The 64,494-nt window shown below is 50.0% G+C and overlaps 3 protein-coding genes across 12 annotated transcripts; 2 read left to right on the forward strand and 1 right to left on the reverse strand.

The window, feature by feature from the left end:
- Positions 1 to 5,313: 5,313 nt before the first annotated feature.
- EXOC7 (exocyst complex component 7) lies at positions 5,314 to 25,819 on the forward strand. 10 transcript variants are annotated; one of them, XM_059485893.1, is made up of 22 exons: positions 5,314 to 5,450; positions 6,271 to 6,336; positions 7,308 to 7,492; positions 8,169 to 8,274; positions 8,747 to 8,969; positions 10,007 to 10,174; positions 11,121 to 11,132; positions 15,621 to 15,713; positions 16,674 to 16,742; positions 17,859 to 18,004; positions 18,173 to 18,325; positions 18,724 to 18,822; positions 19,400 to 19,462; positions 19,779 to 19,845; positions 21,226 to 21,264; positions 22,257 to 22,322; positions 23,360 to 23,480; positions 23,873 to 23,968; positions 24,286 to 24,349; positions 24,869 to 24,910; positions 25,055 to 25,188; positions 25,564 to 25,819. In XM_059485893.1, the coding sequence occupies exons 1-22, from the start codon at positions 5,391 to 5,393 to the stop codon at positions 25,664 to 25,666; spliced, it is 2,175 nt and encodes a 724-aa protein (XP_059341876.1). In that variant the 5' UTR covers positions 5,314 to 5,390; the 3' UTR covers positions 25,667 to 25,819. The 10 variants fall into 10 exon arrangements, with proteins under 10 accessions (XP_059341876.1, XP_059341878.1, XP_059341881.1 ...); XM_059485895.1 differs by lacking the exon at positions 21,226 to 21,264; XM_059485898.1 differs by lacking the exon at positions 16,674 to 16,742.
- A 6,420-nt stretch (positions 25,820 to 32,239) lies between these two features.
- On the reverse strand, positions 32,240 to 35,037 carry GALR2 (galanin receptor 2). Its single transcript, XM_059485999.1, has 2 exons — positions 34,691 to 35,037; positions 32,240 to 33,020 (listed from the first exon to the last, which is right to left on the reverse strand). The coding sequence occupies exons 1-2, from the start codon at positions 35,029 to 35,031 to the stop codon at positions 32,240 to 32,242; spliced, it is 1,122 nt and encodes a 373-aa protein (XP_059341982.1). The 5' UTR covers positions 35,032 to 35,037.
- A 5,121-nt stretch (positions 35,038 to 40,158) lies between these two features.
- SRP68 (signal recognition particle 68) lies at positions 40,159 to 56,273 on the forward strand. Its single transcript, XM_059485790.1, has 16 exons — positions 40,159 to 40,328; positions 42,198 to 42,264; positions 42,776 to 42,889; positions 43,783 to 43,978; positions 45,605 to 45,687; positions 45,915 to 46,024; positions 46,359 to 46,441; positions 47,020 to 47,160; positions 50,459 to 50,557; positions 50,832 to 50,896; positions 51,180 to 51,339; positions 52,707 to 52,801; positions 53,018 to 53,147; positions 53,567 to 53,642; positions 54,459 to 54,511; positions 54,935 to 56,273. The coding sequence occupies exons 1-16, from the start codon at positions 40,181 to 40,183 to the stop codon at positions 55,160 to 55,162; spliced, it is 1,848 nt and encodes a 615-aa protein (XP_059341773.1). The 5' UTR covers positions 40,159 to 40,180; the 3' UTR covers positions 55,163 to 56,273.
- Positions 56,274 to 64,494: the final 8,221 nt, after the last annotated feature.

Below are 64,494 nucleotides of genomic sequence, written 5' to 3' on the forward strand. Positions count from 1 at the left end.
TGCCAGTGGGAAGCAAGAGCAGGCACAACTCTTTGGGTTTTTTTCAATAAAATAGTTTATTATTTATAAAACAGCACTATATTTTAATGCAGAACTGTTCCTGGCATGAGCAGTACCGAGGCACAAGGCAGGGGACAGAAAGTCCCTGCTTTAAGAGCTACTTTTAATCGAATTTCTACAAATCTTGTCAAGATCACACTTTTGTGCAATGACCTTTGCCACCATAAATGAAATCAGTGGACATAGGGGAATATCTGGGTCTGTTCAGCAATTCACTGCCAAGCCCTGAGCAGGCAAAGCAAAACCCCTCCGTGCCTCAGTTTCCCCCCCTGCTAATCGGGCTCCCTTTTCTTTCCAGTGGCATTTTGGGAGGCCAACGCCCTGAACACCTTGTCCTCGGCCAGAGGGACTGTCACGTCCCCGCCAGCAGGTGCCACTTCCTCATGCCTGCGGTGGTGCAAGCTCGCGTTGCTGAACAACGGAGCGGGGCCGTGGCTCGAACCCCGCAGCCTCCACACCCCGGGGCCGCCGGGCTCCCATCCCAGCCGGGTTCCAGGAATTCGGAGCGCTGGAACCAGTTTTGTTTAGCAAAGGCACTAAAAGGGACTCATTAACTCCCTCATTACTGTTATGAATAAGAAGCTTGACTAGGCCAATATTCAAGCAGCAATCAATTTATTATTTAATGTGGTAAAGTATGAGCAATACAGCGCTGGGTTCAGTGGGGGAAGTTTTCCCTCCAACTGCACACCGATAATTGATGGTTACAGGTATTTATAGGGGCACTCATCAGTTTTTTTTCAGCAGTTTCTATTTCCAATCTTTTACTCATCAGCAATTTTCATTCCAAATTATTACATCACAATTCTGTACACGATTGTGATTTTAATTTCTCAGGATGTATCTCAAAGGAGCATCCCCAGATGGTGACAGTCCAGTTTCTGAAAGAAGAAAGACGAATCCCATCTGATGGGGTCCAGCTCCCCAGATGTGTGTCCATCTTTTAATTGCAGAGACTATAAATCTCATTACAGTGATGTCCAGTTTCCCTTTGGTTGAAACCATAAACCCTTGAGGTGATGTTCATCTTCCTTTCTCAAGCTGTTTTTCTCTGCTTCAATAAGGCATGAGATAAGCATATTTCCTTTATATATATTCCAAAGCTATAGTTTCAAGGATACAAGTAATATTCTAACATTATACTTCAAAAGGTTATTATTGCAGAACTCTTTATGGATTAAATGCAGGCAAAAAGCAACATCTTTAACACCTTAATTCCAATGTTCCTAAATCAACCAGGGTTAATTGCAAACAAAAGATAGGTTCAAAGGCCTTTTTCCATGCTTTATTTTCCTCAGTTATTATTAGAATTCACAGCTCTCCCATTGTTGGGGTGCACACATTTCGCATTCACAAATACTCACATCGCCTGTTTGTACCTGACATGAAACACAGCTTTGCATCTCACATTACCACTGCACTGAGGATGCGACCCTTAGTTAGGCACTGTAGTGGTTTTGGTTTGCTAATTTGAGGTTTTCTTAATTTTGAGATTTTTTTTGCGTAATGTAGTATTGAGTGTGATGGGTTTAGTGTTGGTTAAATCACCAATGTACTCGTTTCCTGTTGTGGGATTAGGAGAAAGGTAAAGTAGGTTTAAAACTTTAAAAAGGTTTAAAATTTTAAAGAAGAATTTATTAATAGTAACTAAAAGAAAGCGTAATAAGAATTAGGACAAAACCTTTAGAGTACTTCTCTCTACAATAGATATAGATAATAGATATAGATATATACAATCTATATAGAAGTATATATATATATATATACTTCTATACAATGAAGTCTATATATATATACTTCTATATAGAGTATATATATATACTCTCTATATATATACTTCTATAGTATCTATATATACTTCTATACTTCTACTCTATATATATATAGAGTATATATATACATACTCTCTATATATATACACATATATATACTTCTATAGTGTATATATATATACTTCTATGCAATAGTATACAATATACTCTACTGTATACTTCTATACAATAGAATATATATAGAGATTTTTTTTTTTTTACTGATAATGCAAAGGAATAAAACTTAAAATTTTAGTCAGTTTATCACTTCTAAAATAGTATTTTTAGTTCACTTAGGGAGAGATGTCCTTCTTGTTAATGTTATGGAGACTTCTTTACAAGAAAAAAAATAGTTTTTGTGGCTCTCGATTTCTTTATTAATAGCTGTTCTTTGGGGAAATCTGTAATTGTGAAGTCTTTCGTGTTTCCTACGAAGCTGGCTGCATTTCCCACCTTGTGTGCCCGTGCTGATAACGCAAATCCCTTCTGCGGCGGGTAAAGCGCGGCTTTGCGGGGGAAGCAGGAGGTGACTCAGCATTCCAGCCCGGCCGGGGCCGCGTCCCGGGCACGCAGCGCTGAACCGCGGGGAGGAACCGCCGGCGGGAACCGGAGCGGGAACGGGGCGGGAACGGAGCGGGAACCGAGCGGGATTGTCCCGGCATTGTCCCGGGTTGGTCCCGGGATGGTCCCGGAGCCGCCCCGCTGGGGAGCAGCCCGCCCGACCTGCGCCCACACACCCGTGAGCTTTGCCTTCTTTAGAACACGCTCTGATGCCTTGTGAAACTGGCCTAGAGCAGAGGCTGGACAGAGCTAAAGAATAAATAGGGATTTATTAAGATCCACTTTGGGCAGCACAAGAGCCCAGCCAGGGCTGCACCCAAGATGAGCCAAAATGGTCCCAAAATGCACGACCGGGCACGGGGTCTCTCACTGGGATCAGTTCTGCTCCATTTGCATCTTGGAGTTAATCTTGGGTCCTCCATACTCTGGTCTCTCTCCTCTCCCACAGCAAATGCAAATCCTTCTCTGAGGCTTCTGGCTGCAATAATTTTGTTTTTTGTCCAATTCCAGCTTTAGCCCATGCAGTCCCATCCTTCTTGTTTTTCTCTCTTCAGCCCACGTTGTTTGTGCTCCTGGGCCTGAGATTTGGATCATTTGTTCTTGGTGCCCAGCTGGAGCAGGAATTGTTTTGTCTCCCTACTCTGTGAAGAGAGCTCACCATCCCCTGATATGAAACTTAGACCTACACACTAAAGCAGAATAGAATCTGGAAAATATAAAACCTAAAACCTGAGGCATCAGCTCAAACTGCTGCATTTCTACCCTTTCTTTTTCCTTTTACCCAAAATAACCCCTGTGACTCTTTCCGTTTGACCAGCCATTCTTTTGGGTTTTGTTTTTTTTTCTTTTTCTGCTGCTTCCTCTTGCATGTGGTGCTGCACAGGGTCCAGCGGTTTTTACACAATGCTGTGCATTTATTTCTGTACATTTATTCTCTCCTTATCACCCCACACAGCTGGCATGTGAGGTGGGTGCATCTATCCCACTTTGCTCTGAGGGTCTCTGTTGCTCCACAAAGGGTGAGGGAGCCTTTTTGGTGGTTTTTCAGGAAATAACAGCATTACTGGGCAAAACACACACAACTGCTCCCCAAGGGAGGTTCCTTCTGGCTTTGGCTGCCCTTTGAATGAAGGGGTGAGTGCTGGCAGAAAGAGCATGGAATGCTGTAAAGAAAAATGTGGATCTGCTGTTCTGGGGGAAAGATCTTTGCCAATCACACCAGCCCAGTGTGGGAAAGCACAGAAGGTGCTGGGTGCTGAGCCTGGACAGGGATTTTCTCTCTTATACCCTCAAATCCCCTTTATCAGGTATCCCCACAAAACACAGGGAAAAATCAGAGCCAGAGCTTGGGCACATCCAGGGGCAGCAGGACAGGGTGGGTTGTGAAATCCATTGTTGAATAAAAAAAGAGCTTTTCTCTGGAGCCCGGGGAGGTTTGACAAGGGGAAGATGGATGGGCACACCTCAGTCCCTGGGCATGGCAGGAGCCTTGGAGAAGCAGGAGCTGGGGCTGGAGAACCTTCAGGGGCTGCAGAACCTGCTCTGGGCTTGGGGTGATTTAGGAGACACAGGGTGTGTGACACCCCTGGCCATCCCCCTGTGCTGTGGGAGGGAGCAGCTCCCCCGTGGGATCACCTTTCTCCCTAGAAAGGATGCAGGACAGGGGTGGGCTGACATAATTCACGCTCACTTTTCATAATTTCACTTCCCTGGTCTCAAACTCCTGGACTCTCCCTCCACATCTGTTGTGCACAAATTCAGATTTGTTACCCCCAGTGCAGTAAGCCAATTATGACACACTCAAGAGAGACAATAATTATTTATTCCAGAGCTGCACAAGCCTGGATGCTCGCTGGGATTCCACAAATCAAGCCATGACAACTATCCAAACCTTTTGCTATTTATACATTTTAGGAAACGAAGGAATTTGTGTTGATTTGCTACAAGTCACATAGTTTTCTTATTAATTATTATTCTATCTTGTATTGGGAAATTATTCTCTCACTAGCCATGCTAATTAGCCCACGTGCCCAGTCTTTCTCTTCTTTTGGGTTGGTGGGCTTTTTAGATCTGCCCCTGCTGGAATTCCAGTTACTCAGAGCTGATTCAGCCCAGTTGCTGAGTTGATTTTATAAGTTCCTTCCTTTATAGGAGGGTTCTGCCAAATGTCCTCATGGCCTGTAAATTCTGCATTTTATGTGCCCACTATCAGTGGTACATCCTTCTTCCCAAGCTTTGTTAACCTCCCCCTGAGATAATTTAAGAATGTCAAACCCTAAACCTTAACAAGGCAATTCTACCAATAGGCAAGTTGTTTTTCTAACAGCTGCACATCACTCAGAACTTGTTGGCTGCTACGTCTTTCACGGATTAAATCTCCTTTATTGTTAATTAGCCTTGAAAGTACACAAAGATGAAACATCAAAGAACATCCTCTCTAAAGAAAATTTTACGCAACAGTGCCACGCTCAGGACGAGAGGATATAGTTTCAAGCTGTGCCAGAGGAGCTTTAGGTTGAAGAGGAATATCTTCACAAAAATTGTGATTAGTCAATGGAACGGGCTGTCCAGGGAGGTGGTGGAGTCACCGCCCCTGGAGATGTTTAAGACAGGACGTGGCACTCGGTGCCATGGCCTGCTTGCCAAGGGGGTGTTGGGGCATGGGCTGGACTCGATAATTTCGGAATCCAAAATAATTGATCCTGTGGTTCTGTCACCCATCGCGCCACTCCCAAGATGGCGGCGCAGCCCTCCCGCCACTCCCAACATGGCTGCTGGCAGCGTAGTGCGCATGCGCTGTAACCCCTGCCACCCTCGGGCCCTTCTTGAACGGTGCCACTCTCAAGATGGCGGCCGCGCTCTCTGCGCATGCTCGGTGCGCCCCGCCGCGCCCATCATGGCGGCGCGGCAGTGACGGGCCGGGCGCGGTGGGAGCGAGCGGCGGAGCGGCTCGGCGCGATGATCCCGGGCGAGGAGGTGTCGGCCCGCAGGAGGGAGATCGAGGATAAGCTCAAGCAGGTGCGCTTGGGCCTGGGACGCTGTGCGGGCGCTGCCGGGGCCTGGGGCTGGGCCCGGGCCCGCAGCCCCCCAGCGTTGCCGGGCAGACGGGGCTGGGTCTGGAGCTCCTCACCGGGCCGGGGGCGTCCCGGGACCCCTCAAGGCTCTCGGCATCCCCCTCCTGGCTTGGGAACACCCCCAGATCCCCCTTCAAGGCCTGGTTTGCAGGGTCGGGGCATCTTTGTTCCCCGCTTTGGGCCTGGGTTTCCCCTCTCGGCTCTTGGGAGGGTCCGGGGGCTCTCCCGGCAGGTGCAGCCTGTGAGGGCAGCGCTGACCGGCAGCAGTTCCCCCTCTGCCTGCGGCCTTTGGGGACTCAATCCAGCCCATGCAGGCTGCTGTTCCCCCATCTGTGGCCTTGAATGCCATAATACCAGCCCTCGGTGGCTGCTTTGCATCGGACACTTGAGTTCCCGGTGGATTTGGGAGGTGCCAGTGTAACGCCTGTGTTGTGCTGTGGCAGCGAAATGTGTGCTCTGAGTCCTTGTGCTTCAGTGGGAAAACTGTTAATTTTATTTAGTGCTGATGCTCATGGCATTGAAGGGAAACAATGGATTCATAAACCCCCTGACTCATTACAGGATGTGTCCCCACCTTGGGTTACTTGCCCGGATTTCTGTTAAGAGGTGGCAATATTAAAACGTGGCCACAGAATCAGCATCAGACCCAACATGGCTTGCAGCAGAGTTTACAAGATTGGTCAAAACCTGTGTGTACTGTTTCGTGACTTACACCTTAGTGTTCAGAATTTAAGAGTTGTTTTTTTTTTTCATTTTACTCACAGGAGGAAGAAACTCTGTCCTTTATCAAAGAGAGCCTTGAGAAGAGTGACCAGCTCACCAAGAACATGGTAGGGATGTCCTAATGTTGGGCCTGGCTTTACTTTTTCTTAGGTTTTTGGGTTTATTGGTTTTCAAGGCTGTTGTTGTGCCCATCTGAGGGATGTGGAGCCATGAACCACTTTGGTTTCAGTGACTGGGCAAAGGGGATACCTGAGAAATGCTTCAATACTGAGCTTCTCTCCTGCTCTGCTGAGGGCTCAGCTGAGCTGTTGGCCTCATCTCTGCTACAGTCAGTCCTCTCTCTTGGGGAAAAGGTATTAAGAGATCTCAGAACTAGTTTGTGCAACAGCATTGTGTTGTTGCTTCATAATTCAGGTTTTGTTTGGAGTTTTATTTTGTGATTGTCCTGTGTAAAGGTAAAAAAGTAATTACTGTGTTGTAATGGCTCATAAGCCCTCAGCTTATGTACTCTGTCCAGTCTTGGTCTCAGTGCTTTAAAAAAGTCATAGAGGCACCACCAGAGACGTGTGGAAAACAAGACTATCAGAAGCACTATCATGATCCTCTTTAAAACCAAAACCTCTTTAAAAACCAAATGTCTGGTAGAAAAGAAGATTCTCACTAGACTGGTCCTTGTGCAGCTCCTATTTGGGTCTCAGTGAGGAGCAAAGGGGCTGCTGGTTGTGCTTTTGCTGCTCTTTTAACATGGGGCACCTCCAGGCAGTTCCTGTGGATTTATTTTCTGTTGGTGAACAGAATTTTGCTTGTCTTTTTTACTGTCTTGGAACATTATCTTCACTCTTTGTAAGCATTTCATGTGGGATTGGCCCATCCCTCTATGACAGGTGATCTGTTTTGTGATTGCTAATAAAAACCAGGACACAGAGGGATGGAAACAGCTGCTGAGGAGCCATGGCAAATTAGTAGCAGAGCCCAAAACCAAAAGCTAGGCCCTGAAGATCCCTGACTTCACTGCTCTAAGTCCTGCCCTCTCCATAGGAAGGAAGTCCTCAGCTGTTGGTCTCTCTCTGGTGTGTAGGTTTCAATCCTCTCCTCCTTTGAGAGCCGTTTGATGAAGCTGGAGAACTCCATCATCCCTGTCCACAAGCAGACAGAGAACCTGCAGCGCCTGCAGGAGAATGTGGAGAAGACCCTGTCCTGCTTGGATCATGTCATCAGTTACTACCACGTGGCCAAGGACACAGAGAAGATCATCAAGGAAGGGTGAGTTGAGGATATAAATCCTGCTGGGAGCTTCATCCTGTTGGATTTTTGAGATAGAGGTGGGGGAGCTGACTCCACACACCCTTGGGATGCTTGGTACCCTTCCCACAATCTTCCCTCATCCCCAGTCCACCCTGACTTGACATTCAGCCATTTCCACAGGCAAAGACAGCTCAGACTCTGCATTGGGATCTCTTCCAGATCTTGCAGAGGTGCTCTCTTTGCAATCTCCATGAGCACTGGTGGCTTCTCTGTTTTCCTCTGCCCTTTTCCCAAAGGTTTTCCCTGCTCATTGAGGTTGTCACTGCATCCAGGATGTACCAGAGCTGTTCTGGAGCCTCCTGCTCTGGGAGGGTGTTGGATGGCTCTAGTCTGAGATGGGATGTGCAGTTCCCTCTGCCTTCCCATCAGTGCCTGTCTGGGAGAGCAAAGCAAGGCTGAGAGTTGTGTGCTGCTCCATCATCAGTACTTCTGCACTTGCTGTGTGGGTTGGGTATCCTGCTGTGGCACTGAGTGCAGGCAGAAGGGAATTCCATGATCTCCTCCTAGCTGAAGAAAAGGGAATTGAGATTTCCCTTGTTATTTTTATCCTGAGTCTGGTTTGGTGCTTTCTTGTTATTTTGTTTGTTTGCTTCTTGGGGCAAAAACAACTTTTTATTTCTGCTTTTATTTTTAGCCCCACGGGGAGGTTGGAGGAATACTTGAATTGCATGGACAAAATCCAGAAGGCAGTGGAGTACTTCCAGGACAACAACCCTGACAGCCCAGAGCTGAACCGTGTGGTGGGTGACCTGGAAGCTGTGGGTGATGAGAGGGGACAGCCACAGCCCTGCTGCCTGTCCCCTGCTGGGAGGGGCTGTGGCTTTGCTGCCTGGGGAAGGTGGTGTTTGGCCACAGCTGAAGGAATGATTGCTTTGGCTTCTGGGCACAATTTCTGCTCCTGGCATTTTGCTCTCTCTCTGTTGTGCCAGGAGGACTCTGAAAGCAGCTCTTGCACCTGTGGAGGAGGAGTAGATTGAAACTCTTCCTTCAGCTGCTTGAGCAGAATGGGTGATCTCCTTAAATCCCACTCGAACAACTCCCAAGCATTTCTTAAATTTAATTCACTTTAAAAGTCTCTCAGATGCAGGTGTGGTTGGAGTTTGAAGCCTGTAGTACTTGGCAGTGGTTAGGAAGGATGTTCTTATGCAAAAATATTCTTGAGTGACTGATTACAGAATTCCTGTTCTATTTCTGCCCTGCTGTTTTGTGCAGAAATCCCTCTTTGAGCGGGGCAAGGAATCCCTGGAGTCGGAGTTCCGCAGCTTGATGACACGACACACCAAGCCAGTGCCACCCATCCTGATCCTGGACCTGATCAGTGGGGATGAGGAGATGGACACCCAGGAGGAGATGTCCCTGGAGCACCTCCCGGAGAGCGTCCTGCACGACATCATCCGCATCTCGGGCTGGCTGGTGGAGAACGGCAGGAACCAAGGTGGGTCTGCTGCCCCTCTGTCCCTGTGGGCAGCACTGGCAGGATGAGTGGCACCTTAGTGGCCTTTCAGCTGAGTATTTCAGTCTTTCCAGCACCTGGAGATCCTGCTTTTTTTTTTTGTAGTGAGACTGAAGTGATGGGTTGTGGGTTGAACAGAATGAGCTGTGTAAACATGTTAATGCAAAGTTGTCCTGTAGCAAAAATCCACAGCACTTGCACCTGTAATGCCTTGAGATGAAGCTGCAGCTCTCCAGTGCTCAGGTTTTATAAATGTGCAAGACACTGGGCACTTATTCCCATCTGGGAAATATTTATGACCAGAACTCTCTGTACAGAATGTGACCAAGGGCAAGGGGGAAAGCAGCACAGACTTTCTTCAGTCTGTACACGTCTCCTTTCCTGTTCTGCAGCATCAAGAACTGCCTAGAGCTTTATAGTCCTTTTATTAACTTTTCCTTCAGGATTGAGTGACTTTGTAGACTTGTACAGGAAATGTGAACTTTCACATTCATGCAGCTCCAAGAATCACCCCCACCTCACTGATTCACTCCTGAGGGGGGGATTACTGTGCCTACCAAGTATGATGAACATCCTTAAAAGCTTCTTAGGGATTTTTCCATGATCAAAGGCAACTCATGCATACAGAGCATATTTTATTAGTCAGTTTGCGTTCTGCTTTCAAATGACAATCACCTCATTAAATTCCCTAGTGCCCTGAATCCTGAAAAGTGTGTGAAGTCTCTCATGCTGGAAACAGAGCACTTGAATTGACAATGTCTTGCACAAATATCTCCTGTCAGTTCCACCACTTGGTAGTGGTGGAATTAATGTTGTGTGTGGTGGGAGGGCTGGAATGAGGATTGCAGGGGAAGGGAGAAGAAGTTTTTGAAGAAAATAGGAGATGCTCTGGGAGGGAAGGATGCTAACTTGGGGTCCCACACCAATGCTTTTAAGTCCCTACAGTGGTATAAAGTGTCTGCTTTACCATATAATGTTCCCTGTGTGCTTATAATCTCATTTTCACCTTGTCTCCTCAGATTTCATGACAGTTTACTTCCAGATCCGCTCCGTGCAGCTGGACCGCTCCATCAAGGGGCTGAAGGACCATTTCCGTAAGAACAGCTCCTCCTCAGGGGTGCCCTATTCCCCTGCCATTCAGAACAAAAGGAAGGACACCCCCACCAAAAAGCCCATCAAGAGACCAGGTGAGTCCCCCAAGAGGGGTCACTGCACTGGGTGTTAACACATCCTCAGGCCTTCTCATTGCTGATGTATCTCTGTGTCTAAAATGTGGTTTTAGGACATTTAGGTGAGATTTTTGGAGGTAAGCACTTCTCTGCTCTGGATTCAGCATTGGGATTACAGACTCTGTCTGTCAAGCCATCAGGTCTGTTCTCTGGGTGCTGTAAAGAGAGGCCCTGTGTATATCTCCTTAACAAAGGAGATGAGTGAAAAGAGACCTGAGTGGGCTGTGAAAGGATTTGATCTAGAAGAACACCAGGTAAAATCCTGAGCCTTGGCATGTGGAATATAGCCTGTGCCACAGCAAATAGAAAGCTCATATCTGATAAAACACCTCACTTCAGTCATTAGCTGTGAATAAATTATTATTGTGCCTGAAAGCAAGAAGCCCCCAGGAGCTGAGATGGGGATTAGGTAGGTGCCTACAGAAATGAGATACAGCATTGTCTGAAGCCTTTAGAAAGGCTCTTAAAACTCTGCCCTCAGCCTGTCTCTGGAAGAGCTATGAATGTGGCTGATGGGTTATTCCTTCTCTCCTCACAATGCAGTTTTGCTGCATTTGGTGCAGCTGGTGAGTCGGTCATTCTGGAGTTCCCATCTCTGGAATGTGCCATCTGGTGGGAGCACAGCCAGGAGGAACAGCAAAAGCCAGCACAGGGATATTGATCCTCTGTGTCCCAGCACTCTGTTGTCTCTGTAACTGTGATCACATCAGAAAAGTTCATATTTCTGTAGGTTTACCTGGCCAATACTCCCCTTCCCTTTTTTGTCCTGTGTTGTCCAAATACTCTTAAAATAGTAGGCAATGTGGGTAGGGACTGGGAATGGATGGGATGGGAAAAGGGAGGAAGAAGAAATACCCATTTTAATTGTGTTGTGTTTATTTTTATAATCCTGATGTGAATGCAGTCCTCATCCCAGGTAATGTGTCTATGTGTGTGTGTGCTGGCCCTGGTGCTCACTCTCTTCACTTCTGTGTCTGGAGAGGCTTTGCTGGGCCTCTTCTTGCTACAGCAGAGGGTGTGCCTGGGATATTTGGAGGGGGAAGGCTGTGGCATCCAGACATCACCCCTGTGGTCTTTCAAAATCAATCTGTGCCATTGCTGCAGTGCCCTGGAGCTGTCCCTGAAAGCTGATGGAATTGGTCTGTGAATTTCAGTGAATTTTCCCTGGCAGCAGAGAATCACTTGGTAAGGCTCAGAGGCACTGAAAGGTGCCAGTGAGATTCTGTAGTTGAGCCATAGGAAGCTCAGGTTGCAGATGCTTCAGATTTGGTCAACACTTCTCAGTTATCACCTGATTCTGAAAAGGTTCCTATGTTTTTATTGTTGTGAATTCAGCATGGTCAGCAAACATTTCTGAGCAGCCTGACAAGTGATTGTATCTCCCCTGTGCTCTTAGATAAAGAGTCAGGGATGGGGGAGATGCTTTGTTTTTATGGGCAGATTATTGAAAAATCCTAGGGATTTTTTAAAGAGTTTCAGATCTTGGATGCTCCATAGAGAGGAGCCCACACGTTGGAGAGCACAAGTTCCTACAAACAGGACTCCTCCAAAGTGGATGCATTTGGGCATCCAGAATTACTTGTCATGAGGAAAGCCTCAGCTGTAGATGTGCCAGAAGATTTTCATGTCTTTATGCCCAGCTCAGTTGGATTTTGTGAGATGGAGCAGGTAGAGCATGGTCTGAATGCACTAGGGAGCTGATGGTGCATGAAGGAAAGTGTCTCAAGTGATCCATTGGGTTATTGTAATGTCAGGAAAAAATAGTGGCTCATTTGTCTCCAGTCTTCATGAAGCAGACAGAGAACCAGACTGCAGCTCTTGAAGGACAGTGGATATTGAACCTCATACAGCAGCCATCACTTATTACTGCTGAATTGTACTTCAGTGAAATTAAAAATGGAGAAGAAGAGTCTTTTGGCACAGATTCACTGTTTTTTCTGCAGTTCCATTAGCTTTCAAGTACAGCTCTTGAGGTGGAGGTCTCACACCACCTTCACCCTGGCACAGTGGCTCTCTGCAGAGCAACATTCTCTGGGGGTGTTTGAGTCCCCTGGGTTTAGCCTTTGTTCAATTTGGACAAAGGTTTTTTTCTGTTCTGTTACTTTATTTCAGTAAGTAAAGCCAAGTTCTGCCATTCTGGGTTTCAGAGAAGGGGATTTTCTGACAGTTCCAACAAGAGACTTGATTTCCTTGGTTCTTGAGGAAGAATATCCCAGTGCACACCCCAATGCACACTTTAACCTGTTGCGAGGGGTAAATAACAAACTAAATCTGATGTGCTATAGCTTTTTTTTACCACAAAACAAAGCACAAGAGAAGCTAAAGGGAAGGTGAGGAGCAGGGTTAACAAGGCAGAGATGGCCCCAGAGACTGTGCTGAATTCTAGAGAACATGCTCCATATCCATGTGTTGTTTCAGAGGGTCTTCATCTCTCTGTTCCTGTTTTGTCTGTTGATGTACCCTGTGCTGTCTCCTGTTACTGCATCATGGAGGTAAAAATCTGACTGCTGGAAATGCTTCTAAAGCAGAGTTGTCTCCTTTTAAATGACACTTGGCAGGTCAAGTTGAACTGATGATTTGTGGGCTTTTTCTGGTTTTAGTTTGGTGTTTGGAATGACAGCACTCCTTCTCAGAGAGCAGGTGTGTTCAGGTTCCCAAATCATCCTGCTGCAAACATATGTACATAAAATAAAGTTTCTTTGTGATGCCTGTAGGCCCTGTGCTCTCTTTTGGCTCGAGAGCAGCAGGCAGCTCAGCAGCTCTGCACTTTTGGGGAGGGATGGGGCCACCTGGCCTGGCTGCCTGCAAAAGCCAGAGGGCATTGTCTGCTTTCATGCAGATTCCTGCAGTGAAGAAAAGAGGATGTGTTGCCCTGCTGCCTAATGGAAGAGAGAAACAAGAGAATGAGTTACATTTGTAAAAATGTCTCATGGATGCTCAGACCCCACTCCATGGAGCAACTGGGCTTCAGAAGCAAAGGTTTCAGGTGTTTTTTAACCTTTGGAGGCTCTTTTCAGACTACAGGGGAGCTCTTTTCCAGTTTCCTTAGTGCTCCAGTGAGGTGGCACCTACAGGCAGGTTGAGTGGCAGAGTAAAGAGCCCATTCCTGTTTCCCAGCCTGATCACTGCCTGGCTTGAATGTGATGTTTTCATTAGTAGCTGAAACACAGTTCCATTTGGTTAAGGAGCTGCTTAATAGGGAAAAACAATCCTGGAACAAAAACATTTGGCTTCCACCAGAATCCATTAAAGCCTAATTATGATGCCAAGTCAGAGGGATCCAGCAGCACTGAAGTGATGCCCCTGGACACTGAACACTCAGTGTGTGTCAGTAAACACAGGTAATTGTGCTTATGTAAATAAAATGCAGCATAATCAGCTCCTGAAATTGAGAAAAAGAGGGAAAAAATGAAAAAGAGAATAAACCATCAAGGGTGGGCTGTGAAAGCATCCACTGCATACCTGTGGAGTGAGAGCCTGCTCACAGCAGCAGCAGTTGTACTGTTTGCTTGGTTTTCACACCAATTCACCCTCTATTTTTATTCCTTTGTATTTTCCCCCTCCCCCTAAATGCTTAAAAATGGGAAAGGTGGAAGAACAGTGCCTGAATTGAGCTCTCTGCAGCTGCTGGGCCGTGGGAGCAGCAGTAAGGAAGGGCCCTCCTTGCTCAGAGGAGCTTGCTGGTGTGCCCAAGCTCTTGAGGTTTGTGGAAGTAGCTAAGAATAAAGTGGAGATGCAGGGTGTGAAAAGCATCAGGAAGCTTGGAAGAAGAGGCATAGCCCTCATTTGATCATGTGGCAGAAACTTGGGAGCCAAATGCATCAGCCAGCAAGGGTGTGAGACTTCCCATTTTTCCATTTCCCAGGTGTGGGTCAGGAGGGGAGAAGTTTCCTGCTAGAAGAAAGTGTTTCATGGATATGATTTTTTCTTTTTTTACAAAATGATTGAGAACACTCTGAGGTGGTAGAAAGACAATATTACCAGTGAAATATTACATTTTGGGAACCATGTTCTGTCATTTAGTAAGTGCACCAGGTTAAGGGAGTTTGGTAATTCAAGGGGAGCTTCTCTCTCCTGTTCTCCCCCACTGTCTGGGGGACCTGAAGTCTCCTTTCCCTTGCCATAAATCCCTATATGGGATGGAGCTGTCCTGCACCCTGGAATGTTGTTCCAGGGGTGTGCAGCAGTGTGTACCTGGGCTCCCTTCAGCATTTGGGGAGCCAGCACTCAGTTCCAGGCTGCACTGGGGCTGACAGTTAGTGGTGGAAGTAGAGATCTTCTGCACGTTTGAAGTATTTATTACTTTATAGCAGAAGAACAATTCTTAATTTTGGCAGCAGCATTTTTATGTTTTTTGGCTTCTTCATTTACTCAGCTCAGTTCTGTTTCATTTGGGTCTCCTATAGAAACCCCTTCCACCTTCCCAAAACTTCCAGTTCCCTGTTGTGCAGGCAACAGCAAAGGTCTGCTCTGGGAGGGTGTCAGTGTGCTTGTGATAATTGTAGCTTGTTGCATGACAACTAACCTTTTAATGTGGAAACACTGCCTGGGCTTCAGTTGTCTCATTAATGCTTTGTTTTGTGCTTTCCAGCTGTATATCCAGCACTGCCTTTTGTTCAGTTCTGTCTGGTTTTTGTTTGTTTCAAGTATAAATCTTTTAACCCAGTGTTATTTTTTTTTCCATGGTTTTAATTGATTTGCAGTTCTTTAGAGGAGAATTGTCTTGGGGATTAGGGTGGCCTAGTGCAAGTTACACATGGGTGGGCAGCATCCATTATTCTGGGATTCCTGTGATGGGAATTGCTGCTGCAAAAAAAAGCCCAGAGGTTGTCACCCTTTTCCTGCTTCCTGTACCATTCCTTGTCTTGGCTCTGGGGCTCCTGATGGCTCTTTATTGATTATGCTCAGAAAATACCCTTCAAAAAGGCACCTTGTACTAAGTGACTGCAGTTGTGGCTCTGAGGAGCAGGCATCATGTTGCCAGACAGGAATTGTCCATATGCAGAGCCCTGCTTCCACAGCTGAGGAAAAGCAGGAAACCTTCTGTCTGCAGAGCACCAACTTCAATAAACCCTTTACACAGAAGGGAGCTTCATGCCTTCCCTTCTCTGGTTGTGTTTATCACCCAGCCATACTGTGCTGTGTCTCCAAACTGATTCTGTATCCCTGGCTGGAATTTATGCCCCCAGCCTCAAAGCAGGGAAGCATTCTGGAAATGCCACTGTATCTGCACACTTGGACATGAGTCTGGGGTTCACATTCCTGTGCTGAGCATCCTCATTGCTGCCCAGCATCCTCTTGCTGGGCCCAGGTGACTTGCTGGTGGAGGGCTGGTGTTCTGGGTTTGTTTTCTTTCACTCATTTTCTAGGTCTTCTTGTCTCTTCTCTCTGCTTCTGGTGACAGGCACGATCCGTAAGGCTCAGAACCTTCTGAAACAGTACTCTCAGCATGGTCTAGATGGGAAAAAGGGGGCCTCTAACCTCATTCCTATGGAAGGTAATCACAGCTCCAGCTACTTCACCCTTGACTTTCTCTGTGTATCAGCCTTGCTTTCCCAGGTGGGGCTTCCATTAGTTCAGTGCTTGGTGGACAGCATTGGATTGGGGAACCAAAGAGATGCTGGAACCAAATTATTTTTGTTTTATTTATTCAGAATTTACTATCTGAATTTCAAATTCTCCATAACCATGAGAAGAGCTGGAGAGGAATGTTACCTTAACATTGAGCCACCACAGCCACCTGGGTAATGGAAGCTCTGCTAACATCTGCTTGTGGTGTTCCTGTTCTCTTTTCTTTTTGCCTGGACTTTGAAATGTTCAGTTTCCTCGTGACCCTTCCAAACCTGGTGCTGAAGTGTTGGACCACAGGTAGCTCAGTGCATTGTGCCTGTACATCTTTTCTGTGCAGACCTGCCTGAATGGGTGACTTCTGTTTTCTGACCTCCTCTGCTCCTAGAGGTGGTGCTAGATAAGGGAGAAGATGCTTCAAAGCATCTCTAAGACATTCCTGCCTCCTGCTATGATTCCATCCTAAGCAGGTCTCCTCAGCACCTGTGCTGTAGCTGTTAAACCCCAGATGGTGACTAACATCACTCACATGGGGGAAAATCCTCATGCTGAGCAGGAGAGGGCCTTTGAGTTTGGATTTTTAATGGTTGTGGCTAAGAACTGGACTCTGATGCCTGCAATCCCATTCAGAATGCATGGCAGGAGGTTCAAGGCACTCTTGTGGTCCAAGAAACAAATCACACTTCTCATCAGGTTTCAAAGGGTTGCTACTGCTATATAGCCCAACAAAAGGATTTGGTCAGGAAGCATTCCTGGGACTGTAGGGAAATAAATGTCCACCAGATCAAATAAGCCAGGCTTGAAGCAGCTTCCAGGCAGAGTGAGCATCCTTGCTGTGACCACCCTGGATAAATTGCGCCTTCTGTTTGTGCCGGCTGCCACCTCCTAGGTCATGAGCATGACTTACGCGTTAAGCACCTTTGCGATGCCCTGGGCGACAAGCACGGGCCACCTGTGGGTAAGTACTGGGGTGGCACTGGGAGCCAGCTGTCCCCTGCTTCCCTGTGCTGTGTGTTCCACTGTCATGGTGCAGCCAGGGCTGCTCCTGAAGCATGAGCCTCCTCTGGCTAAGAAGCTCTGGCTCTTCTCAGTAGAATTCACTGCTACTAATCACTGCCCCCTCCCAAGCCCTCAGACAAGGAGCCCAACTTGGTCCAAGCAAAGGTCACCATGCTGAGGGACATTTTCCTGTAGGTGGCAAAGGGAGCAGTGCCCACATGCTACAGTGCACCACCGCACAGCAGGCAGTCTGTGTCTCCTCTGCTGTCCAAAATTTCTGAAATATCAACCTGAGGGACCTGTCAGCATGGGGAAGAATTGGTCCTTTTTCCAGCAAAAGTCTCTGGGAGAAGAGAAGCAGCAGCCTATAGCTTAGAGAAGGCGTCTCTGTGTCACCTTGCTGTCCTGCAGACACATCCAGCAGTGGTTGGCACGAGTTGGTGCTGGCCTTTGTATCACTTCTCATGCCTACCACGTAGGATCTTTGATGGATCTTTGAGATATTCATATTCTAGGACTAAGATATTTGCATTTGTATGCAGCATTGTGTGGCAGATAACTCACCTAGCTGTGCTGATATTCCTGCTTCATAAGATGTAAATGTTCATCAGCCTGGTTTCATATCTTGTTTCTGCAAGCAGGAAGAAGCTGCCTTCCAGGACAGCCTTTATTTCCCAGAAATGTTGATGCCAAATGGCAGTTCTTCATCTGCATGACGGATGGAGATAAGGAATTCTAAAAATACAAGCAGAGATGTTGAATAATTCACCTCAGACCTTCCTGAGTTTAGTACTCTGTGTTCAAGCCCTTGATTAAATTTAGTCTGCATCCCAGAAGAGCTCCAAACTTCACTCCTGTCACGAGGCTGGAAAGAGGTGGTGCCCTGATGTGCGTTTCCTGAGCTGCAGGTGGCTTTTCCTGCCTCCTGCAGGCTACTCAGAGATTCCCACACACAAACCCAGGGCAGGAGTGGTGAGAAGATGACTCTTGTTCTCACACACAATGGGTACAAAGCCAGCTTTCCCAGAAGAGCCTCGTGCTCCTTGTGTAAACCAAAGGCATCTTGCCCTTGCAGGGAGGGACGACGTCTTCGACATCGAGATCGACGCGTACATCCACTGCGTCAGTGCCTTCGTCAAACTGGCCCAGAGCGAATACCAGCTCCTGACAGAAATTGTCCCAGAGCACCACCAGAAGAAGACCTTTGATTCTCTCATCCAGGTCAGTTGAGGCTCTGTTGAGGGAGCCAGGGCCTGCAGAGAGGCTGGAGAACATGTGCTCACTGGTACCCCAGATGATGCATCAGGAATGGGTGTCCTGCACTGAGCCCTTTGTGCTGCCTGGGTACAAATCCTGTTCCTTCCTCATGAGTCTCTGGCTTTGTTGCAGGAGTCATTGGATAATTTGATCATGGAGGGTGATAACATTGTCTCAGCTGCCCGGAAAGCCATCATCAGACATGACTACTCAGCTGTGCTCACAATCTTCCCCATCCTGAAGCATCTCAAGCAGATGAAGCCAGAATTTGACCAGGTTTTGCAGGTAAATGTGATTTGATTGGAGAGGGTCCTGTGGCTTGTGTTATCTGGATTGTCACAGTGGCTTTGAGCAAAGCCATGCTGCTTCTGTCCCCCAGTATGGACTGCAGTTACACAAATGCACCTTGCTCCTTTCTGAGCTGGTGAAGCAGCAACTCAGCATCTCTCAGCAGCAGCTCTTTTCAGTTCAAGTCCTGACCCTGATGGACCACCACAATATCTTCTGTTTCTGCTTGCAAAATGTGGGATTTCATGTGTTGTTGATGGTGCTGTAAATATTCTTCTGGCATATGGGGAGATGAGAATGAGGTGCTGGGGTGGGAGGTGAGGTAGGGTAGATGCTGGGTGAAAGTTCAGATATTATTTGTTTTCCTTTTCTGATCTGTTGTGGAATTATTCCAGGGAACTGCAGCAGGCACTAAGAACAAACTGCCAGGGCTGATCACTTCCATGGAGACCACTGGTGCAAAGGCACTGGAAGAGTTTGCAGACAACATTAAGGTAGGATTCTCCTCAGTGGTCTCTGATCAGGCTTGGAAGAGGGTTTTTTGGAGCAAAACCCCTAGTTTAGCTTTCAGCTTTCCATGATACCAGGTAGTTTCTGACTGAAGCAGGAACTTGCTGGAATGCTTGGGACAGTCAAATGCCAAATGCTTGGTGCTGGTTTCAAACACAGAAGGCCTTTGCCTAAGATCCTTAGCAGGGATCCTACAAATAATTTGATATGAGCCTCTGCAGATACTAAGTCTCTCTCAGAATTAATCCTATTTAAACAGAAAGGAAAATTGCTGCCTTGAAACATTTTGGAGGACTCATGTTAAGCTGTTCCTGTGTAAGATGGGCTTGGTGAGTGGTAGGTGAGCTGAAGGTGTGATGGTCACATGCTGAACAGAGCCCTGAGGTTCTGAGCTGCTGGCAGCTCTGGTTTCTGAGCACCAGGAGATGGCACTGCAGGAGCTGGGCCTGAGGGTGTTGGGAGTGGCTGCATGAAGGAGCCTTCAGCTCACTGGTAGCAGCAGTTGTATTGTAGGTGTCTCCCCTTCCATGCTCACCTTACGTCTCTCTGTTCCCTTTTTAGAATGATCCAGACAAGGAGTACAACATGCCAAAAGATGGAACAGTTCATGAACTCACCAGCAATGTACGTGGTGATGGTTTGAACTATGCTTTGTGGAAAACAGCTTCTGAAGGAATTTTTAAAAGAGCAGTAGGGAGGCTTCCTAAATTAAGGTGTCTTGGCATTAACAATTATACAATTTTCATGGCAGGATAAGCTGGTGACCCTTGCTCAGCCATGGTGGGACTGTGTGGGGAAAACTCAGCAGTTCAGAGGAGTGTAGTGATTTGTTCTTGAATGCTTCTGAGAGTGGGGGGACAAGTGGTTCTTCATGATCCTTAATAGCAGAGCACAGGAGATGTAATGTTGGTTGCTCTTAAATTCCCTCCTTTGCCTCCAGGCCATCCTTTTCCTACAGCAATTACTGGATTTCCAGGAGACAGCGGGTGCCATGCTGGCATCACAAGGTACACACATGCATGGGGCTTGCTTGGGCATGCACTTCCTTCCTCAGATTCCCTGGACATCTTCCCTGAAGTGACCAAACCTCATCATGCACTGTGAGCTTGTTCTCCTCCTGTCCTTCCCCCTGTGGTTTGTCTTGTCCTCTGCTCTGCCTTGACCACACAGTTGATTGTCTGGAGAACTCCAAGGGATGCAGAGTTCCTGGCAGGTACAATGGGGAGGGTGTTTGCTGCTGGTGTGCTCTGAGAGGGGATGCCTGGATCTTTTAGCTCCAAGTCTGGCCCTGGCCTGGTGCTGTGTGACTGTACTGGAGTGAGGGTGGCTGCTCCAGCTGGGCTCTGTATGTGAGCAGCACCATCCTCTGCTCAGAGTACAACAGCAGCAGCAAGAATCTCCTCAGCCTTGAGACATGGGCAGTCTGGAGCCATTAGTGCATCCTGTCAGAGAGACAAGTTTGAGTTCTGCTCTCCAGGCTGCTGAAGAGACCCACTGGAAATCAATGCATAGATCAGAAGCTGAGAGTTGCTCATGTAGCAGGGTGGTGCTCCTTATCAGCTGGAGTGGGATTTTGGTTCTGAGCAGAGCAGCAACTCCAAGCTCTCCAGTGAGCTCTTGGCAGAGCTTGTGCCTTCAAGGAGGTTGGAATAGAGCAGACTGGAGATTCAGGGGCACAGGGCCCTGAGGAGGCACAGACTGGAGAGGGTTAAAGAGCCCATTAGAAGCAGGGGTAGGAGGAAGCTCAGAGCTGCCTCCAGACTGTTACTTGCAAACTTCTATTTGGAAATTTTTGCTAATTCTAAATCAACTCAAACGAGGATGTCTCTGCTTTTGCCCCATTTCTTCTAGCACTGCCTTGTGCCTATTCCACTTGCAGGCTCACTGTGCTCAGGCCTTTCTGGGCTTTGGCTCTCTCTCCTTGGCCAAAGAATTGGTCTGAAATTTTTTCTTGCAACAACCAACCGTTTCCCATGTCCCCTGAATGGTGATGTCAGCACTGTTTGGAAGTCTTGACATGTCTTGCAGTGAGATCTCGCTTAGCTGATTGAAAAGTCAGCATAGATTTGAGGTGGCTTTGCCTTCAAAGTGGGTTTGGACTGGTTTGGAATGAGGTGTTGTGTTAAATACAACCAATGACAATGCAAACAATGTCTCCAGCAGGGGAAGGAGGTTGGACTCTGCCTTTCCTCTGTGATCTCCATTCCATTTGTGGCCTTGGAGGGACTCCTGCCTGCTCTCCTGTGCCCCTGCCTGTGGCTGCTCTGTGTTAATATCTGCTTTGTTCTCAAAGGAATGGTGGTCTCTAACCTGTCTTTTTGCACTTTTGCATTTCTTTTTCTCTCTCATCCCTCCCCTTTTTTCTCTGCTCTGCCTAATCTCTGTAGTTCTTGGGGACACATACAATATTCCTTTAGATCCCAGAGGTAAGCAAAGCTACCCACACCTACCTGTTCACATTGCCTCGGGCTCTGGTGATGTATGTTAATTCTTTATCCTCCAGCAGTTGTAAATAAATTAACACATAATTAAAAAGGGGGGAAAGGGGAGGGTAAATAATCCTTCCCAGGAGAGAATAGGGAGGGCTTGTCAGCAGCAGACAATGAGGAATGCCACAGGAGCTGAAACAGGCTGAAGACACTGTGATGGCACTGGCTCTCTTTGGCACAGGTGGCAGATTGGCCCAGCTGGTGCCATGCTTTATCCCACGTGCACTCAGCTCCTTATTGTGCAGCTCCCAGCAACAGGAGCTCGAGCCCTTTCCCATGGGGTGCTGCTGAACCCAGACCACCCGAGCTGGCTCTGGCTGCCAAACTCCCTGGAGGGGGCAGGGGGAGGTGGCCACCCCACGTGTCCTGTGGGCCCCATGCCCACAAGCCCTCGAGGGCAGAAAGGCATCTCCAGACAGGAGCATGTGCCAGCCTGGAGTCTCTGCTGCCTGCAGGGGCAACCTCTCATGCTGGCACAGTCCGTGTCAGCAACCATGGGGATGGCTGAAGCTTTCCAGAGCCCTTCTGCTTGTTTCAATTACTGTTGTGTGCTTGCTGTTAACAGCTCCAGCTCATTGTTCTCTGATTGCCAGTTTCTAGTGCTTACCAACACTTTTCAGGCTGGGGGAATGGATGGGGAGGAGGAGTTTTATGAGTCTTTCAAATCAAAAGGATGTTCCCTGAGCACCTGGAAGGAAAGGAGATATTTCTGCCAGGGTGCTCTGTATTTGATGCAGACACAAGGACTGAGAGCTTGCCCCCTCAGCCTGGATGAGCCGCTGACAGTGGGCTCTGGAGCAGGAGCTGTTTCACTGTCAGTGGGAGCTGATTCCTGATTCCTTAGCAGCAGGGATGAGGAATGGGGGCAGGCTCACCACACACACCCCTCTCCCCAGGGCATGTTAACTGGCCTAAGGCTTTCCTTTCAGAGACCAGCTCCTCAGCCAGCAGCTACAGCTCAGAGTTCAGCAGGAGGCTGCTGAGCACCTACATCTGTGAGTACCCTGCACACCTTGGATGCCTTAGGATTTTAGCTTTTGTGTTTTTCATATATTTGTAATCCTGCAATTCTTTAGTGTGTAACTCTAAATTCCATATAGAGTGTTAGCTACTGCTTTCCCAGTTTGGTCAGACAGAACAATTCCTCTCTAGGCCTGGCAATCAAGGACACCTCAGTGTCTCAGGCCCCAAGAGATGTAAACAAAAGTGAATTGGGGGGGAGCAAGCTTTGGGTAAATGACTTCATTACCTAAAGCTGTAATTGGAAAATGAACCCCCAATGTGCAAATAGACCAAGCTTATAAAAGTATGAACACCCATGACCATGTCCATTTTTCAGTGTAGCCTGAGAGTGGGGGGTTAAAATGTACCTGAAGGCCCTTCAATAAATAGAACTGCTTTTTACTCTTTTAATTTTGTTGAGCCTCTGTTTTTAGGTAGCCCCTAGAAGGCATCAGCTTCCTGCACGTGCTCCATGGAAATGCCTTCACTGGGCTCATTCCTGGGTGAAGAGCACAGGCTGTGTCTCTTCTCCATGGGATCTTTCCATGTGATTTGAGCTGGAGTCTGATGGGAGGGATGAAAAAAGGGTCAGACTGGGAGTTGGGCTGTTCAGTAGGACAGAACAAAGCACAGTGCAGCAGCTCACTGTGCTGCAGAGCTGTTCCTTAAACCATTGTCACCTTCAACCCCATGAAGGCTCCCAGCTGCCAAAGGGCAGGTTAAGAAAGTGACATCAGTGATTTCTCTTTCTGTTACAATGGAGAGCAGGTCCTTCAGCTTCTGAGACCTGAGCTTGCATTGTAGCAGGTTTTGGGGGTTCCTCTGAACCCAAAGTGCCCCTCCATTGCCAAGGCATGGAAGGCAGCAGAAAATCTGTGTAAGGACTCTTAAGTACATGTGATTGTAGCCTTTGTGCAGGCAGTCAGGCATGTGCTGTTCACTGTGCTGTGGGCCCACAGCTTGGTTTGCTTTGTCAATAATAAGTTGTTTCAGTGCAAAACTTCTTGTTCTGTGTTTTTCCCTCTTTAAGGCAAAGTTCTGGGCAACCTGCAGCTTAACCTGCTTAGCAAATCCAAGGTTTATGAAGACCCAGCTTTGAGTGCCATTTTTCTGCATAACAACTACAACTACATTCTGAAATCTCTGGAGAAGTAAGTGTGTGTCCTGAGTGAATGTCCCTCAAGTCCAAGGCTGATTGGATGGTTTTGGAGCTCTGCATTGAGAGCATTTACTTGCCAGCCTCATATCTGCTTTTACTTCTGTCCTTGAAACTGCCTCTTTGAAGGTTTTGCAGTATTATAAACATCACATTACCTGAGAGTGGAAGATAAAAGCATTAGGTTTTAGAGAATCCTTTGATCTTGGGAGGATTGAGGATGTGGCTGTGGAAAGTAACTCAGAGTTGCTTCTGTCTCCCAGTTTGCACATTTCAAGGAACATTTTATTGTGAAGGGCTGAAAAGAACTTGTTGATGGGGGTTGAAATGAGAGCAGCCTGGAGAGCAGCTGGCTCAGGTGCTTCCTCAGGTTTCCTGCTCTTCCAGGTCTGAGCTCATCCAGCTGGTGGCAGTGACACAGAAAACAGCTGAGAGGTCCTACAGGGAGCTCATTGAGCAGCAGATCCAGACCTACCAGCGCAGGTCAGTGACATCCTCTGCCTCTGCCTTGCTTCTGGCACTCTGGGAGCTGCTGGAGCAGTGGGAGAGACTCACCTAAACCAGAAACTTGGCTAAAACCAAAGCAGAGTATGTTTGGTTTCCAAGCAATTAATCCATCCTGGGAAGGGGTCACTGTGGGAAGTTTTGGGGTGTGCATTGTCTGAGTTGGAAGGGGTCACTGTGGGAAGTTTTGGGTGTGCATTGTCTGAGTTGGCCTTTGGGTCACAGGTGAAGACAAAGGTGCTCTGGTAGAGCTGTGAGTAACTCTCTGCTTCTCTCCCATCTCATTGCACATGCAGCTGGTTGAAGGTGACAGATTACATCTCTGAGAGAAACCTGCCTGTCTTTCAACCAGGAGTGAAGGTGAGAGGACAGGCAAGGATGGGCTTGACACAACAGAAGTTTTCAGAAACACCATGTCCTTTGTCATAAAAAAGTCTCAGAAACCTCCTTTATATCTCATGCCAGTATCACTCTGCAGAGTGACCACTGTGGCTGGCACGAGTGGACAGCAGCATTTCCTTCTGATCTGCCCTGCCCTAGATTCATCAAGTCTTTTAATCTCTGCCTCTGTTCTTACATCTCCACCTGAGCAGATGCCTCTATTTTGGATTTTCAGAACCTGAGACCTTCCCTTGGAAAGGGTTGGAAGCATGAAGAAGTCCATTTCATGTCTGTTCTGGCTAAAAATTATCCTTGTTAACCCTGCTTCAGCTGGGTAGCGTGTGCTGCTCTCTGCACCTCTCTCCTGACTGCTCTAGGAGAGGGAATCCAAACCAAGTACTGGGGATTGCTTAGGTTGGATGGGGAGCTGTGGGCAAACATTGGTGTTGGATATTTATTTCTGGAGGTGAAATCAGATCCTTTTCCTCCTTGTTGCAGCTCAAGGACAAGGAGAGGCAGATGATAAAGGAGCGCTTTAAGGTAAGGAGGTGTTGGGTGGTGTCAGGACATCCCTGCTTGATTGGGACCCAGATCTGCCTGAGGAGGAGACCTCTGGTGATCCCCAGGGGAGGGAAGGAGCATCTGAGTGCAGATGGGATGCTCACTGAGTTTGTCTTTGGACAGGGTTTTAATGATGGGCTGGAGGAGCTGTGTAAGATCCAGAAGGCCTGGGCAATCCCAGACATGGAGCAGCGGGACAAAATCCGCCGGGCACAGAAAACCATTGTGAAAGAGACCTATGGTGCCTTTTTGAGCAGGTGAGACCTCCTGCAGCACTGTCCTCTCCCCTTTGGGTCTACTGAGGTCTCTGAGGCCTTGCATAGCCTGAGCAAGCCACTTTTCTATTGTCCTATCTGAGCTTCTCTGCTTTGCACACTCAGATTTCCCCAAGCTGACCTTGAGTATTTGCAGACATCTGCTGTCAGCCTGATCCTTGGTCAGTGAGCACAAAGCCCTGAGCCAGCCTGGGCTGTTCATGTAAAACTTGTGAGGCCAGTTGTAGCCAGGTCATTGCTCTGCACAGGATACTCTGTCACTCGAGTGGGGTGTGCTGCAGCTGATTTGTGACAGAGGAGGGACCAGTGGGTCTCTTTGCTGTGTTCCAGTTGATTGTCCCCTGTTTTCTTTTGTAGATTTGGCAACGTGCCCTTCACCAAGAACCCTGAGAAATACATCAAATACCAGGTTGACCAGGTGGGGGAGATGATTGAGAAGCTGTTTGACACGTCAGCATAAATTTCCAGCTGTTGTGAACTCTCCAGCTGCCAAGTACAAGCCAGTGCTCTCTCAGAAACCCTTGGGACTCCCTTCTCTTCTCCCCTGCCCCATTGTGGTGGGCAGGGTGTTATACTTGTATTTATCAGATTTATAAACCTGTGGAAACACTAACTCCTGTCTGTCTTTGCTCTGGATCCATGGGATAAGGCAAAGTCTGCCCTGTGGGCTCCTACCTTTGCACATCCACCTCACCTGGGTTTGTGTTAATGCCTTGATGTGCAGCAGACATGGGGAGTGTGTTTAAAAACATAAAGAAAGAAAAATACACTACCAAAAAACCCCTGTATGGGTAGAGCCCTTTTGTTAGGTGCAGGAAGCTATGAGCTCCAAATGGTGCCACCTGCTTCCCGATGGGTTTTGGGAATCTCAGTTCTGTAGGATCCCAAATTATTTTCACATTGTTAATCTCAGCTGTTATTTAGTTCAGTCATGGGGCTCAATGATGAATCTGGGGTTAGGGGATGCTGGCAGGGCTGCAGTTCAGTCATGTACAGGGATGTTTTACCCCAAAACCAGACTTGTATCAGTGTTCCACGTGAGGCAGTGGGGTGATGGCAGGGCCTGCAGCTGTGACAGCAGTGGAAGCAAAGGGAGCTCCATGGTGCCCTGGCTGGGTGCTGCTCCTTACTGACCTGAGGCAGAGCAGGTGTTCCCACAGTGATTTCCACTCAGCACCTTCCTCCCATCCCTGTTTTCCTTTGTCTCCTGTGTTCCCAAATCCAAGTCATCTCCTCCCTGCAAGCAGCCGAGCCCATTCCTTTTGTTTAACTGTGGGGATCACGTGCAGAGCAAGTGCTGCTCTCCCACCTTGGGGCATTCCTGGCAGGCTTTGAGAGGGCAGCTGGACTCTGACACTGCACCAAGGCTCTTCAGGGCGTTGGGGCACCTGTGCTGTACCTGTGCTCTCCGGCCAGGCATTCCCTGCTCCCCTCTCCCTCTCCTGCTGCCTGCTCCATTGTTTGTCTGTAACAATTGAAAGCCAGGGTTTCCATAGAGTCAGGAGCACTCACAATAGCTGCTGCTTTGCAGCTTGGAGCAAATCCATTATTCACCTGAGCAGTGTTTAGAGCAGAGTGTGCTGGGGTCTGATCAGCCCAGCAGTGGAGGAGCTGTTGGATGTTAGAGCCTGGGTGAGAGCACAGGTTGTGCTGTGGCAGACCCAGCTGCCTGCCTCCTCAGACAGATGTTTTTCAGGTAGCTCCTGCCCTTCCTGAACCCCTGGCCTCCTCTTCCTCAGCCTGGTGTAGCAAATGCCTGAAAGCAGCAGTTGTGACAGGCTCATCCAGCCCAGAGCTGGACACAGTGCGAGTTCAAGTGTTGACCAGCACCTGACTGTTTTTGTGTGTCTGACCATGCAGGCTCACAGTGCCAACACAAGAGCTCTCCCTGCAGAAACCTTCCTCCTGCTGTCAAATCCCAGTGTCTGTGGAAAGCTGAGATCCTGCACTTGCTGTTTTTAACCCAGAGCCTCTGGAGGCTGGCAGGCGCCGGGCAGGGTTTTTATACACAAGCAAAGCTCTGCTGACTTGTGTTTCATGCAGTGTTGAGTCTGCTGAATACACACCCTGACATTCACCAGAAGGAGCTGGATTCCATCTTTCTGGCTCTGTTTCTGACACTGCAGCAGTCTGATATGAATTTCTTTCTTGAGGAGAGTGCGTGGAATTCATGCTGAGCTGTAAAACATGTTTTATTGCAGCTGTTCCCAGAGTGAGTCAATTCACCTGGAACAGTCACAGGGAAATCCAGGAGAGGGGAGGGTGTGGGATCTCAGCACCTCAGGACTGATGTGCCGAGTCACCAAGACCACCCTTGGGGGGCTCGGAGGTCCTGGAATGTTGCCAGAAGTGTCTGGTGGCTGGACTTTGATCCTGCACGGGAGACGACACCTGTATGAGGATGGGAGGATTTCACTGGGTGAATGGTGAAGGGATAAGTTAATTAGAGAGTGAAACACAGGGTTTAGAATTTCTGTACAGGGGGGTCTAGAGAAGTAAGATGGAGGAATTGGGGCGTGTCCTGTCCTTCTTCTTCTTCTTCGCCTCCATCTTCTGTGGTGATGGTGGCACTTTGGGATTGGTTATTACTAAAAGTGCACCGGTTAATAAGGGTGAAAGGTATTGGGGGAAATAGGTAAATATTGTATACATAGTTTTGAGTATAAAGATAAGTGACCACCCCGGGGGCTCAGAGTGTGCTCATGGCTGGCTTGCTGTGCAGACCTCTGTCGGGCCGAGAGAAAATCTTTTAGATAAAAAACTAATAAACACTGAAGACCAAGAAAACACCTGAAGCTTCTTTTCGTCCTTTGGAGCGCGGGCTGCCCAAGGCCATCCCGAGCCTTTCCAGGTCATTAAAACAGCCGAGACAGCGACAGGAGGGGGAGCTTTGCCTGCAGCTTTCCTGAGCACCTGAGCTTTAGTGTGCAGGAGCTGAAATCCTCCCTGAGCTGATGCTTTTGTGCCAACCAGAGCTCAAAGAAAAGGTGTGAGATTGTCCAAGGGTCTGGGATAGGGCCACATCCTGTTCTCCAGAGGCTCTGGGAATGCCTCTGCATGGCCCCCACCAAAAGAGGCCTTTCTGGGCTTTGCTGTCAGCCTGTTGCCCCAGGAAATCTGTACCAGACCAGGGCTGGGGGGCAGATGCAGCCAGAGATGGGATGTAAAACATCCTGGTCCCTCCATCAGCAGCACCAGTGGCTGACTGCATTGTTTCTACCCCAGGGATGTCCTGGCTGATCTGGAGGAGGGAATGGGGGTAGGAGGCTGCTGGGGGCTGATATGTGCAGTAAGGAGGAGCTGGAAGTGATGATTCCCTGGGGGAACAGGTAAATTCTGCTGCTCCCGGGTGGGAATCCAGACCCTCATTTCCCTGAGTTAAAGGCAAACCTGAGCCACCTGCTCCCTGTTCCCTAAATCCAGCCTGGCTGTAAGCACTCCCTCACTCTGCCTCTCCCTGCTCAGGGGAGCTGCGCTGGGAGCAGCAGCAGTTGTGTCCTGAGCCACCCCTGCCCCAGGGTGGCAGCTCCAGGCTGAGCTGTGTCCAACCCCGGCAGCGCCAGGGGAGGGCTCCGTGAGCTCCCTGCCTTTTTATGGTCAGGAATGTGTTTGCAACACGTTAATTAGGAGCGACCATGGCGGCCAGCACAGCCTGACCCTGTCAGGGCTGAGCCCTTCCTGCCCCTCTGAGAGCTGAGAGTGGAGCCTGGGGTCATGCTGAGACCATGGCAAGGGGCCACAGCTGGGGCTGGACCCCCTCTGCCTCCCCTTTTGCTCCCCCCAAGGCTCCCGTGGGGTCTGACCCCCTTCCCTCACCTCCTGTTCTGCCCTGACACAGGCAATGTGTCTCTATATCCTAGGTTTTGGGGCCAGAGCCCCATTTCTGCCTTGTTTACTTTTTAGCTGCCCAATGCCCATGGTGGGGGGTGTGCCAGGGTCTGGGGGTGCTCCCTGCTGCCTCCTCAGACTGGGGAGCAAATTTGACAGATTAAATATTTGAAAACAAACCCACAAACCAAAATAACTTCTCTAACCCTAGTGATAAATCTGTGTGGAAAGCTCACTGGAAAGTTCACACTGAGCTTTCAGCCAAGTGTCCCTCACCTCCCTGCCTACTCCTGGGCCTGATGGGAGCTCAGTTCAGCCTATTCATTTTTCACTTCCAGTTAAATATGCTTTTATTAAATTTTAACTGGAACATAAGGACTTGCAGTGCTCTTAATTTAAGATAAAACCTCCCAGGGGAATGGACCAGGAGCCCATTTCTCTCAGCTGGGAGCATGGTGAGTGTCAGCAGATACTGATGCTCTTGTCTTTTCCATCTGGGCCTGATATGCTCTGTTATTTGAGGGGGAAAGTAGCTTCTAAATATGATTTTGTGTTGGCAACACAATATGTGTTTGCCCTTGGAGGGCTCATCAAGGCACGGGCTGGGTGTGAGGGTGGTGCTTTCCTCCTCAGAGCAGGGACAATGTCAGATAAGCTGGAGGGGTTTTTATTTTCTCTAATTCTGAATTTGCTGTGAAGAGAGTAATGATCTGGCTTCACTCTTACACCTGCAGCCAGGTGAGAGTCAGTGGATGGGTGAGGATCCATAAAATGAGGAGAGGGGTGTTGGATGTGTCACAACAGAGCCCTGACCTTGCTGTGACCATCACCAAGCCCCTCTCTGCCCCTGGAGAGGGTGGGAGCAGCCATGTGAGCCATGCCAGAGGGGATTTGGGGGTGCTGGAGGCAGCAGGGAGGTGCAGCCCCCCAGGCTGGGAGCTGTGCAGGGCCTGCCCCCGGCCTGCTGTCACCCTTTGGGACCTCACTGCTGAGCAGTGACCAGAAATAAGCTGGTGCCAGTGGTGCCCAGAGGGGCCACAGTGATGCTTTGGGCTGGGAGCTGAGGAAGGGCTGTCCTGGGATGTGGCTGGGCAGTGGCTGGGCAGCTCTGGAGCAGCAGCAGGGCAGGGCAGGGTCAGCCATGGGCTTGGGAGGCTGCTGGAAAGGCTGGGGTGGGATGGTTGGGGAGCAGAATCAGTGTCTCTGACAGGGACATGGGGATCTTGCACCCCCTGCCATGCCAGCACAGGCACCTGTGCCCTTGGGCACTGCAGAGGGGGTGGGTCAACACCTCCATCCCCAAGGTGAGCTGACAACTGCCCAGGAGAGCGCACAGAACCCCTCAGTGTGTGTGGGATCCATTGGAGGCAGATCTGTGGTAAATGAGGGCCCAAGGAAAGTGAGGCTTTGAGCTGTGTTTGTGCAGCTGCTTCAATGTTTTCCCTGGCTGTGAAGGGTTGAGCAGGGAGATAAAAACAGATGTAATTAATGGAGCTGCTTATATGCTACTCTCTGTGACTTATGCTGGGAACAGGACTAGACTAAATATCACCATCACTGATAGGAGGAGGTGGCCAATTTACGGCCCTCTCTGTGGGGAGAGGAAGATCTGGTTATAATAACACTCAGCAGGGGAAAATAAATGTTTTACAGTCAGAAGCCTCTCAAGACAAAAAGGCCAAGCACTGGGGCTGGGTGGAGGAGGGCTGTGTCAGGAGCAGACCCCCAGGGAGAGCCAGGGTCCGGGACAGAAATACCCATCCCAGCCTGGGGAGCTCTGCTGTGGGGATTCACAACAGTGAAATCTGTACAGACAGACTGAAAGCCTCTGTAATGCACTTTTATAGAGACCTGACCTTCATGGGAGCTGTTGGGGGAATTGTAGGGATGCAGAGCTCATCCCAGCTCCCTGCATTTGGCCACCAACCCTGCTGTGCTCTGCCACGGGGTTTTCAGAAGGGTGACTTGATCCTGGTCCCGTGATGCTCTTGTGGTAAACAAGAGGAAGGATTTCACTGACAGCCCTTGGCTGGTGGCAGTCACAGGGCTCAGGCACCGCGGAGCCTCTGCAGGGTTCAGAGGTGGGAGTGAATCACAGCAGCGTCACTCAGCCTGCAGTGACATCCATGACATTCCTGTGACATCCATGACATTCCTGTGACATTCATGACATTCCTGTGCCGAAGTGCCCCCCTCCAGGGATGTGCTCAGGCATCACCCACATCCTCCATCCCCCCTCAGCCTCCCTGCCTCCAGCAGGTCCCACCACCCTCCAGCCTCTCCTCCACTGCAGCTGGGGGGCTTCCCAAAGGAGCTGGACACGGCAGTGGGGTGGAGGGGCTTTATTTATTCCCAGGTTTGCTGGGTACCCCCAGCTCTCACACAGCCCTGGCTGTCCCACCTCAGTGTCAGTGCCCTGCTTGTCTCCTGCTTGAGATGCTGAGCTGTCCCCAGGCTGTGCAAAGGCATTAAAATCCTTCCCCTACCATGGGTCCATGGCTGTGCTTCCCTGGCAAACAGCCTCCCTCCCCTTGGTCCTTCTGTGCTTCGCTCCTGGATTTTCCTACCTGAGCTGGGCTTGTGCCCAGCACTGCCCTGGGATGCAGCTCCTAAACCAGGATACAAACAAACCAATATTTTCCAAATGTCTCTAAAAGTGCACCCACAAGCTCCAGAGCTCAGTCCCTGTGAAGAAGAGCCAGAGCTGCACAGGGACTGAGCTTTGCTTCTTTCTCATTTTTCATCCCCACTTCACTGCTGGGGCCTGTGGATAAATCCCAGTCCAACAGTCCTACAGTTTTGGGGTCTGAAAGCTTCCTCCAGCTGGGCACTGGGGCCAGGGATCCGCATCTGCAGCCCCCCACATTGGGGGGTTGCACTTTCTTGCACACATCAACCGGGAAATGCTGGTTGGAGGGGCCAGAGCTTTTCACAGGCTCTGGGTGTAGATGCAACAGGGAGTAAGTCCATCCATGATAGAGGAGCAGGTGTTTACACATGGCAGTGGATTTTGGGGTTTGATCTCTCTGCTCTCAGCAAGAAGAAAATCCTGTGCTTGGTTGGTTCTTGGCTGAGTTTGTGTCAGCAGCATCACGGTTGTGATTTCTGGGTGCATTTGAATGAAAAGGATTCAACTGAACCCAAAATGTCGCCCGGCCCCAAGCCTGGAGGAGACTGCAAAGCCCTGGGGTGGGAGGGAGCTCTGCTAGCTGACGTTGAAGGTGACAGAGGAGCCATCTGCTCTGTGCTCCTGCCCCTCCAGCCCTGCCTCCCCCCAGGGCTGCGCGGGGACCCTGCAGCGCGCGGCCGAGCGCCCGGGCAGGGCTTCGCTCAGCTGGGTCAGCTCGCTGAGCTCTGCCTCCAGCGTGCTGAGCGTGTGGGCAGCCTGGGCCACGTGCACCCTGTGCGCTACCCTCTTGTGCAGGAGGCAGCTGAAGATCTTCTTGAAGCCCTTGCGGAAGTGCTTGGAGACCAGGGCGTAGACGATGGGGTTGACGCAGGAGTTGGCGTAGGAGATGACGTGCGAGAGGATGCGCAGCACGTACGTGGAGTGGTTCAGGGGGAAGTGCCCGAACCACACGCACAGGATCACCAGGTGGTGGGGCAGCCAGCAGAGGCAGAACAGCACGGCCACGATGATGATCATCCTGGTGACCTTCCTCTTGGCCTTCTTGGACTCTGACATGTCTTGGAGAGGATCCACGGAGCGCCACAGGTAGCGAATAGTCCGCACGTAAGTGAGGCTGAGGATGAGCACGGGGATGATGTAGCTGAAGATGAAGGTGCAGGTGTCCATGATCTTGCGCTGGGAGATCTCCCAGATGGGGTGGCAGACAGTCAGGTTGGCCAGCTGAAACTCCTGGTAGTAGCTGAGGTAAGGGCCCGAGAAGATGAAGGAGAGCCCCCAGATGACACAAATGGCCAGGAGGGCGTTCCTGGGTGTCCTCAGCTCCCTGGAGTGCAGGGGGTATCGTATGGCCAAGTACCTGCAAAGGGAGAGGGACATAGCTGCAGTCCTGGGGAGGGCACACAGAGAACATCACCAGGAGCAGGTTGGAGAGAGGGCAGAAACGATGGATTTGGGATTTCCAGGGCTGTGAATCACACAACTGATTCCCTGGGGCTTCTTAGGGACCCTGAGCTGTCGACGGAAGGAGACCCAGACATCAATTTGATCATCACAGGCCCAGTTTTATTGATCAGTACGGCGGGTTAAATACAGTTAATAATGAGCTTCATACATATTGCAAAAGTTGAGCTCAGGATATCAGCATCTACGCCTACTTCTGCATTCCTATGGTTCTACTTTTGATACTTTCTACATATTCTTAGGATATATTCAGGAATAATCTCTACTCCCTCTCCTCATGTTGCAGCAAGGTCACTGCTGACCTTTCCTTTCAGCTTGCTGACTGCTGACTTTTCTCCTTCAGCTTAACCAGCGGCATTATTTCAGTATGGCCTTTCTCAGCTAACCAATTATTAATAATACTCTCCACACTGAGCAGCACAAAGGACTGAGGAAGATTCTCTCCCTTACCCTGTCCCGTCACACTCTGCTCTTGGCAGTGGTTGTGGGGACAGTGGGGATGTTCCCATTGTGTCCCTCCCCTAATCCAGCAGACCCTCACTTGACCATCACTGTCTGGCACAAGTGATTGCAGCAGTGAGGATACAAAGGCAGGAGCAGGCGCCCAGGAATCCCAGACACAGCATTCCTTGTACTGGCACACATGAGAGCACATCACCCCTTTTCAGCTCTGTAATTAGCTGGTGCCTTAATTGCACCCAGCTCTGAGGCTTGTGCAAGCCCTCCCTTGCTCAACACATCTGTTCGCTCTGTGGGACACAGGGGGAGAGGCAGCCCCTGGGGGTGCTGTCAGCAGCCAGGGCAGGGCTGTGCTGGGATGGCAGGACACATCCAGCCGGGCTCCAGGCCCTCCCAGGGCTGGCACAGGGACTCTCCACATCCCACCTGGCAGGGTTTGGGCACCCAGTGGAGCAGCACCAGGAGCTCCCAGCCTTTCGCTTGCTGCAGGGTGATAACTCACCGGCCCTTGCAGAGGCAGGGACTGAGGTAAAGCACAGGCAGGAGCACCAGGCTTCCCAGCAAAACCCACCCTGAACAGGCTGGGATAACCACTGGGACAAGGGGCAGCACGGGGACAGAAAGGGGCTTTTTGTGAATAGAAGGGGAGGGTGGGAAATTCAGTGTGTCAGCTCAAACATCCCAGTGGTTTTTTCTCCTCAAGTTCTGCCTGCTTTGCCAGGGGCTGTGGGGAGGGAAGGGGCTCTCTCTGTGCATCCCAGGAAGAGCCAGAGCTGCACAGGGACTGAGCTTTGCTTCTTTCTCATTTTTCATCCCCACTTCACTGCTGGGGCCTGTGGATAAATCCCAGTCCAACAGTCCTACAGTTTTGGGGTCTGAAAGCTTCCTCCAGCTGGGCACTGGGGCCAGGGATCCCCATCTGCAGCCCCTCACATTGGGGGGCTGCACTTCCTCACATCACATCAACTGGGAAATGCTCCTGGATTCCCCCAGGAACCCAGGGAGATCCCAGCACTCAGGATTTAGCCCCAGGGGAATCTGCGGGCAGGATCCAGAGAAAGGAGAGCCTCAGGATGCAGGCAGCCCCTCCCCTGCTCCCTCTCCTACCTGTCCAGGGACACGGTGGCCAGGGTGAAGCTGCTGGCGTACATGGTGAGGTAGATGAAGAAGTGCACGGCCTTGCACATGAAGGGCCCGAACACCCATCCCTCCAGGGTGTAGATGGTGGCTTGGAAGGGCACGCAGAAGAGGATGAAGCAGAGGTCGGCCACCCCCAGGTTGAGGATGAAGAGGTTGGTGGTGTTCTTCACCTGCCCGTTGCGCAGCAGCACGGCCAGCACCAGGCTGTTACCCACGGTGCCCACGAGGAAGATGATGAAGTACACGAGGGGGATGATCACGGACTCGGGCTGCCAGCCCCCCCCGGAGCCCGCCAGCGAGCCGTTCATGGCCGGGAGCGCCAGGCCCGGGGCTGGAGGGGGCAGCGAGCGTGGAGAAAGCACCGGGGGCACACGGGGTGAGGGGGAGCGCAGGGAGATCCGTGTGGGGTGCGGGGAGAGCACGGTGGGGAGGAAAAGGGAAAGGGGGTGCAGGGAGAGGTCAGCGAGGAGCACACAGGGATGCACAGGGAAGGGGTGGGCAGGAAAGGACGTGCAGTGGGGAGTGCAGCAGGGATGCAGAGGAAAAGGGGGTGCACGGAGAGGTCAGCGGGGAATGCACAGGAAAGGGGGTGCAGGGAGAGCCCGCTGGGGAGCACAGCGGGGATTGCACGGGAAAGGGGGTGCAGGGAGACTGCAGCAGGGATGCACGGCAAGGGGGAGAAGGGTGCAAGGGGAGCACACGGGAGCCGCACGGGGAAGGAGGGGGTGCACGGGGAGCGAGCGGGGGTCCCGCCGGGGCGCACGGGGAGCCGGGGGGAGCCGGGGGCCCTTCACCTCCTCCGGGCGTGCGGGAGCTCGGGGCGGCTCCGGCGGGGCGGCTCCGGCGCTCTCCGTGCGCCGGCGGAGCGGGGGGGCCCGGGGGCTCCGGGCGCGGCTCCCGCCCGGCCCCGCGCACCGAGCCCCGGGGAGGGACCCGCGCCCCGGGTAGGGACCCGCACCCCGGGAACGGATCCGCACCCCGGGAACGGATCTGCATCCCGGGAACGGACCCGCACCCCGGGGAGGGACCCGCACCCCGGGAACGGACCCGCGCCCCGGGAACGGATCCGCACCCCGGGTAGGGACCCGCACCCCGGGTAGGGACCCGCGCCCCGGGAACGGATCCGCGCCCCGGGAACGGACCCGCACCCCGGGAACGGACCCGCACCCCGGGGAGGGACCCGCACCCCGGGAACGGATCCGCGCCCCGGGAACGGACCCGCACCCCGCTCCCCACGGGGGGCTCGGACCGGGCCGGGTGTGCCCTGGAATGGGGAGAAATGTCACTCAGTGCTGTCACCCCCGGGAGGGGCTGGGGCAGCCGGGCTGGGCGCCCCAAAGGGAGCTGGGCACCCCAAAAGGAGCTGGGCACCCAAAGTGAGGCGTCTGCGGGGTTTTCTTATTGCCTCCCCCTTCAGTATTCACTGAAAGAGGGTTGGTTTGTTCACCCCCATGGCTGCAGCGCTGGTATTTAGGAATGGGGATCCTCTGCCTGCGCATGTGTCCGCATTTTCCATCCTCGCACCACAACACCCGAGGTGAGGTTTTCAGAGGAACTGCATTTCTCCCCACGGCTGGGAGGGCAGTGTGATACATTGCAGCCAGAACACATCTATTTCGTGCCATGTCTTCCTCCTGCAGAATTGCCTTTTTGGTCCGGCACGGGTGGAAGCCTTGGGAGCTGCAATCGGCTCTCCAAGGACTCTCCGTCTGACCCCACCCCAGCCTGCCTTGTTTTGCTTCTGTGGAGAGGGAAATATTGAGTGCGTCGATTCCTTCTGTAACTAACTCGCTCCGCAGCTTCTCCGCTCTCTCAGCGCGCGTTCAGCGCCCAGCCCGCCGTGCTGGGGGCTCTGGGGACACTCTGGGAGATGCAAAGCTGTGTTTCGTGTCAGGTACAAACAGGCGATGTGTGTATTTGTGAATGCGAAATGTGTGGACCCCGACAATGGGAGAGCTGTGAATTCTAATAATAACTGAGGAAAATAAAGCATGGAAAAAGGCCTTTGAACCTATCTTTTGTTTGCAATTAACCCTGGTTGATTTAGGAGCACTGGAATTAAGGTGTTAAAGATGTTGCTTTTTGCTTGCATTCAATCCATAAAAAAGCTCTGCAATAATAACCTTTTGAAGTATAATGTTAGAATATTACTTGTATCCTTGAAACTATAGCTTTGGAATATATATAAAGGAAATATGCTTATCTCATGCCTTATTGAAGCAGAGAAAAACAGCTTGAGAAAGGAAGATGAACATCACCTCAAGGGTTTATGGTTTCAACCAAAGGGAAACTGGACATCACTGTAATGAGATTTATAGTCTCTGCAATTAAAAGGTGGACACACATCTGGGGAGCTGGACCCCATCAGATGGGATTCGTCTTTCTTCTTTCAGAAACTGGACTGTCACCATCTGGGGATGCTCCTTTGAGATACATCTGAGAAATTAAAATCACAATAGTGTATAGAATTGTGATGTAAAAATTTGGAATAAAAATTGCTGTTGAGTAAAAGATTGGAAATAGAAATTGCTGAAAAAAACTGATGAGTGCCCCTATAAATACCTGTAACCATCAATTATCGGTGTGCAGTTGGAGGGAAAACTTCCCCCACTGTATTGCTGTATTGCTCATACTTTACCACATTAAATAATAAATTGATTGCTGCTTGAATATTGGCCTAGTCAAGCTTCTTATTCATAACACTCCCAGCCCTGGTCACGGCCCCCAGAGCACACAGAGCCCTCTCCACCCTCGGCTGCCCAGCCCCACAAATCTGCTCCTGCTTGGAGATAACCAGACCCCTTTGGGGTGAGGATGCTCCGTGTCCCTGATGACATCCCACAGGGAAAACCAGGCCATAATGAACAAAAACAGGCACAGTGGAAACCCGGGCTCCCCACAGGGCTCAAGGAGCTGCTGAGACACAGAGCACAGCTCTGCCTTCCTCTGCACGTCCCCAGGGAGCCACTCCTGTGCCACAGCCCCAGCCACGACCACGGGGATTGATGGAATCTCATGGGAAAGCCTGGCCCCAGGGAGGATTCACCCTGTGGGACCTGCCCTGTGTCCTCAGACACCACAGGGGATTGGGATGGTGGTACTGGTGGTGTCGTTGGTCAGCCTGCACAGAGGCTGTGTCCATCCTTAGGCTGCAGAGTGAGATTATTAAAAATAAAAACGAGGGGAAACGCTCAGTTTCTTCCCAATAGCAGTAAAACCTGGGAGTAGCAGGATAAAAATAAATAGCAGCAAAATATATTCTTGTTCTGAGACCTAGATGGGTTACTTGGGCAGGAGTGCAGGAGGATGAACCGGGTCCCCAAAAGCAAGATCCTCTGGCCAAAACCAAGAGCAAAAGGCCAAAATCAATAGCAAAAGGAGAAAATCAATAGGAAAAGGCCACAACCAAGAGGAAAAGGCCAAAATCAATAGGAAAAGGCCACAGCCAAGAGGAAAAGACCAAAACCAATAGGAAAAGGCATGCTGTGGGGCTGGCAGAGGGATGTGAGTGCCTGTAGCTCTGTGGATTTATTCTCTGCAGCTGTCCCTGTGACACCAAAGGCAGCTCAGCCTCGCTGCAAGGATCCCCTCAGGGCTCTGCAGGTGGAATTCACACACCCAGGCGCTTTTGTCCTCCCATTTCCAGGTTCCAGAGGAATAGCAAAGCTTCCTGCCAGTGTGCAAAAATGGTGGTGTTGCAGAAATGTTCCTGTGCCACGCCTGGTGGCTGTCCTGACGCTGAATTAGGTCCTTTGGGTGCTTTTTGGGGCACCTGAAGGTGGGTGCTGCTGTGCCAGCCTAAGCCAAGCCTGTGTGAACTGGCCCAGCTGCAAGAGAGGAGCTGCTGTTTGTAAAATGGGCTTTAATTGCTGTGCCTGCTTAGTTCAGCATCATCCTGGAGCACAGTTTGGTTCAGATAGGGAATGAAATGAATCCCTGAGAGATGCATTGGGAGCCTGGAGCAAAGAGTTTAAAACATGTGCACAGAAAGCTGCCACTTGAGGACATGGTTGATTTTTATTTATTCCTTTTTTTCCCCTTTGAGCTTTGCTGTCTGTGAGAGGAAAGGAGAAGTTTGAAATCAGGAATAACAGGTCACAGCTGAGCCCTTGGAGGCGGAGAGGAGCCAAATTGCTTCTGAGAGTGTGACAGCAAAGTGAGCCAGGCAGGCAGAGCCCAGGGTGGCAAAGATGGGTCTGGGGGCACAAACAGCTCTTGGAGCAGTTTGTACTCATAGGGGTTTATGTAAATATCACCATTAGGTGCTCAAATAAATTTGGTGTTTGTCCCAAATGAGGTAGTCAGCGCGATGTGCAAAGGACCTGGTCTTTGGTGCTTACAGCATGAAATAGCTCCGGGATGAGGTGAGATAAGGGCAGTCTCTCCTTTCGCAGCTGCACTGCCCGAGGGGTTAAGGCTGCTGGAGGTGGAGGATTTGTTTTCAGCGCTCAGCCCGGGGCAGGTTAAAGCCCCTCTCCCCAAGGGCTGCCCGGAGCAGCAACAGCAGCGCCAGGAGGGGGGGCACCCTGGGGGCTGATTTTGGGTCACTTCTGGGTGGGTGAGCGGGACAGGGTTGCTGGGGCTGATTTTGGGGTCAGTTTTGGGGTGGTTGGGTGGGGCTGATTTTGGGGTGGATGAGCAGGGCAGGGTTGGTGGGGCTGATTTTGGGGTCAGTTCTGGGTGGGTGAGCGGGACAGGGTTGGTGGCGCTGATTTTGGGGTGGGTGAGCGGGACAGGGTTGCTGGGGCTGATTTTGGGGTCAGTTTTGGGGTGGTTGGGTGGGGCTGATTTTGGGGTGGGTGAGCGGGGCAGGGTTGCTGGGGCTGATTTTGGGGTCAGTTTTGGGGTGGTTGGGTGGGGCTGATTTTGGGGTCAGCATTGCGGATCCCTGGGGCAGAGCACAGTGACGGAGCCGGGGGCTCAGCCCGGGATGGAGGAGCGGGACACGGGCAGGAGGGGCCGGGCGGGGATGGACCCGCACCCTGCGTGGGGCCGGGCCCCGGGAGGCCGCCGGGATCCCCCGATCCCTGTCCCGGATTCTCCTGATCCTCATCTCGGATCCTCCCATCCCTGTCCCGGATTCCCCCTGTCCCAGATCCCCCGTTCCCAGATTCTCCGTTCCCAAGCTCTGTCCCGGATTCCCCCGATCCCATTCCCCCGTTCCCTGTCCCGAATCCCCCAATCCCTGTTCCCGTTCCCTATCCCGGTCCCCCCGTTCCCAATGCCGTTCCCTGCCCCGAATCCCCCCAATCCCTGTTCCCGTTCCCTGTCCCGGTTCCCCCGATCCCGTATCCCCGTTCCCAATGCCGTTCCCTGCCCCGAATCCCCCCAATCCCTGTTCCCGTTCCCTGTCCCGGTTCCCCCGTTCCCGCTCCCCCCGGGTCCTCCCCGTTCCCGGCGGCCCCCGCGCGGCCGCTCCCGGCCCGTGATGCTCTGCGGCCGCGGCCCCGCTGCAAGATGGCGGCGGAGCGTCAGGGAGGCGGCGGCGGCCGCGGGGCCGGGGCGGAGGAGAGCAAGGAGCACAAGGACGGCAAGGACAACAAGGAGAACGAGCGGCCGGCGGGGCCGCAGCCCGGCGGCCTCGGCGATAGCCTGGGCCTGGAGAGCATCCTGCGCGGCGGCGGCGGCGGGGGGACGTGGCAGGCCCGGCCCCGTGGGCGGCGGGGGGACGTGGCGGCAGCGCGGGGCTCGCAGGGCCGGGGCGGGCAGGGACGACGGGGATGGGGACAGGGACACCCCGGAGCTGCGGGCGGTGCTGGCCTGGGCCTGCGAGGGTTTGGTGGAGATAAAAGGCCGGCTGGCTTTCCTGATTTATGGAATCGCGCTCTGCCTGGGCTGCGTCTCCTCCCGAACTCGGGACAGCTGGCGTCAGTCTCCACAGCGGGGCCGGGTACGAGCAGGGCACCCTGGTGATACTGCGGCTTGAAATGAGCAATAATACCTAAAAAACCCTTAGCAGGGCACCCATGAGCTGCTCGTGGTGATACTGCAGCTTGAAGTGAGGATTAATACTTAAAAAACCTTAACAGGTGCGCCGAGGTGGCAGACTGGCTCCTGCAGGTTTAATGCTCTGAAATCTCAGCGTGTAAAACTCACGGAGGTTTTGTAGGTGAAACTTCCACGTGAAACCAGTCCGGCTGCACAGCTGCGATCGAGCTGTTTTATCTTCTGGGTCAGAGGGAAGCCCGGGGGAAATCAGGTTGCAGTTTTCCACGTGGCACATGGCAGGTGTTGTGTAGTCAGTAAGTGTGGAGTAAGGTGCAGACAGCAATTGCCCTGGGAATGTGTTAGTGAAAAAATGAAAAAGTTCAGGGGGTGTGAATTCAGCAAGTAACTGTGCAGGGTAAAAGAGAGTCTGAAAAAAATCTTGGGTAGGCAGCAGGGATGAGGAGATCTGTGTTGAGACATTGCAGTTGGACTGGGTTGTTCTGCAAATGTAGAATAATTCAGTGTAATCACTATTGGTGCAGGGTTTTAATGCTTCAGAGAGTTTCTTTTAGGTGTAGTCCCAAGAAAACATTTTGCTAGACATCTGGCATTTTAAACTTTAAATGTTTGGTGGTTTCTTTAGGTGTAGTTGTAGTTTTTCTTTTGTTGAGGTTGTTTTACAGTCTGGTTCTCTCTTGTGGGTTTTCTTTAGAGGCTTCTTGGTCAAGCTTAAAAAGGAAATTTTAGGATATGAATATATACAACACAGAGGTTTTTTGTGTGTGGTGGAGATTTAATTTCACAAAATAATCTACCTTGTAAACTGAATGAAAACCATTAGATTTACTAGAATGTGGCATGGTTTTATTGGCAGGAATATCTGAGGGAATAAAGGAAGTGCAGGAGCTCTGCCAATCCACTGCAGGATGGGGAGGCTGGGTGGAGCTGATGGAGTGATGGTGCCCCAGGTCACAGGGCAGTGCTTTGTGTCACTGATGTTTGTTGCAGCAACACTAGAAACGTGCTGAAAATTGAGAAAATCAGTTATTTCCTAAAACTCTTTTTATGAGGTTCTGTGCTCAGAAGGCACTTTTGTTTGTTTGTTTGTTTGTTTGTTTGTTTGTGCTGGGCAGGCAGCAGTGATTCTCTTCTTTTCCTGAGCGAGGGGACATTCCTGGGCAGGAAAGCTTCTCTACCTCAGTTTTTCCAACACATCTGTGTCACAGTTGTGGCTGGGGAGTTCCTGTAGCCAGGTGTGTTATCCTGGAGGGGCCTTTATCCCAAAGGGAGCTCTGGTGACAGCAGCACTCCCGTGGGTGTCTGCAGGACGTGCTTGAGGTTTGTCTCGGTCTCTGCTGGCAGGCAGGAGCTCTGGGCTCATGAGGTGCTTTAGAGCCATCAGCTCTCGGCTGTTGGGAGGTTTTGGGGTGCCCCAGTGTTCAAAGTGTGTTTGTTTGATGGGGTCTGTGGGTTCCCTGCTGTTATTTTGGGGTGGAGGGAGGAGCTGGTGCCCTGCACTGTGAGTGTCCCTTAACCGCAGCCGCAGTCCTGCAGATCGTGAAGGAGTCGCAGCAGCAGCACGGCCTGAGGCATGGGGACTTCCAGAGGTACAGGTGAGTGCTGGGGGCTGCTCCTGGGCTTGGCTACACTTCATTTAAATTGTAACCCCCTGTAGCAGGCAGCAAAACCCAGCTGCCAGGTGGAAACCCCTGACAGGCTGTTCCACGTGGGGCCCTGTGTGCTCATTGCCCTTGGCTGTACTGTGCTGGGGCTGTGCTGGCTCTTGCATCTGCACTGCCCACAGGAGCTTGTGTTCACAGCTTCCTGCTAGGCACTGTACTCCTCCAGAGCTCAGTGTTCAATAAACACACATAAAGCAGCTAGTAATGACCACATCACCCTGATTTTTCAAGATTATCAATAACTACATGTCCTCTAACCTTATTTTCTGTTAATTGCTGCTTTACAGGAAGTTTTTGAGCTACCATATGTCACACATAGAGTTTTAATTGCTAAAATATTGCCTGGTACAGCCTTAATTTTTTTTTTCCTATTTGGATAGAGCAGTAAACAGAAGCAGAGTTGTCCTTTGGCCAAACTATGACTGTGGTTGTCTCTTTTTAGGGGTTATTGCTCCCGCAGGCTGAGGCGGCTCCGCAAAACTCTCAACTTCAAGATGGGCAACAGACACAAGTTCACTGGGAAGAAAGTAACTGAAGAGATTCTCTCAGACAACAGGTACAGGGACTGGATGGAATTGAGAATTCAGTGTGGTACTGAAGAGTTTGCTTTCAGTAATTTCTGTTTCAGGTGGAAAACTATTCTGTGCAATATCGTCCAAAGCATTTCTTTTCAGAGATGTGTGTGCTTGCTATTAATAAAAGTTCAGGCTGTAGTGCAGATGCAGGAGACACTGCTCAGATCCAGTGGGACAAGAAGGAGCAGTAACAACCTGTTCCTTCTCTTCCCTCATAGTTGCTAAAATGGATTCTTTTCATGATCAGTAAATTCCTGTGACATTGAAGAGGAAATGCTTATTCAGGTCTGTTGCAAGGTAGCCATGAGAATGCTGGTAACGTGAATGTAGCCAGCAGGTTGGGGTTAGAGATGCAATCCCTTCTGTTTGAACAGAAATATTGCACTGCCAGTTTTACTTGAATCTTCTAAATTTGAGAGAATGCTTGTCTGACAGAATATGTGGAGAGTAGCCAGGATTTTGGGTTCACTTCCCATCTTTTAGGAATACTTGAAATGTGTCTTGTCTTGTCTTTTCTTATGATAAAACAATACACGATGCTGCATTCACCTGTGTTGTTAAGAACATTTTGAACCAGTTTGAAGTGTGGCCTAAAATGACAATCTCTTGTCTTTGTAGTGTCTGTGGTGCTACAGAATGATATATAATGCTCTTCTTCAGTGGGGTGATTACACTTCTGAGTGAGAAACACAGCAGAAACTAGTCAGGAATAACAAGACTTTGTGTGCTTAGAACTTTAAAAAATAAAAGCATCTGCCTCTTACTAACCAACTACTGGTACTGAACTTGGCAGACCAAATGGCAAAGAGCTGGTGCTGATACAACTCTTGCCTGAGTGTCATTCTTGTCCCTTGCACCCTGCTGTTCCCTGCAGGTATTTGCTGCTGATCCTGATGGATGCAGAGAGGGCCTGGAGCTATGCCATGCAGCTGAAGCAGGAGGCCAACACGGAGCCCCGCAAGCGCTTCCATTTGCTGTCGCGGCTGCGCAAGGCTGTGAAACACGCCGAGGAGCTGGAGAGGCTCTGTGAGAGCAACAGGGTGGATGCCAAGACTAAGCTGGAAGCTCAGGTAACCACTGATACTTCCCTCTTGTTGTACAGTGAGGGCTGAAGAAGAAACCTTTGGAATTTGGGGTGAAGAAATAATTGCTCTCAATTGTCTCTCAATAGATAATAAAAGTACAAAGAATTGAGGGCAGCTGAGGTGGTTCAACACAGCCTAAGAAACTGCTTATCTACTGAGTTACCTTTTTGTAAAATGTGCTGAAGTAGCCACTTAGAATGTAAGATTTGGGGGTTCAGTTCCTGGAAAACAGGAAACAGCTCTTGTGAAATCTTTGAACAGCAGTGCTGTACTCATTTAATTAAACTGCCATTGTATAGCATATTGCTGGGGAAAAAAGTTGTGTGACATTAGTGGGCCATTGCATAACAAACAAGAAATATCTTTAATTTCTGGGTGACCTTGTCTAGTGGAAGGTGTCCCTGTCATGTCAGGGGGATTGGAACTAGATGATCTTTAAGCTCCCTTCCAATCCATTCTGTGATCCCATTTTATGATTCTGTGCTTCCTTAGAAATGCAGTAGAGTCAGTTAAAGGAGAAGATGTAGGTAGCTGTAACCTGTCATCCAAATCACTTGTCTTCTGTGGGAAGCCCTAATGAAAAGGGCAAGGCTTGGTCACCCCCTGCAGGAGTCACAGCAGCCTTGCTGCTGAAGGTGGCCCCAGTTGTGCTGCTGGTGGGGGACGTGACCTTGTGTCAGGATCCGTCCTAGTGGACAGATGACCTGATGGTTCGTAGGAGTGATCTCAGAGTGCAAAAACCAACACGGTACAAGGGGGGTTTGCAGTGATGATCAAATCAAATGCAGTTTTATTGAAATAACCACAGCAAAAATGTGATAGAGGGATCAAGGGAGAGAAAAAGATAGAGATAGAGAAAGAGAGAGGAGAGAGAAAGGGAGGGGATATAGCTACCAACGCAGAGACGAAGTCCTTTGGTCCAGTCGAGGATCAACAGTCCAGCCTGTTATGCTGGGGAGATCTCAAAGGCTCTAGCTAACTCAGTGGTTTTTATTACTGAAAATTATGAGCGGGGGGGAACAGATACAATAGGGAACAGATGTAACAGGTAGTCTATGTTCTCAGCAGTAAATGAGAGCCATTGTTTTCTTGGTTCAGTGGTCACAACCTGCAAGCAAACATCTCGCTTTGGTCAGCTTGCCTCCCCCACACACCTCCCCCAGGCTGGGGGTTTCAGTCCCAGTCCTTAGAAGGAGCAGAGGGGCCTTTTCACATGGAGGTTTCATGTCTCAGTCCTTGATGGAGAGGTTCCTTACATCTCAGTCTGTCACGGTGGTTGTAAAACAGGTGAGGGTCTTCTGTGGGAGACCACCTGAGACTCAGGAGAAGTCCAGGCAGGCCAAGAGGTGGGACAGCTTCCAGAGCTGCTGTTGTTGCAAACGGGGCACGGTGCCCCCTTAGCATACAGCAAACAGTCCTGTGAAAACAACAGCTTAACACTGAGCTTTCAGGTCTCAGGGCCTTTGGCATGTGACTTTTCTCCTTCAGAGCCAGATATTCTAGACGAGGGGGGGGGGGGTCTTCTCTTCAGTGGTCTCCCAAGGATGATCGTGAGGCAGATGAGGGACAATTCGGACAGACTCTCACACCTTGCCCTCGCTCTGTGTGCAGGCGTACATGGCTTACCTCACTGGCATGCTGCGCTTCGAGCACCAGGAGTGGAAGGCAGCAATGGAGGCTTTCAACAAATGCAAGTGAGTCCCTCCCTTCACCAACTTCCTTCAGGAAATAGTGCTGGATCACTTTACTTATGTACATAACTAAACTAACATAACTAACTCTGTGCATTGTTAACTGTGCTTAACTGGGAGGTGCTCCTGAAGAAACAGCATCCTCCAGAGCACAGACACAAACTGTTCCCTTAGGATGGCACCTCACAAGTGACACACACTGCAGTGCTAATATTTGTCCTTTGCTGTAGGACCATCTATGAAAAGCTGGCCAATGCTTTCACAGAAGAACAAGCTGTGCTGTACAACCAGCGTGTGGAGGAGATCTCGCCCAACATTCGCTACTGTGCCTACAACATTGGTAAGGGAAGGGGGGCTTAATCTGTTCCCAGGAAATCAATATTCATTTAGTTAAACCCTGGTCTAAGTCCCACTGAGGCCATAATATTCTGGGCAAATTCTGCTTGTGTATTGGGACAGTTTAGCAATGCAGAAGGGGCCTCATTTTGCAACAGCACCTGTGGTTATGTGTAGAAAGACAGAATAACAGTTTGTGGTAGCTTGCCTATGAAGTCAGAATAAAATTGCAAGCTTGTCCTTAAACTGCCACAATAAAATCTAATGTTTAGTTTTTGTACACAAATGTGATTTTGAAGTCAAATGGAAATGTGTTCTCAATTTGTTGATTCTCTCAGGTGACCAGTCTGCCATGAATGAGTTGATGCAGATGAGACTGAGGTCTGGTGGCACTGAAGGTCTTCTTGCAGAAAAACTGGAGGTAATTTATTTGCATGCCTCAGCTTGAAATATTCATTATTATTCCATGGTTACAGAGGTCTGAATGTAGGCAACTGCTCCAACAGAATCCTGACCGCATGGCCTGATCACCTTTATAAACTCAGGGACAGGGGAAGGGGAGGGAACAGGTGAGCCACCAACCAGGTGAGAGGGGCAGGGTCTCAGGGGGGGATGACACCCAGACAGGCCAATGACCCCTGGGCCTGAGGGGCATCCTTTGAACTTGACCAACCACACGACGCCTTGCTGGAATGTTAAACCTGACTGACAGGACTCACTCAGCAAGGGGGAAGGGAGAGGGGTATAGGCACACCTGGGGAAGGAAGTTTACAACACACTGCAACACATTATTACTGTGCTGAGCATGAATATTGCTGCAGCAAATCATTCAGGAGCCAGAATGGAACAGAAGTGAGCAAGCAAGCCTAGGCTCTGTGGGAAACAACACTTTCCCAAAAAGCCCTTTGATTTCAAAGTAGTCAATCAAACATGACTTCAGGAGGTTCAGTTTTGCACCCCTGTAAATTGAAGCTCCTAAGCTCAGTGTGTTCTGTGCAGGCACTGATCACCCAGACTCGGGCAAAGCAGGCAGCCACCATGAGTGAGGTGGAGTGGAGAGGGAGAACTGTCCCAGTGAAGATTGACAAAGTGAGGATCTTCCTGCTGGGGCTGGCTGACAACGAGGCAGCAATTGCTCAGGTAACCCAGCAGCCCTCTCCATCCTGCCCTTCCAACCATCCTCTTTCCTTCTGTGCAATACCTGGCACCTGAACTAAAAGTTTGTGAGTAATCTCATTTTTTTTTCAAACTTGGGGCTGGAAAGCTGAAGGTAAAAGTGGGGGAATACTGATTATAACCTAGAGCTGAAGTGTTGGCTGGGGATAGCTCTCACAGAGTGGAGTAGTCTGGGAGATCTGTTCTGAGTATTCTTGCTCCTTGGAACATTCTGGGCTGCCTTCCAGCAGCAGGGTGATAACCACTATTATTAGTGCATCACTTGGCAATGAAGGTTGCATTTTTAAGAGTAACTGGTTTTGAAATACTCTTCTAATTTCTTTAACTTGCTCAAATGCTCCAACTTCAGAGTAGCCAAAATGAAAATACATATTGATCATGTTTTTTTCAGCAACAAATAGCCATTTGCCAGGTGTAGCAGGTACTATGACATCCATTCTCTTACTGACTTCTGGAAATCTTCAAAAGCAGGAAGTGGATTAATAAATGTCAGGATGTAAATCAATTTCACATGTAATAGTTCTGAAACACTTTATAGAATAATGGAATATCCTGAGTTGGAAAGGACACACAAGGATTATTGAAATCCAGCTCACTGGAACTTGCAGTGGCACATACAATTCATATATTTTGTATTGTAGTCAAGTTTTCCACTTGTACTTTTTTCCTTGGAAGTGGTGACCAGAGGAGGTATCTTGCTTTTTAGTGGCTGCATACACACTCAGACTTTTAAAAGACAATGATAGGATCTTCAGTAATAACTCTTGCCACTAAAAATGGGGATTTTGCAGCATTAAAAACCTTATATCTCCAGGAATATAATAATGATAAATAAAAACCAGAAATTATAAAACAAAAGCTCTACAGAGGGTTAAGACCAGAGCAGGGGGATAGTGGTGAGAGGAGTGTGATTAGGAGTGGGAAACCTGAGTTTTACCCATAGTGTTAGGAATTGGATGTTGCTGAATAGATTTGGTTTCAGGAAGCATGTAAGTGTGGCCAGCAGGTGGAAGTACAGCTCAAGAGTTCCCTCATTTAACTTAATCCTGGCAGCTGACAGTTGGATTTTCTCAGTTTAGTTGCTCTCTGAAGCAGTGGCAGAACAGCCTGAATTTGTTCTCCTCTTGCTTTGCATTCCTGGGAAGCTGTGACTAAACAGAGTTGAGTGGACTGGTGAGAGCTGAGCATTGCAGCAGCACTGTTTACATTCCCAGAGGGCCAAAACTTGCCTTTTTGGCAGCAGTTCTGCACTTGTGTCAGCTGTGATGGGCACTCCAGCTTCAGGTGAATGAATGGTGCTTCCTGGGATCTTTGGCACCTCTCTGCTCATCTTCACTGAGCTGAAACCCTGGCATAACAGCAGTGCTCTGCAGGGTTTAATTAGAAGTAAAACCAGTCTGTTTTGTGTAAAAATGGAGTCTCCCAATGCAATTACACTGTTGCCTTTGGTGCCTTATTGGTGATGGGAGGAGCAGAACAAATAAGCCAAACTGAAACAGGAATCCAGGTTTAAAATTGCTTGTGTCAGTCCTTCTGTGGATTTGAAGGTGTGACTGAGGGCCCAGTGACTCTCCCCAGGTAGAAGTGACAGAGCTGCAGGGCAGCATGACACAGGTGTGCTCCTAGCTGCTATTGCCTCAAGGATTCTGTGCTCATCTCTAGATTGCAGCAAAAATGGGTGGTAATAGCTGTCAGAGATGTTACACAGTGGTTTAGACCAAAGAAAATCTGACAGCTGAGCACTCCACATTTTTGGGATTGGATTCAGTGGGATTGGTTTCCATGAACCCTCTAAGATGAAACTGCAATTCTGTCAGAACAGTTGTATCACCAGCTGTAGCACTTGTGTCTCAGTCCTGTGATCTGATATCTATCTCCCAAATCAGAACATGTGTATTTATGCATAGAATCAGCTCAAGGAGTTTTTGCTTGGAAAGGAAAGCCTTTGTTTCATTGCAGGGCCCAGCCCTTGCCCTGTTTGTGCCTGAATGATGATCTGGCCGTGTCTGTTTTCATTTTTGTGCTTACAGTGAAATTGCTGTGCTGCTCTGGGTGAGGTTGAGAATGCAGTCAGACTCGTCTCTGGTTATTCCCAGGAGCCAGTCCCACCTTAAAAATTCTCACAGCAAATCTTAAATTAAAAACAAAAAAAGTCCCAAACCCAAAAAACCGCCTCCATCACAGGATACCTGAGGCTTTGTGAGGGAGTAAAAATAACGTTCCTGATTGGGTATGTGAATGTGGGAAGTGGAGAGGCAGAGTCTGCAGAGCTGTGCAGTAGATTAACAAGTGAGCAAGGTTTTAGCCATTTTTTTATTCACTTTGACAATTGCAAATTTATTGCAGCAAAGCTCATCTTACACTGTTACATGAGATGAGAGTGGAAGAACATGGTGCTGGTGCTCTTGAATTTTCCTTCAATCACTGAGGCTGAGGTTTGCTTCTGAGCAGTTTTTTCTTACTGAATCATTGCAAGTCTTGCAATCTCCACCTGGTTTCCTTCTCAGCATCTGAATAAAGGCTGAATTTTGGTTTGGGAGCTTGTTTAATTGGGTACATGATATGTCAATAAATTAGGCAGAGATCAGGCTTCAACTTGTTTTTTAAACTTGTTTTCAAGTTCTGGTTTTGGGGCAGAAGGCCAAAAGCTGCTTCACTTTTTTTTTTTTTTTTTTTTTTTTTAAACAAAACTTATGGTGACAGCAGAAAAGCACTCGTTCACTCCTGCTGCTGAAATGTAGGGTTACTGTGAAAGATGCTTCAAACAAGCAAGTTATTGCCACTGTGAGCATTGCTGGAGTGGGAGTGGAGAAAAGATAATCATCTGCATGTTCTTACCACATGGGAACATTAAATCAGCATAACAAGAGCTGTCTGCATTGGTAGTTTGCCAGTTCAGGACTGCTCAGCTCTTGTGTTGCTGGGCCTTTCCCACAGTGCAGTCCAGCCTCAGCTCAGGAGGCAGTGCAGGTGCCATCCAGGAGGGAATGGAGTTACTGGGAAGGAAGGTAACTGGTGCAGGAATGAGGCCTTGAGCTGTGTCTGCTGGGCCTTCACTGCTGTTTAGTTCTCAGCACCAACTCCATTCTCCAAGATTTCTGGCAGATTTTCCCCAAGAATATGTTGCAGACAGGCACAGATTGGAGTTCTAACTACCCATGGACCTTAAAGACATAACTGGGGAGAAACTTCATTTAATCTCCTTAGTTAATTTATGCATTGTACAAAAAAATCTGATTTCTTGAATCTCCTTTGCTCTTAGGCAGAAAATGAGGAGACAAAGGAACGTTTGTTTGAGTCTTTACTCAGTGAGTGCAGAGATGCCATTCAGGCAGTTCGGGAAGAATTGAAACCTGACCAGGTGAGAGCAAACACCAGTTTCTACTTCCATTGACACCATGTTTCCTTGGGAGTGGTTTAGTGTTCAGCTTGCTGGGATTTCTTTAATAAAGTGCTGCAAAATTTGAATTTATTCTCTCTGGAGTGAGGGAATAGCAATGGAGAAACCCTCCCTCTTTTGCCTAGAAGCCTGTTCCTTCCATGGCTTACCCAAACCCTGAGTTGTTCTGTGTTTTTCATCCCTTGGCTGCCAGTTTTAAGTAAATCATGCAGTGTTTTATCTCCATTGCCCACAGAAGCAGCGAGAACACTCTCTGGAAAATGATTCTGGGAAGGTGTCCAACATCCAGTACTTACACAGGTAACAGGCAAACATTGCTGCCAGTGCTAGTGTGAAGAAGCCGTGTTCTTATGTCAGGATTTTATTTTGTTTAATTTTGTTTTATGGGGTTTTTGTTCTGAGCCTTTGGGATCCCAAAGGATGACTGTACAGATAAGGATCTGATTCAGGGAGCTTTGTAAACATTTCCCTCCAGACTCTCACATTGACCTCCCAGCTGTTTTTCCGCCACCAGCTCAGAACACAGAGTAATATCTGAGTAGCTGTGACAGTGCTGATGGGATTTCTCTTTTTCTTCTGGCAGTTATTTGACCTACATCAAGCTGTCCACGGCCATCAAGCGCAACGAGAGCATGGCCAAGTCCCTGCAGAAGGCCCTGCTGCAGCAGCAGCGCTCCGACGAGGACGGCAAGCGCTTGCCGCGGCCGCAGGACCTCATCCGCCTCTACGACATCATCCTGCAGGTACTGCTGGGAAAACACAGCCAGCTCTGCAGCTGTCCAGGTTTAGAGCAAATTTGGGGAAGAATCCCCCAAAGGAGCTCCGGTGGGAAAAGCAGATCCAATTGGCTCCTCCCCACAACTGGTCCCGGAGGAAAAAATACCTCCTTGGAGAAAGGTGGAAAAAAAGTGTTTATTAAATAATAAAACCAAAACAATATCAAACAACGAGACCCCTTGCCACTCTAAAAGAGATGACAAACTGAGAAAACCCCAGGTTGAAGCTCAGCTCACTTAGTCTCTGATCAGTCCCTCCGGTGCTGGAATTGTCGCAGGCCAGGCCCAGCCCAGTGGGCCACAGCTGCAGCTGCCAGTACTCTCCTGGGTGTTCAGTCCAGAGCAGTTTCAAGAGGTCCAAAGAAAAAGGGAAGAAAAAAAAAACAGTCTAGGGAACTTCTTTGCCTCAGCTAGCTAACACTAACTAAAAAGCAAAAGAAGAGCTCTGTCCCGCTGTCTGTCCGCAGACAACACAGTCCAGGAGCAGGAATGTGGGGGAGGAGTGCAGTGTCTGAAAACAAACTGCTGATTCTTCTCCCCCCACCTTCACTCTCTGGAACACTCTTAAAGGTACAAAACTACAGAATGAGATGATTGGGGATTAAAGCATCATATAGTCAACCCAGGACAGCAGCCCAGCCAGAGAACACACTAGCTGTGTGCTCAGGATAAACAGGATGTGCATGGGTAGGAAACCTGAGTGTTACAAAAGGTTATTGCAGAAATACAGCACTGTAAGTGAGCTACTGTGAAGTCTGAAGAGTAGCTGAGTACCTTCAAGTGCCTCAAAGATGTTCAACATCTGCATGAAACACAAAAAACCTCTTTTAGTTATGAGCAGAACCTGCTGCTTGAATGGGTGTCCTTTGTTGTGCACTCTAATAAAGTTTTAAAATAGTCTTTGTGACTCTTGTGCAGCACCCTTAGAGCTGCCACAGTTTCTGCTGGCCAGGGAAAGTAGCAGCTAAAAATACTTGTTCTTCATAAGCAGGTTCTCCATTTCTCCCATAATTCTGCAGTTAACTGAGGCAGCCTGTGGCTGAAGCAGTTGTGAATGGGAGAGGGAAATGCCTTTTGAAAGAATTAATTCATGTGAAATTTAAGGAGTCTTTGTCCTAATTCTTGTTTGTGTCAGGAAGTCTGTCCTGAGGGCAACTTGCACAAGTTTCAATGAGAGTCCTTCACAAGGTTGGAAAACTGATGATTAGAAAACTGGAAACTATTTCCCTGGGAGTGTTCTGTTGACTTGTGAAAAGGGTCAGCATTCTCTTAGACCAGCAGATTCCAGAGGAAGGCAATGCCTGCATTTATTATTTTGACTCTCTTTTGCACAGAACCTTGTGGAACTCACACAACTTCCTGGCCTAGAAGAGGACAAGAACTTCCAAAAGGAGATTGGATTGAAGACACTTGTGTACAAAGCTTACAGGTGACTGAGAAACATCCAGGTTTTCTTTAGCACATGTGACACTTTCAGAAGTTTCATTGCCCAGCTCTGTGTGCTGTGCAGGCCTTTGATGCAGTTTCCTCTGTCCTCTGAGACAGTTCCTAAAGGGAAAGTAAGATATCTCCTATTGCCAGTCATTTCAGTTGGCAAAAGGTGTGGACAACAAACACATCAGGAATGCTCTCTTGGCTGTTGCAGGTGTTTCTTCATTGCCCAGTCCTATGTCCTGGTGAAGAAGTGGAGTGAAGCCCTCGTGCTGTACGAGAGGGTGCTGAAATACGCGCGCGAGGTTCAGTCGGGAGCTGGAGCTCACAGGAACAGCCTGAAGGTACGAGCCCAGTGCTGCAGCTGAAGTTTTATGAAGCAGCTCTGTCCCAATATTTATTGTTAATATTATTAATTAGGTGCCAGGCCATTATAATTCAAGACTGATCTCTAACTAGGGAGAAGGGTAATGTTCATTGTAGCAGAGAGCTTCTAGTGACATGGGAACACTTCAGCTCCCCACTTGGAGGAGGAACAGACTTGCACCGCCTCCAAAGCAATTTACCACTTTTTCTCACATGTGCATTTTCTCTTATACAACTTCTGTGGTGCCTGAAGCACAATACTGTAGCTTTTCTCCTGGGAAAGGTTATCAACACTAGGAGTTAATTTCTTAGTTCTTACTCTGTCTGGTTTTACCTTTGCTCTCATTCTTAGACTGGCACATTTCAGGCTCTGAAATAATTTTCTTTAATGCTTTAGGAGCTGCCTGATGTTCAGGATCTCATCACTCAAGTCAATGCAGAGAAGTATTCCTTGCAAGCAGCAGCTATTTTAGGTGAGTAACACAACTATACTAGAGCTCTGCTCTAATGTATCTTGACTAAAACCCCTGCAGCTGTTTCATTCCTTTTATTTCATTTCTGAAGTTCCAAAGGTTTCTCCATCACCATTCACTCAGGCTTTGTAAAAGTACTTTTCCCCCAGTTCTGGTTGCTTCTATCTGTGTGTAGTGCAGTAGGCAGGCAGTGGCTGGACATTGGCATCTTGCTCCCTGCCCAGAGATATTAAAACCCTTCCTGGGGATGTGCACCCACTTTGGGAGCCTGCACAGAACAGTTCAGTGTTTCATTTTTTGCTGCGGACACTTTGGCTTTACTCATCCCAGTTTTGCCTGGTTTGGTGAACTAAGAGGAGAGCAGGGATGTTCTCTCTGTCAGTGTCAGCCTGGCCAACAGAACTGGGGGATGGATGAAATTTGTGATTTCTTGGGCTGCTGTTTTTGCTGTGCCTGCTGCACAGGACAAGGAGTGTGTTGCCTCCTTTATTGCCTTGATGTTGCTTTAACAGACCCCTCCCAGGGTGTTCTCATCATCTTTTGTTGTGTGCTTCACTCAAAGCCTGTGCTGCTTTCCAGACCTTCTCATGGCAGGGTGAAGGAGAAGCTCCACCACTGCAGGGCTGTGTTGGCTCTAGATGAGTGTGTGTGGTGCTTACTCTAGAAATCAAGTTGATTCTGCTGGAAATATTGTCCTGTATATCCCAGAGAGCAAGGATCATGGCTAAGCTTGTGGCACAGCTGCTTCCTGAGACAATCTTATTCTACACCAAGGTCAAGCCTGTTATTCTTACCCCCTTTTGTTCAATTTTGCAGATGCAAATGATCCTCATGAGACTGAGTCTCCATCTCAGGTCAAGGATGGCAAGGTAAGAGCCAAGAGCTCAGGCAAATTCCAGCTGTGCTCTTAATGACCATCACCTTTATCTTGTTACCTAAGTGTCTCTCACAACACAAGAAATGCCACATTGATCAAGATTTGGTCATGACTGGTGTATTTAGGAGATTTAATTAGGCTGGGTGCTGAAGGTACCTGACACAGTGGGGTAGGAGCTGGGAGGCAGATGCAGCTCCCAGTGTGGCAGCTTGCTTTATTTGGCTTTCTCTCTGCACATGGGAGAGTTTGCCAGAGATCCTGCAGCTGTGCTTTGACAGGAGGTTAAAACATTTTCAGAGGCCTCACAAAGGAGCTTGAACTTCTCTTGTCTCAGTTGCTGCTCAGTCCTGTTTGATGTTTGACCCTTTTGACGTGCCTGGGGTTTAATTTGTGTCCCTGCCTTGGTCTCTTGCAGCCTCTCTCAGAACGGTTTGAGACTTTCTGCCTGGATCCTTCCCTGGTCAGCAAGCAAGTCAGCCTCGTGCACTTCCCACCAGGATTCCAGCCCATTCCATGCAAACCCTTGTTCTTTGACCTGGCCCTTAACCATGTTGCTTTCCCACCTCTGGAGGACAAGGTGGAGCAGAAGGCCAAGAGTGGCCTCACAGGATATATAAAGGGCATTTTTGGATTCAAAAGTTAACCAGCACCCCCAGAGGAACAGAGGTTTTATTCTGTATTGAAGGAGAAGCTCCAAGAGGTTCTAGGACACAAATACCTGCACCTGAAACCAAGAGAGGGCAGTTTTACCATCTTCTCCCCTGTGTCCCGTGTTCATGTCTGTGCAGACACATTCTCTCCCAGTGTATTAAAGACAAACAATTACTCAGAAACAAACATACACTATAAATAGCTGAAAATAACCTGGAGCACAGAGAAATTCCTTTCTGCTTGGAGAAGTTTGTGATCAGTGACCTGTCCAGGGTTGGTACACATCTACTCACCATGGACCAGGGCATGGATACAATTTGATTCCTGCCTCTGTCCCATAATTTGACACTATTATTTGGTTTTTTTTTGATCTAGAAATTGGGGTGTAATTGGGAAATAGAGGCAGAAGTAGATGCAGAGCTAAACCAGCAAGGTGAGGCTTCCACACAATGACTGTGGAACAGTAGCCAAGCCAGCAACTTCTCCTTCCCTTTCAACCCAGAAGTCTCTATATTTTTAAAGAATGTAACATTCTGAAATGATAAAATAGAGCCTCTTTCCTTATGAATAAGGATGGCAAACATCAAATATTGATGGTTACTCCTGCTGTGGTGGTGAATTTGTATTCTGGGCCAACAGCACCCTTCTTTATCCATACACACACTTCATTAAATACCTACATACAGTATAGAACCTATTCCTGAAAGTATTTTCCTGGGAAAATAGCTTCATGGGTGGCTTTAGCAATAGCTACTTGCTCTTCTTGGGAAGTTGGGTCTCTTGGTGTTTGTTTTGTCTCTGATCTAAACCTTGCCTGAAAACAAGATGATCTTTTTCTGGAGTTCATCTATTGCTTTGTTTCTTGTCCCTGGTCAGTAGCTACACGTGAAATGAGGGATAAGGAACAGCAGACCAGTAGGTTTGTGAGTGATAATTCATCTCTGTCGTGCCAGACAGCGTTTTTTATAAAGCACCCAGGTGCCACGGGGATGGGCACTTTGAAAGTGCAGATAATTTCATAATTGTGATCAATTCAGTAGGGAAAAAACCCACAGCACATGGGCAGAACTGTTCCTAAATAAAGCATTTGGAAGATTCCACCAGCTCTGTGTGGGTTTTCACTCAGCCTGTCCTGACAGGTGAAGCAAGAGTTTGTTCTGCTTGTCTGGACTTTGTGTTTTTTCTCCTTTTGTAGGCATTGGAGTAAAGGTTGGAAGCAGGACCATTTTGAATTATTGGGCTTTTGTTGTAATGGGAATTTTCCTTGCAAGGTGCATGTCAGATGAATGGGGGAATTAACAATTCCCATTATTTTAATATGAATGTTCACTTTGTTCAGTTTGATCTGATTTGTGAGTTCTCAAAGTACAGAAGAACTCTGTGCTCAGAAAGAGGTGGGAGTGGGAGGAGGAACTCCTTGTTTGTGTTTAATTTTTGCAACATGGAAACAAAATGGGAATTTCTGGTAGCCAGTTGTAGCCAGTTCCCTTTGCCTCTGGATTCCAGGGACATTTTATAGAAGAAAGGGAGGTGTACAGGTGAAAGAAATGTGGAAGATTATTCATCAGATGGCAATTTCTAGAAAACTTGACTGGCAGCTTTCTCTTCCCCTTAAAGCCCATTTCCTTTTAGGCCCACAGTGACCAGGCTCACCTGGTCCCTGTGTCCAGCTGAGCTGCTCTTCTCAGCTTTTGGATCAAATCACAACAGTGTTCTCCTTTGGTTTGCACCAAACTCTTTCCTTCCACAGCTCTGTGTTGTGCCTGGATCGATTCCAGGGAAACTCCTGTGGCCACTTTCTAGCTACAGTTACAAAAACCTAAGAGCCATTGGCCTCTTTCTGCCAAATGTCTTTTGACAGGGAACTGACGAGTTGAACGCAGATAAGGAATTTGAAAACAATAAACTTTTATGCCTAACCTCTGAGGCGTGTAGTTTGTATTAGGAACACTGAGCACTCTTTGCCTCCCCAGCACTCAGAAGATCGAGGTCACACCATCTCCTGGGGCTGCTGAACCCCTGGGGAATGGCCACTTAGCTCTGGAGGAGGCTCTTCTGCTCCAAGGCTCAGATAACACCACTCCAAAGTGCTTGGCTTGTTTGTTTTGGTGTAATGTTAGTGGAAAGTGAATGGAGTGGGGTTTGTGAGCAGTGGTGTGGCTTAAATCATGGAAGGTGCTGATGAGGCTCAGGAAAAGAAACCTAAAAATGTAAATAAGGGGGGGGGAATTGTTATTGAAGTCACCTGCATGATGCAGACCAAACCAGACTGACAAAACCGAGGCTTTTAGCCCTGCAGTGGAGCCTGGGCTGGCCCAGGTGGGGCTCAGAGCTGCAGGGGCACAGGGCAGGCAGGTTAAGTGTCTGATGTGCAGAACAAACCAATTCCCTTGGGCCTGGAACAGCCAGGGCAAGGTTCAGAGCACGTTGTGGGGCTTGGAAGCTTCCTCATTGCCCTGCTCTTTCATTGCTGCTCCTTTAAAGTGCTTGTGCTCTTTCCATGAATTAATTGGCGAGGAGGCCACGTGATTGCCCTCAAAACAGGAAACTCCAGCAGAATGGTCAAGAGGATTGCTTTCAATCAACTTTTCCTATGGAGTATCTTTGGGATTAGCACTGGAATTTTAATTACAGGCTGAGCTAGCCGTGTCTGGTACCATTGCATTTATTAAAATAAGAATGAGATGTTCATCACGGCCCTCACTCCACCACCAGTGATAGACCTGTGTCTGAGTAATGTTTATTTCTGGTTGTGCACTCTGAGGGGTCTGGGGACACTGGATGGGTCTCAAGGGAATTGTGGGGGACAGAGCATGAGGCAAACTGGGCAGTGAAAGAACTGAAAGGTGGCACGTGGGATTGCAACAGTCTGGCCTGGAAACTCCTAAATAACAGTGTCTGCCTCCTTTGAAAAATGGGTTGGGGGTGTTTTAAACAAGGGATTGTGTTGCTAGAAAATTGTTGCCTAATCCAAGCTGCTCCAGCTATGGGTCACCCCAGGTGGGCACTGTCAGGAGTTCTCTGTGGCCTTTGTGGCTGTCTCTGGTGCAGCAGGTTGTAGGTTTGGCTGGCAGCTGCTGAGCTGAGGAGTGGGAAGTCCCTGTCCAACTGCAGTGGGACAGAATTCATCCTTGGGAAAAGATGCATCTGCTGAGGGGTTCCTGTGCTCCCTCACAGCTTTTGTGAACTGCCCTGAGAGCACAGGTACCTTGCGGGCTGCAGCCAGGTGCGATTGAGGTGTTTGCTCACTTAAGGAGTGATTCAATGTGATACTCTCTGTGGCTGCTCCTCTTCCTTCAGGATGGGATTGCTGTTTTCAAACAGGAGCAGCTGGAAGTCGGTTTTCCTGCCAAGGAAAAGAGCCGGGTGGGAGGGAGGGAGGGAGGGATGTGTGGTAGGACCCCGGCAGAGCGGGGCTGGGAGCGGCCTGGGGCAGCGTTAGGAGCTGCCCGGCTGCTCTGCCCTCTCCTCCCTCCCTGCTCCGGGCTGAGGAGGTGCTGAACTGCAGCTGCCCGCCCGGCCCAGCTGAGCTCCCGGGGTCTCTGCCCGATGCCTGTCCCCCTGGGAGCGGCCCCTCAGCGCTGGCACTCTCAGGGCCCGGTGCGCGGGAACCCCCCCGGAGCTGCTCCCGCAGGCCCCACCAGGCCCCACCGGCAGCCGAGCTTCGTGCTGGGCTCACCCCAACCACACTGAGGGTGACAAGCTGTGGGAATGCAGCCCCTCCCTGCCCCTGTCCTGTGGGTGAGCGCTCCGGGCCTGGCCGCGCTGCTTTGGGTCTGAGTAGGGCCCGCTCCGGCCGAGCCACAGTGATCCTGCCGAGCCACGGCGGCTGCCCCTCTGCCCACGGGGAGGGGATCACTGCGGGGTTCGGGTTGGGCCAAAGCAGGGAATTCCTCCTGCTGTTCAGGAGCATCCACCCCGCAGTGAGTGTGCTCACCTTCTGTGTGCTTTGGGGATTTACTTTGTGACAATGCTGGGGCTCGGTGCCAGCGGCAGAGCTGAGCCCAAGTGCAGACTCCGCCTGCGAAGGAGGAGGCTGTGTCCATCCCCTGCCCTTCCGTGGGCTGCTGCGAGGGCCCTGTGGTGAAAACCTTCCCACCTCTGGCCTAAAAGGCAGTAATGGCTCAGAGGGGAGGTTTAGAACCACTTTCAAAGGGTGTTATTTACATGTCTGTTGTGCGCGGGCGGCCCTGGGCGCAGCTTTCATGTTCCCAGTGCCGTCCATTCATGGACGGTATCGCTCCCGCTCCGAGCGTGCACTGGGCATTTCCAGGCTGGGATCTTCGTCAAACCCCTCCACTGCTGAGCGCCCGAGGTGCTGCCGATATTAAAGTCAGAATTCTTGCTGTGGGAACCATCGTGTCCCTGCCTCGCTGGGCTGCAGTACATTGTGTCTGTGCCCAGCGCAGACTCGGCGCTTTGCCCCAGGCTCACACGCTGTGCATGAGGATTAGTGACTCCCGTCCCTGCCCGTGGTCAGTCCAGGGAGCCGTGCCGGGGCTGTGGTGCCCGAATGACTAAAGAGCAGCATCAAAGCCTCTGAATTACCTTCAGTGCTTGCCTTTTTCCACAGAAGCAGGAGAGCGTCTAATTTTCTCAGAGCATCAAATTAAGTCGGGGAAGGTGAGGTCTGGCCACGGAGAATTAGCTGTGGCAGACACATTCATCCTGCTCTGGTCCCTGCCTGTGACACAGAAGCACTTACTGCTGAATCAGGCAACAGCAGCTCACAGTTGGAGCTTTGCAGAAGGTTTATGTGTGGTTGTAATTTGGGCTGGAAGCTGCAGTTTGGGGTATGAGCCTCCTTGGCTCAAATGTTCTTGGCTGCTGCACCCTCTGCCCTCACAGATGGGTTGGGAGGTGTTTTGCAGGGGCTGTCACCATTCTGTGCCCTGCCTTAGTCACCCTGGAAGGGTTTGTCTTCTCTCCCTGATAGCCCTGTGGTGCAAGCAGAGCCCTTCCAGGAGCTTGGTTTGGTTTGGAGGGTGGTGTCTGATCCTTCCTAGCTGGTGTGAGCACCCTCCTCCCTAAGGGCCTCCAGGTCTTGCTGGATGGGCTGCCCCAGCCTGGGCCCCTCTGAACACCTGCTGCTTCAGCCAGCTCCTTGTTGAAGTTGTTCTCCCCAGCAGGAACATCTGTGAGGACATGTTTCAGTTGGCCACCACCTGCAATCCACCATCCTGCAGGTATTCTGCACCTTGCAGGGCCTTTGCCTTGCACCTGAGGGTGGGGAGCAAACCTGCCCTCATATTTCACTTTCCATCGCCCATCACAGGCTGCCTGCCTGGTGCTTCATCCCAGCATTTGCAGGGCATGGTCCCTTCTCCAGGGCACTCCTGTTTGGGCAAAGCAGCTTTGAAACACTCCAAAATCTCTGCTCTCCCACTCTGGTTCCATGGGTTCCTTCTCCAGCTGTACCATGAGAGTGAAGGCTGCCTCTCAGGCAGGTGTTTAATTACCTCATTGCCTCGTTAATGATCTAGGACACATCTTGTTCAGATCCAATCACTCTGCCAGGGAGCAGCTCCTCAGCTGTGTCACTGGATAATAAAGCCAAATTTGCAGGCCGCATCCTGTAAGTTACAAGCAAGTTTTCCAGACAAAGTGTCCTGAGAATCTGCCATTAGTGAATTTATTTCGTGCTATTACAGCCTTGCTAATCCTCTGGGGAGAGGAAAATGAGGCTAAGGCGTTAACTGCTGCAGGGAATTGTCCTGATGTCCTGCTCCTTAGCTCTGGGGCTTGAACTCAAGGAGCTGCAGGATGCTGGAATGAGGCTGGAGAGGCCGTGGGGTGGGAAGCAGGCAGCTCCTTTTGATGTCTGAAGGGGCTGAGGATGAGTAGTCTACAACAGCCCTGGGACTGGGCTGTTAAGGAGATGGCGTGGTGGGAACGTCCCCTGTACTTAGAGAGATCCAAAGGAGCAGGACAAGGGCTGCCCATCTGTGCTGTGCTGGCATGGGCCACCTCTGGCTCCTGGGGAAAGATCCCTGGAGCTGAGCTGGCTCTGCATCCAGAGCCCCCTGACCCCTGGCAGGGTGCTGAGCCTGCCCCAGTCTGGGGAGCTTTGAAAGGGGCTAATTCCACCTGGAGGGAGGATCCCGGGGCCTCTGCACTTCCCCTCTGCTTATCAGTTGGCAAAGATAAGGCAAAGCAAAACAAGGTTTGAGGACCCAGTAATTTTAGACTCCAGAGGATCAAGTGTCCCATTATCCCAGTGGTGAGGCAGTTTTTTCAGCTAGGCTGTTCTGAGGCTCTGGAGATTCACTTTGGCTTGTGGAGTATGAAAACTGCTCCACAAGGGGGGAAAGGGGCTGGGATGGGAATTGTATGAAACTGTGCTGGCCTTGGTGTCTGCAGGGCAACCAGAGGCTGAGGAGTGTGGACAGCCAGGCTCTGATCCCTCCCAAGGTGGTGTGGGGGCTGTGATTTCATCCCCCACTGCTCCCCATGGCTTTGGGGACCCTCAGAAGGGTTTCCCTGTGGCTGAGGTCAGCTCAAGTGTTGCAGGCTCAGTCTCCAGCTGCAAAGATCAGGTGTCCTTTGTAAGCCTTGGTCTGGGCTGCCTGGACCTGCTGGTCCTGCTGCCAAACAAGGAGCATCTCCAGGGAGCAGAGCATCCCCCATGGGTGCAGGGGCTCCCTGGGGATGGGGATGGGCTGGTGGGAGCTGCTGGTGAGATGGGTTGGTTTTATTGGGTGTAAATATGGGTCATTGTGAGCAGGGACTTTACAGGGTGAGGAGATGCACAAACTGCTTTTCCATAGGTATTTTATAAACAGCTCTAGGCTGTTTCCAGCTTCCAAACAATTGGAGATCAAACCCCAACCCCCCCACTGCATCTGTGCTCAGTGGCTCTTCCTGTGCTTCTCCTCCTACTTCCCAATGGTTAAATTTGTTGTAAAGGCCTTTCCCTTGCTCTGCTGTGGCACCCACTACTCTACAGAGTCATTTAGGACCTCAAAAGTGGAATTTCCCCTGGCCAGAAGCAGCTCTGGGTGTGTGATGACACGGGAGGTTTGGGCAGTGCTTTGATTTTGTTGCATCACGTCCCAGGGAGGAGTTCAAGAATGAAGGAGTTCAAAAGCAAGGAGGTGAAATGGGAGGAAAACTGATCCCAAGGAATGGTGTGCAGAGGTGTTCAGGAGGGAGAGGCACAGGGGAGACAAGTTCATTGTCATCCAAGAATGCAAATGGTCTTCACAGGTAACAGGAAATCATTTATGGGCCATGTTCACCTGCCATCCCCTCTGTAAAACCCAGCAGAGAGCTGATAAGGACAGCACCCATCCTGCAGCCTCTGCCAGCCTCTTGGGTGAGCCCAGGATGGTTCTGAAATCTTCCTGCCCTCAAAAGTTCTGTGCTTCCAAGGCCCCCATGGCAGCTGTGCCTGCAATCTGTCCCTGCAGGCAACCACTCAGCTGGGTGAGCAGCAAGAGGCAGCTGCTCTTGTGTGACTGCCCTGGAAAACCAGGAATCTGCATCCTGGCACAGCTCCCAGCCACGGGGAGAAATCCTGCTCTGGAAAACGAGTGAAGTGATTGTGACTTCCCATACCACCTCCTGTTGTGTCTGGAGCCCTGCAGGAGCAGCCAGCCCCAGGTCTGGTTCCCTCAGGAGATGTGTCTGAGCCCCCAAACAGAGCTGGAGCCCAGCTGGAATGAGCCTGGGCAAGGCACAACCTGCTCTGGGGTTGGCTTTGCAGCTCTGGTTTGGTGGCAGCATTTCCAGGCTGGAACAGCTGGGATGAGGAGAAGCTGCCCAGCCCTGCCCAATGTGGGGACAGCAGCTCTGCCAGCTTGGCAGGAGGGAGCTTGGTTCCCATGGCAGCACAGAGTGATCCTGTTGGAGATGGAGCTGCCAGACTGGGGTGCTCTGGAGAAGGGTGGGGTGCCAGACTGGGTGCTCTGGTGCTCTGGAGAAGGGGACCCTTGGTAATGCTCTCAGGATGGCTCCCAGGGCTGTGCCCAGGCCTCAGCTGCACTGGGGCAGGTGGGCCATGCCCAGCTCCCAGTGCCAGGTGCTGCTGTGGGGGAGGCTGGCCTGCAGAACTGGTTGAACTGGTCTCCCTGCCTGTTGCTTCTTGCAGGGTCTGGGTTAACCACCGAGCTCAGCCCTGGCACGTCTTGGGCCAGTCTGGGCAAAACCCACAAGGATGTGGAGTGAGCAGTGCCTGGCACCAGTGTGAGTGTCTGCCATAATCCCCTGAGGATTCCTGCAGCACCTTCCCCTTCCCCTGAGCACATCCTGGTGTCCATCACAGAGCAGGGGAGGCCACGCTGGCAGCAGCAGAACGTTCCTTGTGTGCCACAGGTGCTGGGCAGCAGCAGAAACTTCTGGGCTGGTGCTGTGCCAGGGCTGCTGGGCTGGCAAGATCCACACCCCAGAGCCATCCCCTGGCTTCCCCTGCCAGCCTTTTCTGCTGAGGCTGGGATGGGGCTTTGCTGAGGGCTGGGCAAGCAGCAGGCAGCCAGGAGCTGCCCCTGGCATGGACTCTGTCCTCCTCCCTGCGTGGCTGAGCGAGGGAGAGGCAGCTGAGGCAGGCTGGGAGCTCAGCATCACTCCTGCATGGGGCTCAGGAGCTGGCCTGGCTTCCCAGCTGGTGCCTCACACGGTCTGTGAGCAGCCAGGTGCCCTGCCAAGGAGGTGCTCTCCTGCCAGAGATGATCCCCTGTCTGTCTGTCCTGTCTGTGTGGCTGCTGCTGCCTGCCAGGGCTTGTGTCAGTGTGTGCACAGGCTGACAGCAGGGACCTGAAATGCTGTGTCCTGCCAGGGCTCCTCACAGGCAGGGACACAGGGGAGGGACCCCAGCAGTGTGTGGTTACACAGAGGAGAGCAGAGGAAGGTGCTGGGCTGGAACTGTGCAGGGGAGGAGCCCAGCCAGGGCTCCAGGCTGCTCCAGGTGATGGATGGCTGGGGAAGAGGCTGTGCAGAGGCTGTGTTGGTGTGTGCTGGGTTTACTCTTGGTGCTAATCCTTAGAACTTCCTCCACGTGCCAGGGGCTGTTTTCCAGGGGATTACAGGCACTTGATCTTGTCCAATTTAGTTTCCTGTGACAGGGAATGAATCCCCTCCTGGCCCAAGCAAACAGCAGCCTCCCACAGAAGAGCTTGTCCCATGCTTCTGTTTTGTGTGGGCACAAAATCAGGCCTGTGTGGAATCAAATGCGTTCAGCTCCCACCTCTGGCAAAGCTTTGTGTAACTCAAAGCCTTTGAATGCCAATGACAGGACTGGCTCTGGCCACAGAGCATCACTGCTGGCATCAGTGGGATGTCAATGGCAAAGGGATGATCTCTCAGCAACCACTTTCCAACCTGTCTGTG

Source organism: Ammospiza nelsoni, chromosome 19, assembly GCF_027579445.1.
Source record: "Ammospiza nelsoni isolate bAmmNel1 chromosome 19, bAmmNel1.pri, whole genome shotgun sequence".
NCBI classification, from domain to species: Eukaryota; Metazoa; Chordata; class Aves; order Passeriformes; family Passerellidae; genus Ammospiza; species Ammospiza nelsoni.

Coding starts and splice junctions, on each gene's coding strand:
- EXOC7 (XM_059485893.1), top strand. CDS start 5,391: ATGATCCCGGGCGAGGAGGTGTCGGCCCGCAGGAGGGAGATCGAGGAT. Junction 18,823..19,399: donor AGTTTGCAGACAACATTAAG/GTAGGATTCTCC, acceptor TTCCCTTTTTAG/AATGATCCAGACAAGGAGTA. Junction 19,463..19,778: donor TTCATGAACTCACCAGCAAT/GTACGTGGTGAT, acceptor CTTTGCCTCCAG/GCCATCCTTTTCCTACAGCA.
- GALR2 (XM_059485999.1), bottom strand. CDS start 35,031: ATGAACGGCTCGCTGGCGGGCTCCGGGGGGGGCTGGCAGCCCGAGTCC. Junction 33,021..34,690: donor GCCACCGTGTCCCTGGACAG/GTAGGAGAGGGA, acceptor CTCCCTTTGCAG/GTACTTGGCCATACGATACC.
- SRP68 (XM_059485790.1), top strand. CDS start 40,181: ATGGCGGCGGAGCGTCAGGGAGGCGGCGGCGGCCGCGGGGCCGGGGCG. Junction 47,161..50,458: donor ACGAGGCAGCAATTGCTCAG/GTAACCCAGCAG, acceptor CTTTGCTCTTAG/GCAGAAAATGAGGAGACAAA. Junction 52,802..53,017: donor CTTGTGTACAAAGCTTACAG/GTGACTGAGAAA, acceptor TGGCTGTTGCAG/GTGTTTCTTCATTGCCCAGT.